Source organism: Gymnoscopelus braueri (assembly GCF_963280865.1).
Source record: "Gymnoscopelus braueri genome assembly, chromosome: 8".
NCBI classification, from domain to species: Eukaryota; Metazoa; Chordata; class Actinopteri; order Myctophiformes; family Myctophidae; genus Gymnoscopelus; species Gymnoscopelus braueri.
The window spans coordinates 5,986,584-6,048,559 of NC_137609.1; the positions used below are offsets into that span (position 1 = coordinate 5,986,584).

A 61,976-nucleotide genomic window follows, 5' to 3' on the forward strand; every position below is an offset into this window, starting at 1 on the left:
CCAGAGCTGTGACATCCTGCTCCTCAGCGCTGTCAACCAGATTCTGCGCTTGGCTGAGGACTACTTTGATGAAGTCACCGACAAATTCAGCGAACTTGAAGTTTAAAAGAACCTGTTCACAGTCAAGAGTCTGAATACATTAGACTATGTCGAAATATCTTGGATCACGTTGTTTTGTGGCTATTATTAACCCCCTCCGATTTTAATACGATACAGGCATTTATAGAAATGATTCAACACACCGATATTGTTTTATTGTAGTTGATGCAGCAATGCTCACAAGTCATTTGACATTCAATGCCATTTATTTACAAAGTGAAAAGTTATTTAGAATTTAACCTAACTCTTTAACCTAAGTTGCTGTTAGTTGAGATTATCCAGTGCCTTCTTTGTGTGCCTTCTTTATAATGCCTTTTGGTTTCATCTTATTCTAATCTGATTAATCAGTGATTGAAAGTTCCTTTTCTTACCACTATAGTGGTTTTGGTATGTTGGGACTATCCCTTATCTGATTTCTTATGGAGAAGTTCAGTTCAGGTATTCAGGTAAACATTAGTGCAAATTCTATCTAATCTAATCTACAGTATGTACGGTACTTGCCCTGTATACACGTAGGCCTATAGACTTGTTTTGTTTTAGTTTTTTCATAAAATATACTGAAGATTTCTTGACTACTGTTAAACAGGATCTCATGCTTGTCCTGAACAAGGAGTTGGTTCTCAGACAGTTATGTGCTGCGGCCTGCATTTTGCATTGAAAATTAAGAAGCAAGTATGAGACAAACGACACATCATTCTATGGTTGATTTTTGTTTGCAACACTGTCAGAACTTATGATATGATCATTCATTCATCTTTACAAACTGGAATTTCACTGTTCATGCATGTTATTTCTGAGTTCTGATAAAGCCTTTGTGTTTCTATCACACATCTATACTGCCACAACTCTCAATAATGTTGATAATTGTTGATTAGAATGATTACATAGAAAAGCATGTGCTTGTCTGTATAACAGTATACTGCAAGAAATGTGTATATGACTATAATTTGTCTTGAATTGATTGTCAGCGTGAAAACAAAAGTAATTGTTTACAAAAATATACTTGATTGACATGACCCATGTCATAGGGTGGCTCCGAGTAAAAGACCTCAGTTAAACACTTATAACCTGGTGTCCTTATTTTGGGCATGTCATTGTAGGTGAAAATGTTCACCAATTGTGAAAATAGCAGATCTACAAGCTCAGTTTGTAGCTATTTTCACTTGTACAATGTTACATATAACTATTACACTGCATTTATTGGTATAGATCATGTTATATACAGCATATATATATATATATATACACACACACACACACACACATAGTATATGACATGACATTTTGATTTAGTCATATGGTTTAGTTAAATTTAAATTTGAACATACACGTTCCTTTCCTTTTTGAGGGCCTAGGCTAAACAATTCTGGTTTTATTCAATATTGATAGAATATTTGGAGGAATAATGCCAAAAAAAACGTTGAACCATACCATGTAATTCAACTTGCTTAACGGTGAAATTTGCAATGAAACACACTATCAACTAGTTGGGCATGATCTTACATTAGAGCTTTGGTTTAGGAACAGTCAAGTCAAGTGTGAGGCAGCCCCCAATCCAGCAGCACAGAGCTATGGGTGATTTGGGAGGGTACGCGTCGGGAGTGCTTGGCAAACCACGCCCCCGTAGTGCCTCTGGAATCCAAACCGCGCCCCCGACCGTCTCCATTGGCTGGCTGTTTCCACAAATGTATATCTAGTTGATGATGATGATTATATGAATGGAGAAATGTTCAACAGTAGAACGAGCGAGTTGAGGAGGAGATTTTAGACTGCGAGCAGCTCTGTTAACCCCAAGCCCCCAGAACCCAGTGGTTTCATTGAAGCCAAATGGACATGCTGGCCATTCATGGTACTGCAGCTTAGTACCGCAACATGAACGAGCGAAAACGGTTTCGACCAATGGGCTCGACTCACGAGCATGCGCACGAGCTTGCGCACGAGCTTGCGCACGGGGCTGCGCGCTTCTGTGACGCAAAACGCGTCACAGAAGTGACGCGTTTGGGGCCATAATAGGCCGCGCCCACCAAATTTCCAACCCGGAAGAAGGGGTGAATTAGGCGCTGGGTGAACCATGCGCTGGGTGAGCAACTCAATGCAAGTGGATGGGAGGAGATTTCTGGTGCCCTCTCTATTATTTTTAACTCTATGGTTAACCCCCGCATCCCTGTGATAATGATATGTTAAAATAGGTCAGTGAGCGGAGCTGACACCGACTGAAGCTGTCATGGGAAGCTATTACTTTTTGATATCAGGAGATGGCGCTAGAGTCAAAGTAATGATAATCCCTAACTAGCCCTTCAATTAAATTTCATGCGGTAATGTGATTTAGAGGAAATCAGATTATAGTTGTTTAAAAGTTAGCCTTTATTTCTGTTAAATATCAGTCGGTGTACTCAGCATTGTTGACCGGTGTACTTGATAGCCAGAAACTTTGGCCTACTTTGTGTTCTCAATCTTAATAGATATTAGACACTGCAATAAAAGAGTGTGCACAAGAGATTGATTGATTGATTGATGTAGTTTATTTAGAAAGACATGAGAATAGTACATGACAGTACATAACAGTACATGGAAGTACAAATTCACAATACAAGGTCTACTAAACTGGAAACCCTCATTAAGCATTACGCTTGTTTAAGATGAGGACCCCATGCACACAAATCATGATGAAATATAAGAGGCAGGCAGATATACACACTACTATACAGAATGTCATACAATCAGCTTTCAGGTTACTGGTATGACGAGAGAAAAAAAAAAAAAAAAAAAAAAAAAAAAAAAAATCTTAACACACTGTATGGTATGTTGTCTTTCATTTTCCTAAACCGATTATTTGCAAAGGTTGCAATCATTCAAATATCCTATATCATGTATTATTCAATCAGAACACACTCTGACTTCACTTCAGTACAATGCATTCCATCAAACTTTTTCCACCTCCAGTTTGCGTGAAGACTGGGATCAGTCGCTTTGCAGGTTGCAGATCCGGTGTGTGTCCAAATAACCGCCGGATACAGTAGGCGGGCTATCGGGAGGATCTGACCACATGAGAGTCGATACCAGTTGTGTTGACTGAACCAGCAGTATCTGCAGGGTAAAACAAACTACGGTAATTCGCTCAGAAACTCAAATGTTATTTAAAACTATTTTTAGTGGTATGATCCTCCTTAAGAAGAAAGGTGGTGCTTCTCGGCTGATGCTGTAGATTTCTGGTGATGTTTTATCTATGGAGATCATGGACACAAAGTTGTAGCACTTGGAAATGCTTTTAAAATAGAAAACCTCTGTTTTTAGGATATACGCAGTGAGAATGCTATCTTTGGATATTGTGTGACTGCGAGTTACTGGCTCTATAGTATAGCTTGTAAGTACTATAGTATTTCTAGCTCCATTAAGAACCTCTCACTCCGCTAGTGAGAGGTTCTTAATGGTTAATGTAGCCCTAGAATGTCTGTGATCTTACATACATTTCAAGTATTCCAAATACACAGTCATAGATCTCTCTCGGTCCCCCACTGTGTAGTGCCTATCTGCGCGGCCATAAAAGTGCTCTAAACTCCGTCTGTACTCACCCAATAATTAATTCCTAAGACGTGTAGTCATATTTTGTCCTCTAGTTTCATATCCATGTGAAAGTTCTGCCAGAAAACGTGTGTTTAGTCAAATATCTCCACTTTTTCACGAGCTGCACACGGACGTGTTTCTGTACGACGCGAGGGGCCAGGAGTGATTGCAGCACTGAATATACGTAACTTCCTTTAGGACGCACAAATGTTTGGGACACACAATTGACAGGTGCTTGTGATTGCTGTGGGGTAATGAATCATCACCTGCCAATTGTGTGTCCCAAACATTTGTGCGTCCTAAAGGAAGTAGAAACTAGAGGACAAAATATGACTACACGTCTTAGGAATTAATTATTGGGTGAGTACAGACGGAGTTTAGAGCACTTTTATGGCCGCGCAGATAGGCACTACACAGTGGGGGACCGAGAGAGATCTATGACTGTGTATTTGGAATACTTGAAATGTATGTAAGATCACAGACATTCTAGGGCTATGGTTAATGGAGAGGCTTAATGGAGAGGTTCTTAATGGAGCTATTCATGAGATTGTTTCCTCTACGTTCTGTCGTTCTCCTCATTAAGTTTATTTTTTCTAGAATTTGCACATTTGAAAATGGGAGTGTGGTGGAAGCATAGAGTTTTTAGCCTGGTTTACCAGGCTATAGAGTTTTAGGGTTCTTGTTGCCAGTCCATGGGTGGGGTCCCTGCAGTGGTGTGTTCTAATTTTTTTTGAAGGTATACTATGATTATTCCCTGCCTCCCACACGCACGGCATGCGCGCGTCTATAATTAATTAAATGTAAAAAAATTGCACGCGGCCCACAAAAATATTGCATGTGAATTTTTTTCGCGCGTGTGTGTCTCGCTCTGTAATGTCTGTCTTGCTCTCGTTCTGTCTCTCGTACCACTCTCGGTTCCTTGTTTGTTTTTGTTGTTGGCGCTGCCTGTCTCACTCTTCCGGGGCTTTACCTGCTGGGGCCAGTGTTGCCATGTACGCGTATTATAAGCGACTTTGGGCTTGTTTTTCTGTAAAGCTTTCTTGTAAAATGTTGGTCGTTGTGGGTTGTGGGTTGCGTTTTTTTGGGGCTTGTTTCTAAAGTGTACTTGCTTAGGCTTGCTTCAAAAAATAGCGTAGGTTTTAAGTGCTCATTGCTTCTTTTGGGCTTGTTTTCATAGAACTGGTTGCTTATTTCTCTCGCAAAATCTGGCAACACTGGCTGGTGAATGAAATCACAGAAGACTCGTCCCTAAACACACTCCCCCGGGTCTAATCCGGCGGCCTCTGTCCGCGAAATGAATGGGGGCGAGTGTGTTTTGGGGCGAGCCGCTCGCCCAGAATCTTTTTTTTTTACTCTCTCTCGCTTTGCTGCCTGAGCCCTGAGCAGCTTCTACCGTCAGCAGGTTCTACCGTCAGATGCTGTGTACGACGTACACAGCATCTGACGGTAGAACCCACCACTGGGTCCCTGGTCTGGAGCCAGGCCAGGGGTTCCTAGTTCTACCCCACAATAATATAAGGCTAACTTCTTCATGTTTTATGATGTGCAGATAGAATGATGACCAGTTTAGATCAAATATTCGCAATGAGAAGAGCTGAAACAAAATGGCTTACAGCGTTCTGAAAAGAAGCTGTTTATATGAGCTAGCCTACAGTACCAGCAGGGCTTTTCTAACAATATTATTGCTGTACATAATCTTTTTGTTTTCAATCAGAGAATCCACAGAATCCAGACCAATAGACCATCCTTCCACCATGAACCCCAGCCTAACCCTGGACCAGCGCTGGGAGCTGTGCTCCCAGCTAGGAAAAGTGACTCTGAAGCTCCTCTATAAGGCTTCTGTCCATGGTTACACCGGATCAGCGTTCCACCAGCGATGTGACAACCAGGGGCCCACACTGTCTGTGGGCTACAATAATACTGACTTCGTCTTCGGGGGATACACCAGTGTATCTTTTGATCAAACTGGACAATACAAAAACGATGACAAGGCTTTTCTTTTCATCTTTAAGGGGGCAAATGTTAACAGATATCAGGTCAACAATCCTGCTTTTGCAGTGAGAATGATCAGCACCTGTGGTCCTTATTTTGGAGAAAATTTGGTTCTTGTTAATGGTAACCAAGCTGTAGTGTACAGCAATCCTGCTCAAAATTATTACAATTTCAATGCTGCAGAAATGCATGGCAATGACCTGCAGCTGACTGAATGTGAAGTTTATAAAGTCGAAGGTGAGTTCAATACAAACACAAACATGCAAGCATGACGTTTCAGTGTTTTAGTTGTTTTTTACTGTCTTTCATGACTGTGGAGATGTTTCTAGATGTTTCAGGACTCCTTGAGAAGCCATGGAGGAACATAGACTGGACTCCTGAGTAAGTATGGATCTGGATTAGTCTATTTATATGAGTTGAATCATACAATACTATACTATATTGTAGCTGTCGGGTGGAAACCTTGAATGTCCAAAAGCGTTACTTTTCAGGAAATGTCAAAAATAAGTTTCTGCCCGACAACGATGATATAATACTTTACTATACCATACACTGTGCTGTACTATATTGGACAAAGATTTGTTCTTGTTAATGGTAGCCAAGCTGTAGTGTAGTGTACCTAGAAATTATCACAACATGCAACAGAAATGTTTCTATTCTGTGTTTGTTTATGGTGCAAATTTGTGTAAATTGAAAGATAAAAACTGCAGTGTCTTATGAAAAATCTGAAACTAGAAATGTACAGATTTTTTTGCACTACTGTATGTAGTTTCCAAAGTAGAAAGAAAAAATGTTGACAGTAGTACAAGAGCAACACCAGACTTGGTTAAAATGGGTTTGCACAACACATTTGCCACTCCTACATTATATATCTGAAACATGCTGACATGTTTAATCTGTTGGGACTCTGGTCGACAGGAATAAGAAAAAGCTGCTGGGCTGTATACAGACCTTCAAGCCCATCATCAGTTCTGTGACCCAGGTCAGGGTTCTGCTCATTGGAGCAGTGGGAGCCGGGAAGTCCAGCTTTTTCAACTCCATCAAGTCCGTCTTCAGAGGACACGTCACCAACCAGGCCTTGGCTGGCAGCTCTGCAAACAGCCTCACCACCATGGTAGACCACTGCTCATTGCTACGTAACTTTAACCCACAACCATAACCCTAACAAGTGTGAACTAATGTTCTTTGTTGGTCTTATTTATTCACAAAGATTGGAAATTAATGTGAACTACTCCAGCAAATGAAATGGTTGTCCCACTGGGGTTTCCCATCAGTGTGTGGAGTCTGTCTACTGGGGAGGGAGTTGGTTGATGCAGTGAACGGTCAAGGTCACTATTTTCCTCTGCGTTTTGGTTCCTTTGGTTCCTCACCTGTGAATTCTTCTAAATTCCATGTTTGATATGTTGAGTTTGAGTAAATTGTGGGGGCAGAGATTGGTCATCTGCATTATTGCTTATCACCCTCTTGTCTTTTTTTTACCATCACCTCATCCAGGGCATATAAATGATGAATATTTGATAATGCTATGTACTAATGATGAAGGGTAGGGTAAGTGTTATTTTTTGGTTTAAAACAAAGGTTTTACATCAGAGTTAAAGCTCTATATTATGAATCATCGCAACAGTGTTTGTTCAGTTACAGGCGTCTCCCCATCTTTCCAGCTCTTTTCACCACTGCTTCCGTTTTATAGTCTTATATTTATCCTGTATTAATTCTTCTCTGACCTAAACAAATATTTTCTGTTTCGTAAGAGCAGGAGAGACAGGGAGACCCCTGATACTGAACAAACACTGTAGCAATGAGCTAATTAACACCTATTTTAACAAAACAATATCACAATATCACTGTTGACCTGTCTGTCCAGTATAAAATGCTGGATGAGTGAGAACTTTCTTAAGCTAAATGAGGATAAAACAGAAGTTCTCATAATTGGCTCCAGTGAGCAGAGAGAATCAATAACAAGTAGACTTGGTAACCTGGCTGTAGAAAGTAACACCACAGTAAAGAACCTGGGGGTGATTATCGATTCTGAATTGAATTTCAATACACACATTAATCATGTCACCAAGATTGCTTTCTTTCATCTTAGAAATATTGCACGAATTAGAGATTATCTGTCGTTAGACGATGCAAAAACGCTGATCCACGCTTTTGTTTTCTCTCGGCTTGATTACTGCAACGCACTCTACTCTGGCCTGCCAAAGAAAACAACTGACAGATTACAACTTGTTCAAAATGCGGCAGCCAGAATTTTAACTAAAACCAGGATGAGAGAACATATCACTCCAGTTCTAGCTTCACTACACTGGCTCCCGGTTGTTTTTAGGATTGATTTTAAAATTCTTTTAATAGTTTATAAAGCTCTAAATGGTCTGGCACCTTCCTACCTCTCCGACTGCCTAGAGAGATATGTTCCAAACCGGGCCCTCAGGTCTTCAAGTGCTGACCTGCTCGAGGTGCCTACAATGACATATAAAAAATACGGTGAAGCAGCATTCTGCTTTTACGGACCGACAGTGTGGAATAAACTCCCACTACACTTAAGACAGGCAGCCTCTGTCGATAGCTTTAAAGCACAGCTCAAGACCTATTACTTCACTCTTGCTTTTAGCTGATTCTTTGGTTGATTTTTAATTCCTCACTGTATTCCCTATTTTAATGTTGTTTTATGCCTTTGCTTTTGTTTTGTGTGAGTGGAAGAGAAAGTCACGGTAGTTAAAAGACAAGAGTCTGATAACTCCATCCGGAGGATTTAGTGAATTATCCTCTGGGGCACGTCGACACGTGGTGGACCCTCCAGGGCAGATCCTTTTGTCTATGTTTATTCTATATATCTTGTATAACCCCGATATCATTCTCAGGGGTGTACGGTGTGTGGTTTGGATGTGATAAGTTAGCAGATCCCCTGGGCTAGTCCACACGTGGTAAACATGGTGAAAATATATTACTAAGGTGTAATATTACTAAGTGAAAATATATTACTAAGGTGTAATATTGACAATTGTGTGAAGATATATTACTAAGGTACACAAGGTACACATGTAATATTGGCAATTGTGTGTGTTGTAGTTGTGTTGTGGCGAGGGCCACTGCATTTTACTGCATTTTACTGCTTTTATTTTATTTTATTTTATTTTTAGCACGTCGACACGTTGTGGACCCTCCAGGGCAGATCCTTTTGTCTATGTTTATTCTATATATCTTGTATAACCCCGATATCATTCTCAGGGGTGTACGGTGTGTGGTTTGGATGTGATAAGTTAGCAGATCCCCTGGGCTAGTCCACACGTGGTAAACATGGTGAAAATATATTACTAAGGTGTAATATTACTAAGTGAAAATATATTACTAAGGTGTAATATTGACAATTGTGTGAAGATATATTACTAAGGTACACAAGGTACACATGTAATATTGGCAATTGTGTGAAGTGTGGATATTTCTTTAGCTGTGTTGTAGAGGACAGTGGTCACTACATTTAAGTTATATCCATTTGTGTTGTAGTTGTGTAGTGGCGAGGGCCACTGCATTTTACTGCATTTTACTGCTTTTATTTTATTTTATTTTATTTTTGTTTGCTTTATTGTTAAATTGGTTCTAACTGTAATTGTATCCTTGCTCTGTAAAGCACTTTGAGCTGCATTTCATGTCATGAAAGGTGCTATACAAATAAAGTTTATTATTATTATTATTATTATTACCCTACCTTTTTAAAGTTTAACCAAAGTTTGCCACTTTGCCACTCTATCAGCAGGCCTCTTATATATTTACTTGTGAACAAAATAACTGCAGAAAGGATGTGCACATTTTCATGCAACTTGGAGAAATTATTAACTTTTGGGGTGAAAAGATCATAAGGTTTCAATCAAGGGCACATTGATGTATTCGGTTACATCTCAGAAACAGCTGGTGAACAAGAGTTGTTGAAACTGAAAATGATTTTTTGTTTAGTTTTTGTTTGTTTAGTTGGTTTGTTTTGAAGTTATGTGCTTGCTGTAAAAGTCAAAAACAGCAAAGCTGTAGAACAGTAAAACTAAAACTTTGTTGATTGAGCTGATAACCGTTACCATTGTGCATCCTGCAGTTTCGCACCTACAACATTAAAGCTGGAAAGGAGGGCAAACCTCTGCCAATCATCTTGTGTGACACCATGGGATTGGAGGAGACCACGGGGGCGGGGCTTAATGTGGACGACATAAGCAGCATTTTGAGAGGTCACATTACAGACAGATATCAGGTGAATCTTCTGACATTTCTAACTGAAAACCCTTTAATTGATTTTTAGTCAAATACTAATTGTGGTTATTGCCTTGCTGAAGAGGATCATCTTATTTCAATAAGCTTTTGCTTTCTTTAATTAGATATGACGTTATAGAGATAGGAAGGACATGTAAGATATTATCCAGTCAGCCATGAGTGAAATGTATGTATTTTCTTTCCCCTAATCTGCACAGTTCAACTCTGCACTTCCTTTGCAACCAGAGGCCCAGGGCTATAAAAAGAGTCCAGGTCTTCAGGACAGGATCCACTGTGTGGCCTACGTCATCGACGCCAACAAGATCTCCATCATGCCCTCTAAGCTAGAGGACAAACTGACCGCCATTCGAAGCAAGATCAACCTAATCGGTCAGTTGATCAAACGCATCATCACTGTAAGGCCCAATTTATGCACCACTGTACGACGGTGTCACATGTGGAAAATAGCCAATCTGCAAGCTCATAATGTGTTGCAACCGCAACACATTGTGAGCTTGTAGATCGTCAATTTTAGGCACTCGATACGTTTGAAAAAGGTCGTATAAATCAGGCTTATTAACGTCTATCTCTCCCAATGAAGTTTCCTTCCAAAATTAGTAGTAATACTTAACTCTGTCGTAAGGCGTTGTGGCTCGAAGATAGTCACAATGCGACGTGTTGTGTGCTTGTAGATCAGCTATTTTCAGCGAGAGACACCGTCTTACGATGAAATATAAACCAGGCGTAAGTACCATAAGCACATGCTGGCACACATAGTCAAGGAACAACAGAACATCCATCATCACATGTCAATTACATTGTATTTCATACTGTAGTAGTGTACATCACATCACATACAATATAAAAAATGCAATATCTGTCTGTCTGAGAAGCAAACTCAACACAATATTTTATAGAAATATTGTTAATGTCCGTTATTTTCTGCCTTGTTGATGCAATATTTGTGTTTGATTTGGAAACATAAATAACAATCCACTATCTAATAGTGGATCATTTAAGTCCTTGGTTTACAAAACAAAAGTATCACAATTACACAGCCTGGGGTCCTTTATTTTATGGAGTGAAGCTGTTGCATTTCTGATGTTTTGGTGCTGTTCTCCAGGGATCCCTCAGTTGGTCCTGTTGACTAAAGTGGATGAAACCTGTTCTGCTGTGGCCGAGGACCTGACGAATGTTTATCACAGCCACTACATCAAGACCAAGGTGAGTTCTACTAAAGACAAACAATAGGAAACCAAGACTACCACACTGAGCTTGACTTCCTGTATCTGCGTGACGTGTGTACCTGCCCCTTTAGGAGACCGAAGGTACACAGCATTCACAGATACTTTTGGCTTGAACTCACCAAATGGGGTGGGGAGAGGCAACCACACCCACTTACAATTTGTGTACCATTTTTCATACTATTGGTGAGGCGTGGGGTGTTTGAGGGGGGGAAGCAAATGCAAACAAATACTTCTGTTTTTGCATTAATTTTGTTTTCAAAAACGGCAAACGTATCGCGATATATCGCGGGACGATATATCGGCATTCGGCACACCCCTACAAGTATGGTAAATGTGCATCACAAGTTATCTGAACACAAACAAACATCTTGAAATTTCTTAAGGGTTAAGGCTGGTGTAATTAAATCTTTTTTTTCATACTGAATCATTTTATTTGTTTTTATGGAGTAGTAATTAATCCTTTTTTGATCTCTGTCCCAGAGCATGTCTGTTGCCTTGCTTACACTTTGAAGGGAAGTTCGCTTCACTTCATGAAGTTCTTCCAGGTGGAAACCCCAGAGATGTGCCCATCTGAAACCTATTTAAACCTATTGTAGATCGGATAGTGGTTAAACTGATTTAGTTGATATCAACACATTTTGCAGGGGACCCACTGGACTCGCAACGCTTGCCTCTTTCTTACGGGATATTTGACGATTTGGTATTAAAAAGGTCTCAAAAGTCATTAAATTGTCACTTAAGAAATTTGCAGATACCCTGTGTACACTTCTACTGTATGTTGGTTTGTTTACTGTTGAGTGAGAAAACAATGTTGCACATTAAGCTAATCATCTGGGGACCCCCCCCCCCCCCCCCACCAAATCATTTTGGGACCCCCCTGGGCGTCCCGACCACAGTTTGGGAACCACTGAACTAAGCTAACTTCCAGCTGTTGTGCTGTGTTGCTGCAGGCCCAGGAGGTGAGCCAGCGTCTGGGTGTGCCCCTGTCCTGTGTGGTTCCTGTGAAGAACTACAGCGAGGAGCTGGAGTTGGACCAGAGCTGTGACATCCTGCTCCTCAGCGCTGTCAACCAGATGCTGCGCTTGGCTGAGGACTACTTTGATGAAGTCACCGACAAATTCAGCGAACTTGAAGTTTAATAGAACCTGTTCACAGTCAAGAGTCTGAATACATTTAGACTCTCTGTCGAAATATCTTGGATCACGTTGTTTTTGTGGCTATTATTTACCCCCTCCAATTTTAATACGATACATGCATTTATAGAAATGATTCAACTCTAAATGGATAAATACTCTTAGAACCCAGCTCAAAGGAACCAACTTATCTGCACTAACCACCAATATTTTTTTATTATAGTTGATGCAGCAATGCTCACAAGTCATTTGACATTCAATGCCATTTATTTACAAAGTGAAACGTTATTTAGAATTTAACCTGACTCTTATAAATTGCTGTTAGTTGAGATTATCCAGTGCCTTCATTTTATTTTGTAATGGTCTTTTGGTCTAATCTTATTCTAATCTGATTAGTCAGTGGCTGCGTTTACATGGACAGGAATATTCCACTTATATTTGGAATGACTCATTCAGAATACAAATGCTCATATAAACACTTCAATTGGAATAGTATATTCCATTCCGGTCTGATCAGAATGAATTTTCATTCGGGTTTGGAGGGGTGGTATACCGTTTGAATCAGGATATATTTACCATATAAACACTTTATTCCGAATGCTCCTCTCTGTTTGGAATTGATGCATTCTTTTGCACATGTCCGTGCTTAGTAGTGCTGTCAGAATTGGCCAAAAATGACCTATTTTTTATTATTTTTTATATAAAATATTGTATGCAGTAAATTTTAATTCAAAGACTGCATAAATGAAAAAAACACCACGTGGATGCACCTGGGACGTATCATCAGTGTTGTACCCTGGGGTCGACGGGTGTTTCAGGTCTCGCAACATACACCCTCGCCCATGTGACCCAGCCGGGGTTGATCAAGCCCCGACGTACGTCCCATGGTCAGTCCTCTTAGGGCAAGACAGGGCCCCTCAGTCCGCTTCTCCGGAACTACTCTGCCGAGACCAGGGGAGGCTCTGGCACGTGGAGGGACTAGGCTCTGTGAATGGCCTCCTGTCCGGGCCCCTCCTTCGTCTCACCAGGTCCACGACCTGAGCGTTGCACCAGACTCCCCCGCTCCAAACATTTCACTCCGGCGTGATGGTGTCTTGGGCTGTGGTGGTACTGCAGGCTCCACTTGCAGCTTACCTGAAAGGCCCTCCTTAAAGGCCTCACCATGGGTTTGTGGGCTTCTTCCTCACGGAAGACACAGGCTGGGGCGCCAACCCAACCCATACTACTCCCGGGTAAGTCTGTTTATGTCTCTGTATGCGTCTGCCACGGTTGGTGCTGATAAGCGCTCGCTCCTGCGGGATAAAATTAATGATTCATATTCTATAGCGTCATTTAATAAGCTTATATACTGTAATGGTTAAGCACAGGCTTGTCCCGGAGAACAGAAGCTCCAAGGATCTGAGCCTGTGATGGAGGAACAATCTTTACCTGTCCTTGACATGAAACAGGAAATTATAATCAAAAGAATCTATTCAGTCAGATGAAAAGTTTTTTGTTTAAATAAAATTAAGGTAGAAATGAGAAATGTGACAAGTAGTAGGCTAGCCTAATTTTTACCGTGTCTGGTACCAATACAAAAAAAGAAACTGGTCTGAACTTGTAGATCTGCTACTTTTCGCATTAAAACGGCGATAACAAAGGAACTCGGATCATGTTATAGATGATCTGCGTATAGATAAGATCCTGTTATATACAGCATTGCATATATATATATATATATAAATATACACACACACACACACACACACATAGTATATATATACACACACACACACACACACACACACACACACACACACACACACACACACACACCACACACATAGTGTATATGTTACGAACATTCAGGGCATACTCACCCATACTCGCCTATCCCCATAAATGGAGACAAAGTCTGACAGTATAGAATAGCTAGAAAAGGAGATTCCTAAAACCATACCTAGCTCTGACATCAGAACACTCCTTCTAGAAACCCCATATACGGAGATAACCGGAACCATCCAGGACTGACATCATAGTCCCCGGTTTGGGCATGAGAGACATAGCCAGCTCCATATGTGGGAAGGCCTGACACCATCTGACATCACCGCCGTGATGTCAGGAGCCACCCTCAGTGTTATAAAACAAGCCGTATGTCAGGGTTGATCTAGTCTCATCATCGGCATTAGACCCAGTCCTAACCCTTCCAGAGTGAGCAACATAGACCCAATCAGGAATAGCTCATCAGGCAATCCAGTGTAATCAGCGACGCTCGAGGAACATATTGACCCTACACAGAGTACCAGGACAACTGGCTGGCCGTACAAACCAGCTAGGCCTCTCAGTGGCTCTTGAGCCCGGTTCTAAACAATCAGCCGATTATAAGTGTTACAGTATACACACTTGAGTAAATGTACTTAGTTACTTTCCACAGTAAAAATCCGAAAATTATGTGTTGTAGCAGTGGGCAACATTTTAATTGTGTTACATCAAATTTCTATAGAGTGGACAGCTAAATTTAAAGGTTTCAATGGGGGAGTGATTAGAGGAGTGGCTAGGTTGAATAAATTACCCATTGTTCACGCCCATTACCTGGAGCTGAGAGGAGCTAGAAAGTGGAAATTCTTTAGAAGGGATTATCTCAGTTTGGACTATTATAGATAACAAGATTCAAATGGTCACATCTTGAATCTCTGTAATACAATGAAAAATAAAAAATGCCCCCTTGCGGCCTAAAGCACTGTACCCGCTCACATATAGTATATGACATGACATTTTGGTTTAGTCCATATGGGTTGAACATACAAGTTACTTTTCTTTTTGAGGACCTAGGCTAAAAAAAAATCTGGTTTTATTCAATATTGATAGAATATTTGAAGGAATAATGGCAAAAATGTCAATTGGTGTAACTGAAAAACGTTGAACCATACCATGTAATACAACTTGCTTAAAGGTGAAATTTGCAATGAAACACACTATCAACTAGTTGAGCATTATCTTACATTAGAACTATTGGTATAGGAACAGTCACGTGTGAGGCAGCCCCCAATCCAGCACTTGATTCTGAATGCCAAGCAGGGAGCCATTGGGTACCATTTTTATAGTCTTTGGTATGAGTCGGCCGGGGATTGAAGTGACAGAACCCCAGACCTCCCAGTGTCCTCAGGGCGAGGGCAGACACTCTTAACCACAAGGCCACTGAGTTGGTGAGCTTATACATCTACTATTTTTGGTGTGCCGTGTGCGAGTGAATTGAAGTATAAACTAGAACAAGTGCTCCTCTGAGCACAGGTCTCGGCCAGGTCAGGTAGGTTATTGTGGGCCAGCAATGAAAAATCTGACTTATCCGTCTTGATCACTCGAATTTTTTATAAAATCTGAAGGAGTAATATTAAAAACATGCATGCTGTGTTCATGATTTGAGGGATTTTGTTTAAAACCGAGCACTCCTGCAAACTTTGGAAGCCAATCTTAGCCAATCAGGATGGAATATGAAAAATCTGAAGGACTCGTTTGGTTTAATGCAGGGGTCTTCAACGTTTTCAGGCCAGGGACCCCCTAGCTGAGAGAGAGAGATGAAGCAGGGACCCCCTCTATATAACTATATTTTTTTTTATTGGGTCTGCTCTTTTTTTCGCTCTACACCTATACCCCTTTGCCTAAAGTAGCAGATCTACTATTTTTGTCTAAAGTTCTCCTCAGAAAAGGGATGCTAGGGTTCAAGTGGTTAATGTAAAAAAAAATCCAATCACACAAAGATTTGGGGGACCCCTTGTAGTAACTCTGAGGACCCCCTAGGGGTCCCGGACCCCCTGTTTAAGACCCCTGGTTTAATGACTATAAAGCTACTGTGTATCGATTTGCATGATGTTTGGACACAATATGTAGGAGTAATGTCACATTTCTTTTGTGCAAAAATCTGCCTCTTGGTGGCACTATAACAGGCCCATGTAAAAAAAATGGGGGCAGAGGTTCTGCTCTGACATCCAGGGAGTTGGACAGTTTCGCTGCGATCAAGCCAACGGTGCCGGCGATTAGCTGTTCACAGACCCACACACGGACAGACAGATCGACAGGGTGCAAAACTGTCTCGGCCATGCCTTTCGGCCTGGCGGAGACAATCATGCTTGAAGAGCAGGGGACTGAGCATGCATAGGTGATGCTCGATGTGTTGCCCTTTATACAGACTGTGTTCTCTCAGTGAAAAAGCCCAGTATCCAGTTACAGAGTGAAGTGTTCGGCCCAGGGCCCAGCAGGTCCAGTTCAGTTTCCGTATCAGCTGCTAACCGAGGGATGATGATGTTGATTGCTGAAGTGAAATCCATGAACCGAATCAGCATTCTCACATAAAAGCCTTTCATGTCCATGTTGGTGAGGGATAAGTGGAGGGCAGAGGAGATTGCATCATCGGATTATACCACATCCACTGTCTTCATCAAGCAGAAAGGTTTCAATATTTTTAAAGGACTCCTCACATCCAGCCAACCCTCAATTCAGTTATCTCCTTAGGGTTACGTAATCTGCAGTAGCATATTATTAAAACCAGAACATCTCACTTCCACAATATACTGTCAGTCTCCATCAGAGATGGGGACTCGAGTTAGGGACTCGGACTCGAGTCGCACTCGAGTGGCCAAAAACGAGACTCTCGACTCTGACTCGCCCCTCAAAGACTTGAGACTTGACTCGACTCGAGCCTCAAAGACTTGAGACTTGACTCGACTCGAGCCTCAAAGACTCGTGGACAATCTTTATTTTATGTTTATTTTTTGGACAAATAAATGAATTAAATGCCCAAAAAACTTCCACTCCCCTGTCCCCCCCCCCGCAAAGAAACCTCCGCTCCAGTGCGCGCTGCGCGGAGCCGGCTTCAGTCAAGCTGTTTCATGCTGCTCATTAACGTAAACATGGAGAGGCGAGCGCAACAGCTGCTATGTGTGTGGCCGCCGCGGCCTTTCATCATAAAGTTTAAATATAAAAACTTCGAAATTAAACAAATATGTTTAGCTCAGAATCAGCTATATAACCTCAGTTATCTTGGCATATGCTTACATTTTTTATAAGATGGTCGGATCATCTGTGACAGCACGTTTAGGAAACATCGGATTTTCATTTCGTTAAACCCAGCTGGGTGAATATTCAACACTTCACCACGGTAAACGAACGCTACGCTCATGTAATGTTCACTGCATAAAAGCTGTGGTTCTCAAACCTTTTCAGGCCGTGACCCCCCAAAAGAATCATATTTGAACTGGGGATCCACATTTAGACAGTTTTTTGGTGCGCAACACAGCCCTCGTTTAAGTGAATTGCTTTCACCTGCTCTGCTGTTGGACTGCTGTGCGGAGTCGAGTGTGCGCAACAGGGCATATCTCCGCCAAGCCAGGGTGACCTACCCAGGCCCATGAAATTCATATGCAGGCATAGTAGCCAATTAGAATGAAATCTGCAAAAACTGACTCATATACTGATACAGAACCATATTGGCTATATATTATCGCTGTCGGGTGGACATCTTGTATGTTCCTTTTTTATTATTATTTAAAAACAATTAAAAATCATTAAAATAGCCAATCTACAAGCTGTAATTATTAATAATTAAGAAATACTATATTTTTTAATCAATCAACTAAAGTCATTATTAGTGCAAGTTCAATCACATTTCATTTGAATGAAAATAAATTGTGGGGAAAATACATAAAATCTCTAATCTGTGAATCTAATGTGATTTATTATGACCTGTCTATACTTTTACATTTATGCCCCCCCCCCATTTTTTTTTTTAAAAGACTTTAAAAAGACTCGAGACTTGACTCGGACTCGACCCTCAAAGACTTGACTCGGACTCGACTCGACTCAACCCTCAAAGACTTGAGACTCGACTCGACTCGAGCCTCAAAGACCCGAGACTTGACTCGGACTCGACTCGACTCAACCCTCAAAGACTTGAGACTTGACTCGACTCGAGCCTCAAAGACTTGAGACTTGACTCGGACTCGAGCTCAGAGACTCGTGGACATCTCTGGTCTCCATTGGCTGGCTGTTTCCACAATCTTTTTTGAATATGATGATGATGATTACATGAATGGAGAAGTGTTCAACAGTAGAACGAGCGAGTTGAGGGGGAGATTTTAGACTGCGAGCAACTCTGTTAACCCTCGCATCCCTGTGATAATGATATGTGTTAAAATATGTCAGTTAGCTATTGGAGCTGCTGACACCAACTGAAGCTGTCATGGGAATTACTTTTTGATATCAGGAGATGGCGCTAGAGTCAAAGTAATGATAATCCCTAACTAGACCTTCAATTAATTTCATGCGGTAATGTAATTTAGAGGGAATCAGATAGTATAGTTGTTTAAAATCTAGCTTTTATTTCTGTTAAATATCAGTCGGTGTCTGTCTCCCTATACTAGCCTACTCAGCATTGTTGACAGGTGTACTTGAAAGCCAGAAACGTAGGCCTACTTAGTGTTCTTAATCTTAATAGATATTAGACACTTCAATAAAAGAGTGTGCACAAGAGATCTTAACACACTGTATGGTATGTTGTCTTTCATTTTCCTGAACCGATAAGGTTGCAATCATTCAACTATCCTATATCATTTATTATTCAATCAGAACACACTTCAGTTCAATGCTTTCCATCAAACTTTTTCCGCCTCCAGTTTGCTTTGCCAGTGCCTAGATAATAGATTAGAACGTGACTCAGGTAGACTGGGATCATTCGCTTTGCAGGTTACAGATCTGGTGTGTGTGCAAATGACCGGATACGGTAGGCAGGCGGGCTCCCGGGAGGATCTGCAGATTGCCCAGCCAATCAGAGACTCCAACTCCAAGGCTTCTGAAAGGAGCTGTGAGATGCTGTGCGAGAGTAATCTCTCAAGAACAGCTTCTGCACTGCGTTGGAATCTGTCGGGGAGGTTCGTCATAACATGTGCGCATGGGCGTGCCTTCAGATCAGGAAGCAGGCCGCGCTTTACCCAATCAAATGTAGTGGGCGGGATTCACGTGTCCGTCGATCCTTCCCCCCTCGAAACAAACCGAAACTAATTTAACAATAGCGTCCGCGGAGCAGACAAAACCACGGAAAGATATTCACATTTTAACTTACTCTTTCATCATAGAAACAAGTGGGCTTATAACCAATACGATCCATGTTCTCTGGGAGAAGTGGTGTTAGTGTTCCGTGTAGAAATATTGTTAGTGGGAATCAAAACATAGTCGCACCAACCGGAAGTGATGCGCTGAAGGCATACAACAAACACCGGTTTCCTTGCACTCTGGCGTTACGTTTTCTTCCGCCCAGAGCCAACAGACATAGAACAAACAGCAGAGGGCGCTGTTTTTCATTTTCAGTTGGCGATGGGTTCTCAGATTGGTGCGAGAGTGACTGAACCAGCAGAATCTATCTGCTATGGTAATTCGCTCAGAAACTCCTTAAATGTTATTTAAAATAAATTGTATTAGTATGATCCTCTTTAAGAGGAAAGGTAGTGCTTCTCGGCTGATGCTGTAGCTATTTCTGGTGATGTTTTATCTATGGAGATCATGGACACAAAGTTATGTAGCACTTGGAAATGCTTTTTACATAGAAAACTCTGTTTAGGATATATGCAGTGACTGAGAATGCTATCTTTGTATATTGTGTGACTGAGAGTTACTGTAGCCTGGCTATAGCTTATAAGTACTGTAATATTTCATGAGATTGGGGCGGGGTCCCTGGTCTGGAGCCAGGCTAGGGGTTCCTGGTTCGACCCCACAATAATAAGGCTAACTTCTTCATGTTGTATGATGTACTGTTATGTATAGATAGAAGAATTGATGACCAGTTAAAGGGATATTTCACTTTCAAAACAAATTCGGGTCATTTTATCTTCTACTCAGGCTTTTGTGAGCACCCTTGAAAATGTTTAAGTTGCTTGATTCAGTATTTAGATATTTGATATAGAGAGTATGCACATGCGTCACTTTTCCCCCGGAACACGCCCCTCTCATCTAGACTGAGTCAAAACATTGAGCATTGGAGTGTATTAGGAGGGCAGGACGAGTCACCAGAACTGAATGAATATCAAATGAAAAATGAATATCAAATATCTAAATACTGAATCAAGCAACATAAACACTGTCTGGGGGGCGCACAAAAGCCTGAGTAGACGATAAAATGACCCACATTTTTAGCGGTGCCAGCCGCTCTACATTTGACCGTGTGGGTCCGTCCGTCCGTCCGTTTGAGCACGGCAAAGATGCAACACATACGCCACTTCAAGACATCCACGCACACACACACACACACACACACACACACACACACACACACACACACACACACACACACACACACACACACACACACACACACACACACACACACACACGTAACATGCTGTCCTGAGAGGCGCACCGTTGCAACACATGTGCCACTTAAAGACATGCACACACACACAAGCCAGCACTGCACATGTGCTCGTGCTCGCGCACGTGCATACGTGCGCACGCACGTGTGCACACACACACACACACGTTACATGCAGACCTGCGAAGCACTGCACACGTGCACTGCACACGAGCAAGCCAGGACTGCGCACGTGTGCACGTGTGTACGTGTGCACGTGTGCGCAGACCTACGAGGCGCACCGTGCACACACAAGCAAGCAAACGTGCGAGCCAGACCTGCACACGTGCACGCACGCACGCACACACACACACATAACATGCGGTCCTGCGAGGCGCACCGCTGCAACACATGTGCCACTTAAAGACATGCACACACACACACACACACACACACACACACACACACACGCCAGCACTGCACACGCCAGCACTGCACACGTGTGCGCGCGCGCACACACACACACACAAGCCAGCACTGAACACGTGCAAGCCAGGACTGCATACGTGCGCACGCACGTGTGCACACACACACACACACACACACACACACACACACACACACACACACACACACACACACACACACACACGTAACATGCTGTCCTGAGAGGCGCACCGTTGCAACACATGTGCCACTTAAAGACATGCACACACACACAAGCCAGCACTGCACATCCCAGCAAGCACAATGACGTCATGATGACGTTATGATGACGCCCGGTCATCACCCTGGTGACGTTCAGGACTAGGCCAGATCACAGCCCATATGGGGATGATCTTTACGTCATTTACAGGACGTCATCACCGGGACATCATATGGACATTTGGACAGCAATTTTGGGTGATGAGAAATGTGTTTAGATGACGTCCTGGAAGTGACGTTTTTGTGGTCAGGATTAATTTTGGTTGAAATCAGGTGATATTCTGGGCCAGATCTGACTTGTCTTGGTTTGACTTGATCTAGCCCCAATCGAGACGTCACTGATTGGTCCGGGTCCTGACTGTGCTTGCTGGGATGTGCTCGTGCTCGCGCGCGCGCATGCACACACACACACACAAACACACACACACACACGTAACATGCAGACCTGCGAGGCCCACTGTTGCAACACATGCTCCACTTAAAGACATGCACACACACGCACACGCACACGTGCGTGTGCACGCATGCACACACACACACACATAACATGCGGTCCTGCGAGGCGCACTGCTGCAACACATGTGCCACTTAAAGACATGCACACTCACACACACACACGCCAGCACTGCACACGTGTGCGCGCACACACACACACACACACACACACACACACACACACACACACACACACACACACACACACACACACACACACACACACACCAGCACTGAACACGTGCAAGCCAGGACTGCATACGTGCGCACGCACGTGTGCACACACACACACACACACACACACACACACGTTACATGCAGACCTGCGAAGCACTGCACACGTGCACTGCACACGAGCAAGCCAGGACTGCGCACGTGTGCACGTGTGTACGTGTGCACGTGTGCGCAGACCTACGAGGCGCACCGTGCACACACACACACAAGCAAGCAAACGTGCGAGCCAGACCTGCACACGTGCACGCACGCACACACACACACACACACATAACATGCGGTCCTGCGAGGCGCACCGCTGCAACACATGTGCCACTTAAAGACATGCACACACACACACACACACGCCAGCACTGCACACGCCAGCACTGCACACGTGTGCGTGCGCACACACACACACACACACACAAGCCAGCACTGAACACGTGCAAGCCAGGACTGCATACGTGCGCACGCACGTGTGTGCACACACACACACACACACACACACGTTACATGCAGACCTGCGAAGCACTGCACACGTGCACTGCACACGAGTAAGCCAGGACTGCGCACGTGTGCACGTGTGTACGTGTGCGCAGACCTACGAGGCGCACCGTGCACACACACACACAAGCAAGCAAACGTGCGAGCCAGACCTGCACGCACGCACACACGCACACGCACTCGCGCACACACACACACACAGACACAGACACACACACACACACACACAGACACACACAGAACTCCCCATACTCCCCACCATGAATCACACACAGGTGCAAGATCTCTATGATGAGCTGAGGGGTTGCCTATGCCAGGTGTCAATCATTGTCAATTAAGAGTCAAGGCAGTCACAACAGTACCCTGCCTCCACCAGGCCTCACACTACAACACCACCCACACCACAAAAATATTAGTTAAAGACAACAATTGTCACCACCCTGTCTCTGTGTCTGCTTTTGGGTACCCACCCTGTCAGCAATGACAGATCACTTTTTGCCACTCACCTTGGAATGCATTTGGCCCCACTGCTATACCTGCACCACTTAACACCTGGGTGTGATTTGCTTCCAGTGGCGCTGTTCAGTAGCCTTGAAAATGAGTTTATAGGGATTTAACATTGTTTCTCTAGTTCATATACAGCCCAATTAAACAAGCTCATCAAAGGCACCGCTTCCTTCACACAGGGTGTTATTTTTTTTTAAAGTGAAATATCCCTTTAAGATCAAATAATCGCAATGAGAAGAGCTGAAACAAAATAGCTTGCAACATTCTGAAAATAAGCCGTTAAAGGGATATTTCACTTTCAAAAACAAATTGGGTCATTTTATCGTCTATTCAGGATTGAGCCCCCCAGACAGTTTTTAAGTTGCTTGATTCAGTATTTAGATATTTGACATTCATTTGATCAGACACGCCCCCTTCGAGAGAGAGAGAGAGAGAGAGAGAGAGAGAGCGCCCATGTTACCTCGTACTGCCTGTGAGAGGGAGAGGTGAATCGCCCATGTTACCTTGTACTGCCTGTGAGAAGGAGAGGTGAATCGCCCATGTTACCTCGTACTGCCTGTGAGAGGGAGAGGTGAATCGCCCATGTTACCTTGTACTGCCTGTGATCCGGTGATTTGAAGAAATAATTAACTTTGAGGTGAGGACATGAAGAAAGCATAAGCCTACATTTTCAATCACACTTGTTTGTCTGAAGATCCATTCTATATGTCATGTTATGGTTTAAACTTTAAAGGAGTAGTTCACCCAAAAAATGACTTATTTTCTATCAATTGCACACCCCATGAAGCCTTGAATCCATGGATTTATTTGTGTTTTTGTCGCATTCCTAAGCTAATAACTGTCTCTCCTACCGGCTAATGTATCCGGTAGGAGACACAAAGTAGATTATTTGTGTCTCCTACCGGAAATACACCCGGGCATCAAATTATTGGCTTAGGAATGCGACAAAAACCAAAATAAATCCATGTATTCAAGGCTTCATGGGGTGTGAAATTGATAGAAAATAAATCATTTTTTGGGTGAACTCCTCCTTTAAGGATAGCTGGTCAGCTTTGTTCAGACCGGCTCTGACCTGCGCTAGAGTGACAAGCTAATTGATTTTACCTACTTTGCTGCTGTGCACTGGAATTATGTAATTAATTATTTGGGAGCAGGTGTGTAAGATTCCAATAGAACGTGCTCAGTTTTGGCTATTTTCTGGGTATTCATTTCAATAAATTAATTAATTTGATTATTTTCGATTATTCGAATAACCGTTTTCAAAAATGTCGTGTACACGTCAGCAGTGGTGGAAATAGTAGGCTACTTAAGTAAATGTATCAATACTACAATGTAGATGTACTCTGAGTCTGTTACAAGTAAAAGTCCGGAATTCAAAATGTACTTGAGTAAAACTAAAAGTCCTAAAGTATTGGTATCAAAATATACTTAAAGTACCAAAAGTAAAAGTATTAAAATGGTTGAAAATAGCAGATCTACAAGCTCACAACGTATCACGATGCGACGCGTTGTGAGCTTGTAGATTGTCTATTTTCAAATAGCCTAGGTATAAAATAGGGCTAAAGTGGTTAATGTATGTTTTATAATGTAATGATTTATATCTGCAAAGTAGATTTTCAAATAATTGTAGTGGAGTAAAAGTACAATATTTTCCTCTGAGATGTTGTGGAGTAGAAGTAAAAGTATAGACAGTTGGAAATACTCCAGTAAAGTAAAAGTACCCCAAGATTTAATGTACTTAGTTACTTTACACCACTGCACATCAGTGAAAAAAACGCTGGGAACATCCCTATTTACAAGCGACTTTACAGGGAAAAAAGCTACCTATACTCTCATAGACTAAGTCTGTGTTTATTGTTTCCATATCCAGAAATTATGATCTTGACATAATTAAATCATGCATCCATTTGTAATTAGCATAAACAATGTAACAAATTGGCTGAAACCAGGAAATAGATATATTGGATGTTCATAAATTAATCTCTTCCCAGAACTAAGTTATATAACTTTTCCTTATTAGTATCATTTGCATAATTATCATCTAAAATAAAGAATGTAGAAAATCAGACTTCCCAGATTAAGTTAATTTTGATGGCAATAAACTAGCACACATTACATTTTTGAAAACAAGAAATTATAAATATACTAAGTATAAATATACTATGTGGTTTCATATACTATGCAAGCACATATACTATGTGCTTGCATTGGTACAGTACCATCGGGTTTCAAGAAAAAAAGACATCAGTGTCAGTGAACTCAATCCAGAGATGTGTTGCCCCTCTTCAGACAGAATCTAGGCTGTGCAGGTCAGGATTATCCAGTCTCTTTGTGCGAGCTACCAGCTCAGTGGCCTTGTGGTTAGAGTGTCCGCCCTGAGATGAGATGGGAGGTCAGGGTTACTTGTACATCATGGCTGGGGGATGTACTTGTACATCAAGCTGACTCACACTACTGCCCTATGGGCCACATGGTTCGACAAGGCGCACTACCACTAGTGTGAGCTATGAAGATTTTGTACATCCATATAGTTTGAGTGGATATCCTGCCTTGAAGTGACTTTGAAAACTTTGGCTTTCCCTTATGAGTATAGGGCTTTCTTGGCGAGAAAGAGATATTTGATGCTGTTTGACAGGCGCTGTTTTGATGATACAGTACTTTCCCTAATGGTGTGTGGCCTTCCTTATGGTAAGTAGTTGGAGGCTTGCCACTCTGGAATCTCTTCCGTGTGGCCTCCTTGGCGAGATAGACTGATAATTTTGTATCCTGTTTAACAGGAACTGTTTTGCTGAAACTTTCCGCTAATGTAAATCGTCTTCCCAGGGGTCATGTCATCACCATGGCAGATTGTGATGGACATTTTCATTAATATTTCATTTTTCCCATGGACATGCAAAATAATCATCTTACCAAAAACACAGTGGCCTAGCCCTAAATGTATACTAATGGACTCCTAATGTGTCATAGGGTCTATTCCAATGTGCTGCACATTTTAAAACAATAGTATGTCTGCATTAACTACTGAGCCACTTAACGACCAACAAATTAAATCCTAATTATTTTGGATAATAATTATTGAGTCTCATCAGTACAGACAGCGCTTCAACCTAAAAAGGGCCACTTAGCTGTAAAGGTGAGTGGGTGCGTATTATAAATCATATGGCTAATATAGAGATTGCTGGTGTCGTAACTTGAGCCCGTTTAAAAGACGGAAGCAGAAATGTTTCTCTTTGGTGGGAATAATTCACAAGCTTTACAGTCCGAGGGAGTCATTTTCCAAACAATGTTTTATTGTCAGAAATGGCGAACAGATACACGATTTCCAAATGTTGTATTGCGCCATGAATTAAGCAAAGCTGTTGCATATATACTGTTCTCACATGTTACTGTATCCGGGGTTGATCCAAAACCCCGCCTCTTAGTGACATGATTCTCGGCCAATCACAGAGACCCTGTCTCTCTGTAGCAGCGGTTGCGTGTTGAATTAGTATGCAAATGCAACTGTTTTTAATCTTTAGCATGTATCATGATTAGTACATTTGTCCCTTCATTTCATTAATTAAACATAGCTTCAATCAATTATCTACATTCAATATATTACACACATTAAAATAAGACCAAAGGTTATTTCATTAAATCATTGCAACCCAAAGTTACACTCATAAAGTCTTATTAAAATATAAGCTCACTTCAGAGTTTTCCCGTGTGCCGGCATGTAATTACTATGAGAAGAACTTAAAGAGAGTTAGGTGGTTACTATACAGTATGTGACCTTCATTGATTATTTAATCTGTGAATCTTTAATCCAGTTTTATTAAGCAGTATGAGTAGAAAATCCTTAGTACAATGTATCCTGTGTGTGTATTCAACAAGTTCTAAGTTTCATATCAGAATATCATTATGTTTTCACATTAGATTCAATTATTAGTACTGTATAACTCTAGCAATTAGCTAGAGGTTTAAAATACTTCAAACCGGTGATCTTCACGTCAAATGGTTCAGCAGCTGTCTATTGACTCTGGAACTCAGACAAAAGACTTCATCTGCCTTGCATTCCAGAGCCGATAATTGCCACCAGTGGCCCCTGCTTCAAAGAGGTTTCCCACTGGGACGTCTGTTCACACAAAAGGCTATTTCCATATATTTAAATTGATTCTATCTGTCTTTTATTGTCTTACCATAGAAAGTGTAAAACAGTGTCACACCTAGTCATTGATGTAGCAGGCGTGTGATTTTCTTTAGTATTTTCCCGGCCTGCAATTTAGTAGTAAACCAATGTACTTAAATCATAATTTCATATTTCTTGTAGCCCTCAGTCATCAGATACCACATTCCCCTCTTGGAGATATATTAATATTTCTCCACTAAGGGATATTCACGGGCTGATGGTACCTATGTAGGTGTCAACTAAAATCAGTTTTAAAACAAAAAAGACAAAATCTCCTGTGGATTGGTTAAGTTTCGCCTTCCCTTCTTGGTCGTTGGACTATGGAGTCAATCTTTGGTTAGATCAAAAATAAAATACATCAAACATAATAATAAACCTTCACTGGTTAGAAAGATAGAAAAATAAGAATAGAAATCCCTTCCTCAGTTGGACCTGCATATAGCGAAGCCTAAGGAAAGTAAAATTAAAACATAGTTATTACAATTCATCCAACAAGTTTGTCATATCTGGAATCTGCGCGCTTTCTGGTGTTTCTTTTTTTTTTTTTTTTATACTAACAAACGCAAGCTTCTTCTTGGTTGTCCATTTTTGCACTATTCAATATGTGTACATGATTGAAATTCTGTCCATGATGGATGAGCAACTGCAGATTTGCTCACGCACCATAGCCCAGAACTCCGCTCACACACCACAAACGAAATACTGCTTCTTTTTTTTTTTTCAGGAACTTTAGAATGTACAGTCTCTGAGGTAATGTTCGTTCATATCTGGGGGTTTAGAATGTGATAACCTCAACAATAGGTTTCAAGGGGTATGACACAGAGCCTCTGGTGTGTCCAGCTCTGAAGTGTGCTCGTACTCCACCAAGTTGCACAGCTCTGAATCAGTGTTATGCAGAAGAACTCAATTCAATCTCTCTTTCCTGTGCACTGGGATTCGGAACTCCTTGTGGGATGAGGTAAGGTTGCGTGTGGTGCATATTGTAGGTCGATGCAGTGGTCGTCTGGTTCCTCTCGGTCATGCTCTGGTAGTTGCTGTCACTGGTAATTGCTGGAGGAGAAGGCTGCTGGTGATGATCAGTTTCACCAGTAGGGTGAATGATGTCGTCAGGCGTAGGTTCCCCAGGACGGAGATCTGATTGACCTCCGTCTGCCTCTGGTTCTGCTGCGATATCCTGATGTCCGGTAGGGCTGAGGTCTCCTTCCTCAACGGGGGCCTTAATGCAGTGATTAAAGTGGAACCAGGTGGGAGAGCCTTTGACCTGTATTGCTGTTCCAGTGGTTCGGACGACTTCACCCGGCTTGATGGTGTTAGCAGCGGACCTCTCTGACTCCTCCTCCTGCTCTGCTTCCTGTTTTGAAAACACGTACAGTGCAATTTCCCTGTGCAAGCAAGACATATAGCAATTTCAAAGCGTGGGAATACTTCTCTACAGAGAAACTTGTGTCCTGGAGGAACAATCATGCCTCGTCTTACATTGTTCTTTTTTTTAAAAAAATCATACACCTTCCTATCATGTAGTCAACTTGTTGTAAGAGATAGGGTGCCCAAAAGCCATATTCTTTAGTTATCTTTCTGACACACTCCCCTCTTGAGACGTGACCCATTACATGGGTTCACGTATCAATAATCCTAATAAGTCAGGTGGTGCAAGTAGCAACCCTTCATGGGAGCGCCACAACCCGGTATGATCTTTACTGGCGCCCCTCTCAACCCACAACTTTTTGTCCAGTTCACTGGCATTTTCCTGTAACAAAATTAAGTCTCTCATCGTGATTTTTCCTTCCAATTCCATTACATGAGACACTAGCAACACATTACCTTGCCTTTTTGCACTTGAAATAGCTTTCGCAGCGGCATCTGCTGCATTATTGCCTTGTGTGATACGTGTGTGATCCGTCTTATGAGCTGCACATTTCGCAATAGCGATTTTCTCAGGTTCCATCATTGCTGATAACAATTTTAAAATCTGTTCTTGGTGCTTTATGGGGACGCCAGTACTGCCTTTAAAGCCTCTGCTCTTCCATATTGCTCCAAACAAATGACATACATTCATGGCGTATGAACTATCAGTGTGTATAGTCACCCGTTTTCCTTTAGCCATCAAACATGCTTCGGTCAGTGCTATCAATTCAGCTAACTGGGCAGAGCATGGCTGTGGTATTATCTCCGCTTTTATAGTGATAAAATCTGCATCGTGGGCCTTTACCACCGCATAACTGGCAATTAAAGTTTCTCCGATGTGGTAGCAAGACCCATCAGTCCATAATTCCAGTTCTGCGTCTGGAAGTGGCAATGCCTGCAGATCAGATCTGAGTTTAGAGTACATCATTACCTCATGTATGCAGTCATGGGGTGAGCCGTCCGATTCTATGGGTACTGAATCAGCTGGATTAACAGTAGAACACTTAACTACTGTAACATCTTCCTGCATTAGCAGTTTGTGATAATCCCTGATTCTGGGCGCAGTCAAAGAGTACTTGCCCCGCTGCAAAAGATTCTTAATGTCACAAGAAACGAAGATAGTTACAGGATAACCCATAGTTATAGCCGAAGCCTTTTCATACATTGAACATGTTCCCGCTAATGCCCTGTAGCATGGTGCAAGTCCCATCTCTACATCTGAGTACTTAACAGAGTAGTAAGCTACCGGCTGGGGTTTACCGTTAACCACTGTAGTCTGGGTCAAGATAGCTGTGGCATGTGTACACTCGGCTGACGAAGAAAAGTACAACAGAAATTGTTTTGAATAATCCGGCAGTGCCAGTGCTGGCGCTTCCATCAATTTTTCCTTTAAGTACACAAATGATTGTAGTGCCTGTTCTGTCCAGGTCACTGGAGCCTCCAATCTATCTGAGACTGTGTCTGTTATTAAACTTCTAAGGGGGCCCGTTATCGTGGTGTATTGGTGTATCCATGGAGCTGAAAATTGTACTAGACCTAGAAATTTCATCACTTCCCTCACTGTTCTGGGTTTTGGGGCATTCCGTATGGCTTCCAAATGGCCATCTGAAATACAACGATGCCCATGCTTTATCTTTTGACCCAGGTAGACCACAGAGTCTTGACAATACTGCAACTTCTTTTTTGAAATTTTGTGGCCTTTCTGGGCTAGCTTTTGTAACAGCAAAATTGAATCTTTATGACATGTTTCCCTGTCTTTTGAACAAATAATGAGATCATCTACATAATGGAGGACTGTGCTGTCCATTAGCTCACCTACATCAGCCAAATCCTCTTTTAAAACTTTGTTAAATATGAGGAGAATGTTTATAGCCCTGGGGCAAACGTTTGTAAGTGAAGTGTTCTCTTTTGAAAGTAAAACCAAAATATCCCTGACTGGCCTCCTCTAGTGGGACACTAAAAAAGGCTCCTGTCAAATCCAGGACTGTGAAGCAAGTGGCTGTGGGTGGGATATCACAAAGCAGGATGTATGAGTCCGGGACCTCGGCTGTGGATGCTACAACAATGTCATTTATGGCCCTAAGGTCATATACTAAACGGTATGAGTTGTCAGGTTTCTTAACTGGTAGAAGGGGCATGTTGCTGATGGGGTCTTTTGTTTTTTGTAACACTCCTGCTTGTGTTAGACCCCTTATCTGGGACTCGATGCCTTCAATTGCAGCGTCCTTGAGGTGATATTGATTTCTCCAAGGGGGCGTGGTACCTGCTCTGAGAGTCACAGTCACCGGTTGTGCAGATTTGACAAGGCCAATGTCTGTGCTGTGCTGGGACCACGAGGTTTCTGGGGTTTGTTTCAACATGGCAGCTCCTTGGGGACCAAGAATTATGCAACTTGAATTGAGGTGTGTTTTTCCCTCCATCCTGTAGTGTCCGCGGTGCTGGCATCTTTGAAGTATTTTAATTAAGTGAGTTGGCCTTCAGTTCAACTTTACCCACACTGTGGGTTCCTAATCTGGCATGCGACATCACCAGCTGTTCGCACCTCACTTCGAATTCATCAGGGCATAGTCATTCGAAACCTCCTGTTTGGGGGCCTCGGTAGGGATTCACAGGCCCCTGTGGTCCAGAACTTTGTGTGGTATATGTCTTTCTTCCTGAGTCAGGGGCTGAGGATCGGGAAAACCGCATGGGCTTTTCGGGACAGCGACAAGCCAAATGATCCATTGACTTACAGTAAAAGCAACCTGTGTAATTGTAAGGCCTCTTTCCGCCTGTCTCTTCAAATCCGGGCATCTCTTCGTCCCAGGACTGCGTACCCTGCTGGGCCTGGGTTGAATATGGAGCGGGGGCTTGGGAATTGGTGTGCTGTGTATCGTACTGGGAGTTTCGTGGTGTGAAGTTTGTGGGCTGTCGGGGTGCAGGAGGTACTGTTGCTCGTCTGACTTTGTTTATTTTCCTTAATATTTCAGCATCTGCTTGGCAAGCCCCACAACTGACTCCATTTTCTCCCGCATAGAAAGAGGCAAGCCATGCTCTCACCAGGGCTTGTTCCAACTGGAACTTGTCTGCGTCCTTCCCAGTGATGTCACGCCACTGGTTGTATGCTCTGGTTTTGTAAGTTCTTGGGTTTTCAGTGGGGCTTAGGGGGTCTATAATGATACTGTCCGGGTGGGCGTTAGTAGGAAACAAGTTTTTGAGGGCACGCCACACAGCCCTCTTGTGGGCTGAGAAAAGTTCTCTGTCATACTGACCGGTTGAATTGTACCTGTCCAGTCCCGCTTTGCTCAGGACATCTTCCAGAACATGGCATCCACTGATCGTCAAGATCAGCTCTTTAAAGTCTCCCATCTCTAATGGAGTCCCCACCAGAATTTCCTCAAACTTTGAGAGCCATGGAAAAGCTCCGTCCTGCAGGTGTGGGAGTTTCGCTATAATGTCTGTCATTTCCGTGGTCGTCCATGATCTATAATCCAAATTCTTCCTCTTCTGTTTCTTCTTCTTGGTCTTTTCCCCAGAGATTTGAGGCTCTTTTTCATCACTGTCTCTGTATGTTATTTTCGAATCTGACTCCATCTGTATCTTGGCCTCAACATACAGGACAGGCAAGATGGGATCTACGTTTGGGGTTCTGGCAGTGATGGATTCAGTGGTCACGGGGCAGACTGGCACAGGGGAAAAAGATGGAATTGTGGCTGCTGGCACAGGGGAAAAAAGATGGAAATGTGGCTGCTGGCACAGGGGAAAAAGATGGAAATGTGGCTGCTGGTACAGGGGAAAAAGATGGAATTGTGGCTGCTGGCACAGGGGAAAAAGATGGAATTGTGGCTGTTCTGGGGGTCTCTTCTCTATATGGAGGGGGTAACAGGTGGGAAAATGGGACAGCCTTAGCTCCTTCTTGATTATTCAATTCAATTGCAGTAGCTATTTCCGACTGGAGAATCTCTGTGAGGGCCTGGCTAAGTATCTGACCTTCCTTAAGAAACAAACTCAACACTTCTTGTTCATGCACTCTTTTCTCACTTCTCCTTTTTCCTTTCCTGCCTGTTTTTTGATCGGTCCTATATGTGCTGACAAGAATCTGCATTGTTTTAATGATTTGTATGTCAAAGGTACCTGTGATTGGCCATGGTTTCAATTCTAGTAGCTGCAATGATGGCCAGCGTTTGTTAAATTTTTTAGAAATCTTTTCAATGTTCTTACATAACGGATTATTCTGTTGTACGATTCCTGCAGGGGTAGTTGTTGAAACAACAGCCAAAATCCCAGAGCTTTCCATTTTCCCCGAACTACAAGGTCACGATTTTACAAAACTACAAAGATGTACTTCAAATGCCAATTTCCTAAGAATTCTGTATATATTTTGTCTCCAAGTAGTCCAAATTATTGCAACACTGCGGATACGTGTCACCAAACTATACTTTGCAATTTGATAGGTTCAAGCACAGATTTCAAACTTTTGCCAGCCCCAAAAAGGACTATATCAGCTCCCAAAAATCTATGTACAGCAGTGGTGAACAGTAAAAATATTTCAGAAATGTGTAGTCTCACGTCAAATACGTGTAGACCATTTACCAATTTTATATGTGTCTGCAATTTATTTGAATAAAAGCAAAGTTGTATGAACAAGTATATTCACATGTGTGTGTGGTTTATATGTCGCAAATAACTACAAAGCCATAACAAATGCAAAATATAAAGCAGAAACAATTCAATATACTCGTGGTACTTGATAAACTAGGAACCTGACATTACAGTTTTACTCCTATTAAAATCTCCAAACTATTCAAAGCTACTTATTCAGGAGAGTAGATGAGAGGAATTTTACGTGTCCCTATTTTAATAAGGAAGGGAAATGAATTTCCAACCCCACCCCCCAAATATTCAGCTTTCTCTTGATTTAAACTGGTACACGTCTAAATCATATCCATTAGCAACAATTTGGCTATTCTACTGTGTAGTAAAAAGGAAAAACAACCCGGGTTTCTAAGGCTGTACCTGTATTTGTACAAGGCAGTCTCCCCCAGATTCTATTTCCCTCCCACAACACAGTTGTTTAAGAAAAGATTTTCTTACAATAATTTAAAGGTCTGAGAATAATACTCCACTCCCCCCTTCTTTCTTTTTCAAAAAAAAAGGAAAGAAATAAGTATACTATCAGACACACATACATACAAGATGTGTCAATCAAACAAACCAATGTACTAAAACCAATCACACACAATCATCCAGCAGAAGAATTTAAAATATTCTAAAGTATTTAAAGTTTTTTTTTTTTTTTTAAATCAAAGCAATTGCCCAATATAAACTACCGCCAAGATAGCACAATAATCAACCAAACGTATCATACAGTGCTATTTATGAAAGTAGAAAAATGGCATACAAAATCATTACGTTTATAATTCAAACTATTCAGTCAGTACTCTATCAGAAAGCCTTCAATGGTTAAATCCAGGAACACAAACAGCATTCGTGGAAAAACCATCAAGGTAAGAAACAAAGAAAACAGTTAAAAAATCTTAGGTTTTAAGAAAGAATGAAAAAGAAGCAAAGAGAAAGACTTATATCTCTATCCACTAGAGAAAATAAACTCACGAAACACAAGGGTTTCAAACGGCCATTCAGACACGCAAAGAAAAAAGAAACTACAAAAATGTTCGCCTGTGAACTACAAAGCTGTAGCTTACTTCCTGGAATACAGAACCACGGACCAATGGCCACCCGGTCCGTCAATGCAGTACAACGCCACAGTCACGTGACAGCAAAAGGCCAATCAGCGACTCAAAAATGGAGTCTATGCGTCTGTGACGTTCTAACGCATCCACGGACCGGACTTTATGATACAGTAATCCAGGAAACCACAACAATAGAATGAAGTTAAACCTCCGTTATACTAGCTCACCAAACAACGAAAAGTTAGATAAAGAATCCGTCCAGCGGGCTCTCAACCGTTTTAACTAAACAAAGAAGGGATGAGCAGAATACAAAGGAAGCTGTCCCTCAAAACGGACAAAGGTCCGAAATTATCTTTCCACTATCACAGAACAGTATATAAAACAGAACACACTATGTGGGAAAGAATAAAACGTTAAAGGGAAGAAAATTAGCTTTGGGAAAAAAATCGTTATAGGAAGAAAAAGTTAGCTTGGGATAAAATCATTAGATGGGAAGAAAGGTTAAAGTTGGGGAAAAAAGGTTAACACAACAATGTAGGCCTACGAAACAGCATTAGCTGAGACGCATGCAGTTTAACGACAGCAGGTTTAGAAAATTGATAGAAGAGAGGACAGAAAAATCCGTTCTCAAACAGTCATTAGCTGTCTGGAACGGGGAGTAATCAGTATTTAAAAATAAAGCGTGTACTAGAATTAACCTTAACACATGTGTATGCAGTTAGAACTAGACAAATACAACAAATCAGTCTTTACATGAACCAGTGTAATTGTGTATGAAGCTTTCTCAAACCTGAATTAGGTAGTAGGAATGGACCTGTTGATATCAGCCCAGAACACGTCGCGAACAAAGGAACAGCGTCCCGTCCCGTGTGGCCACGGCCCCGACAGAAAACAGCCCCAATTCTACAAAAAGAAAAAGAAAAAAAAACATCATATAACACAGCTTCTATTTACACAAAAATACATATAAGCAGCTAAATAGAACTTTAAAGTCATACTTGAGACCCTATCACAAAGCAAGTCGTTTGAAACATATGCATATCACATGAAATGGGTCTCAACTATAAGCCAAAATCCACCCCGCGGCTCAGAACCAGTATACTTCATCATAACTAAAAGGATCCAATTTAAGTGCCACCAACGTTACTCATCAAATAGAATTTTTACCGAACCAGATAGTTTCTTTTTAGGGTTACTATCTGGGGCGCTCATGTATATCGTGGCGAGCAAGGCCAGACACCAATAACGAGATCTATTGTTACAGGAGCCTATTTTATCACAAGGGTCCTCATGAACCAGATGTGCTTTTTACACTTTCTGATCCGAATCCTACATGTAATTAATGTCTAGCTTGAACCCCTAGAAAGAAATTAAACGCTTAATGTACCACGACAAATCAAAAGTCCATCTATACTATTCGAAATGCAGTTTAACCCAGACACGGCTTGAACTCCCGTGAAGAGATCGAACATTTTTCTGTGGCACACGGAGACGGCGAAACACACACTTTAACGCTTTGTTACTCTAAGTGCGTGTTAAAGTGCACGTCTCACCAATGCCGTCTGAAAACACAGCGGATTCCAGAAGGACTGCAAGCTTGCGACTTAAAAACCACCCAGAGAATACATTCATTTCCGCCGGAACAAAAAAATGGCTCGAGGTTTTTTTTAACTAACCGCCATAAACACGGACAAAGTTTTAACATTAAAGGTACAATTCACACATACCTTCAACGAAAACTTTGTAGAAATGTCCCGTGTTCCAGCAGCAAAGGGCCTAGCTGTCTCGCCAATAAATGTCGTAACTTGAGCCCGTTTAAAAGACGGAAGCAGAAATGTTTCTCTTTGGTGGGAATAATTCACAAGCTTTACAGTCCGAGGGAGTCGTTTTCCAAACAATGTTTTATTGTCAGAAATGGCGAACAGATACACGATTTCCAAATGTTGTATTGCGCCATGAATTAAGCAAAGCTGTTGCATATATACTGTTCTCACATGTTACTGTATCCGGGGTTGATCCAAAACCCCGCCTCTTAGTGACATGATTCTCGGCCAATCACAGAGACCCTGTCTCTCTGTAGCAGCGGTTGCGTGTTGAATTAGTATGCAAATGCAACTGTTTTTAATCTTTAGCATGTATCATGATTAGTACATTTGTCCCTTCATTTCATTAATTAAACATAGCTTCAATCAATTATCTACATTCAATATATTACACACATTAAAATAAGACCAAAGGTTATTTCATTAAATCATTGCAACCCAAAGTTACACTCATAAAGTCTTATTAAAATATAAGCTCACTTCAGAGTTTTCCCGTGTGCCGGCATGTAATTACTATGAGAAGAACTTAAAGAGAGTTAGGTGGTTACTATTCAGTATGTGACCTTCATTGATTATTTAATCTGTGAATCTTTAATCCAGTTTTATTAAGCAGTATGAGTAGAAAATCCTTAGTACAATGTATCCTGTGTGTGTATTCAACAAGTTCTAAGTTTCATATCAGAATATCATTATGTTTTCACATTAGATTCAATTATTAGTACTGTATAACTCTAGCAATTAGCTAGAGGTTTAAAATACTTCAAACCGGTGATCTTCACGTCAAATGGTTCAGCAGCTGTCTATTGACTCTGGAACTCAGACAAAAGACTTCATCTGCCTTGCATTCCAGAGCCGATAATTGCCACCAGTGGCCCCTGCTTCAAAGAGGTTTCCCACTGGGACGTCTGTTCACACAAAAGGCTATTTCCATATATTTAAATTGATTCTATCTGTCTTTTATTGTCTTACCATAGAAAGTGTAAAACAGTGTCACACCTAGTCATTGATGTAGCAGGCGTGTGATTTTCTTTAGTATTTTCCCGGCCTGCAATTTAGTAGTAAACCAATGTACTTAAATCATAATTTCATATTTCTTGTAGCCCTCAGTCATCAGATACCACACTGGCTTTTCAAAAGACGTGTTACTTGAGGACAGAAGGAGATCAAGTTCTACCAGCTAAGTTAGTGCATTCCATTAAGGTGATCAGGTATTCTCTGTTGATGAGAAAGTCCAAGGCATGCACATGTAACAATGAAAAAAGACACACCACACAAGCTACACTTGAATGGGCCACTAGGCCGGTATTCAGATGATAGCCAGTGGGCCAATCATCTCAGCTCTGTGGTCCGGTGCTACTGAAGGATTGGCCCTCTCCACTTAGAGGCCACCCAGCCCAAACATTAACGTAACTATCCTAAAAAGGGGGCAAAAAGAATTGGGCCACACCCGGAACTGACTGTAATAATCCTAAAACGGGGGGAAAGCTATTTTATTTTTTTCTTGTATCATTTGCAGACCACCGGCCCATTAATGGTTGGCCCGGGCATATGCACGTTATGCCAGATGCCCAGTCCAACCCTGACTGGTGTTCATGTTTTGTTAAGCTAAAAGTTTGCAGCCTGTTACAGGCTGATGATAGCCTATATCTATTAATGAAAAAAATACAATGCTTAATAATGCAATCCCTAGGAATATGCAGGTAGCACAATATTAAATCAGATATACAGGTATGTATTACTGTATACTACTGTTGTTGTGGCTTCTAGGTCAGTGATTGTCAAACCTTTTTTATTTTAAGGACCCCCAGCTGGAGTGCATGGTATGCATTGATTAGACCACAGACCTGAGAGCTGCTAAATGATGAACTGTTAATCATTTTCCAGCTAGAAAACCTAGAAGCACCTCTGGGGATCACCAGACCCCCTGTAGACAAAAGAACTGTTTTGTAACTAACTTACTTGTGACAGCAGCATCATGTTATTTGACTGGAGGCTTTGAATATATATATCAGTCAGTTTGAAACAGCCTCCTGCTCATGTCACAGGACATTTTTTCTTTCTTTCTTTTTTACTTGTCCTTTCAGCACCACCTTTCCTCTTTTTCTTACTGGAAATTGGCTTGGGGTCCATATTTGATAAAGATAACATGACATTACTTGTCAATAGGCACAGCAGCCATATTGTAATGAAACTGGGCTGCCCCTTCCTACTTCACAGGTGTTACCAATGACACTAATGAAGGCTATGTTCCTTTCAGGTCAAACAGAGTCAGGGTGCTGATATTGTGCATGTTGGCTCACTGGAAAGACTCTGCTAAACCAGTGGGTCTCAAAGTGTGGTCCAGGGACCCTCATGGTTCCTTGAGGGGGTTCCAAATGGCCCCTTACGGGTGTGTGACTGTGAGAGTGTACAAATGGAACCAAATTAGAAGGTTTTAGAACCACTGTGATATACTATATGGAAAAGAGTGTGTGTGTGTGTGTGGGGGGGGGGGGTGAAGCGGAACAAACCAATCATGTCTTCATTCTTCAAAAAAAGAAGAACTTTGAATACTGACATTTTGACCAATCCCTAGCTATTGGTGTCACCTGACAAGTGACAAGCGTCTATCCTTTGTGTCTCTCCAGTGCCAGGCCAGTCACAGCGCTCAGTGAACATGCATTGGTTGCTGCCAGGAATGCCAGGCAGTCTCATAGGGGCATGTCTCATAGGGGGAAGGAGCTATCATTGATCTGACACACACAAACACACACACGCACACGCACCACTGACACCAAGGGCGCAAATACCGTATGGGTTGAGGCTAGGGGGGTCGGCCGCGGGATAAGACGGGATACGGGCGTCTTTGACAGGTGTCGCAAAGTGGTTAATGTATGTTTTGTAATAATAATTAAAATCTACAAAGTAACTAGCAGTGGTGGAAAAAGTACTCAAATGTTTAAGTAAAAGTATCAATACTGCAATGTACTGTAGAAGTACTCTGTTACAAGTAAAAGTCCAGAATTCAAAATTTTGTACAAAAGTATTGGTATCAAAATGTACTTAAAGTACTAAAAGTAAAAGTACTAAAATGGTTGAAAATAGCAGATCTACAAGCTCGCGTTGTGAGATTGTAGATCGGCTATTTTCAAATAGCCTAGGTATAAAAAAGGGATACAGTTGTGGTTAATGTATGTTGTATAATGTAATAATTTAGATCTGCAAAGTAACTAGTAACTAAAGTTTTCAAATAATTGTACTGGAGTAAAAAGTACAAAATTTGCCTCCTAGTTGTAGTGGAGTAGAAGTAAATTTGTACTGAAAACTGGAAATACTCCAGTAAAGTAAAAAATACCTCAACATTTTACTTAAGTACAGTACTTAAAGGAGAATTTTGGACTAAGTTTTTCTTACCTTTTCTATGATGTTATGATATCTTAGGATGAATGGTACAGTAGAAAAATGTCATAACTCCATCCCAGGTCCGCCACAGCTTAAAACGTGCACGGATAGGCCTTGCGCTAGATCGCATATTTTAATAGCTTTTTTTTTCCGACGTTCCGACGTTCATAGTGACAGAACACTATGCAACCAAAAAAAAAAAAGTCTCGCTAGACGAGATAGAAATCTCGTCTAGCTAGACTTCTGTTTTTTGTTTTGTTTTTGGACAGTGTTCTGTCACTATGAACGTGAGATCAAAAAAATATATTTTTAAATATGTGATCTAACGCAAGGCCTATCCGCGCACGTTTTAAGCTGTGGCGGACCCAGGATGGAGTTATGAAAAATTTCTACTGTACCATTCATCCTAAGATATCGTAACATCATAGAAAAGGTAAGAAAAACTTAGTCCAAAATTCTCCTTTAAGTGAAGGGAATCAACGTCAACGGCCCAGCAAAAACTTGCATGTGTGTCAAAGAATATGATTATTGGCAGAATCGCAGAACGTTTAGAATATTTGGCGGCGCGAGAAAAAAGGACGCTTCACCGGCGTGTTTCAATGTTGTAGCGCCCTGCTTCTAAATTCCGCCGTTTTTTTTCCTTTCTTCACGTCGTTTGGTGCCCCCCCCCAAGGTTGGTGCCCTGTGCTGCGTTGCTTTTATTCGCCAGATTGGGACGTTCACGGCATATTTTGCACCATCACGGTGCGTTCATCATCGGTGACGAGTGCCTATAACACAGCCAGCAGCGTGCTGCGTGCGAGTCGCGCGACTGACTGTGTCTGTGTGTGTCAGGATTCGAGGCCACAATCACGTGCAGCATGCGTCCCCTCCCCCTCCGCCTAATGGCTGTGTATGGGGCCGACGCGTGCTTTAGCGTGATTGTGTGAGTGTGGCTTCAGGAAGTAAATTCCTGTCCCAGCGGTCCCAGCTGTTGGTACGCGAGAGCGCTTCCCTTCGTCTGATGTGCCGCGCAGCATGCATTTTGACGACGCATGCGCACTTGTGCACCAGTTATGTTCACCCCTGCGTATGCGTATCAAAGAATTGTTATTTGGCACAGACCCGGCCGTAACTAGATATTCCTCTTTCTGTGTTCTTTCCATTTAGGCTACTGTACATTCATTGTTGCATTAATTTAGATATCCACAATCCATTCCATTCTGCAAAACTTATTAACCTCATTAACCTAACTTCAGTAATCGATGTTGTTACAACAAACTAGCAGTGTTGCCAGATTTCGCGAAGGAAACAAGTAACCAAGTATATGTAAACAAGCCCAAATCATTGCGCTTATAATAATCAGACTTGGCAACAGTCAGATGAACTGACCAAACCATTTTGTGGATTTTACACAGGGGGGAAGAAAATAAATCCTTCAAAAAGCATCGTGTTTGTGTGGGAATGATTTCTAAATTATATTGAATAAGTATTTTTTTATTCTTATTTATTAATTTATTATTCCAAATGGCTCCTAAATAACTCTGGGGGGACCAATCTAGTCATATCCCCCCCGTACCCCCAGGGATTTTTGCGCCTGACTGACACTACCAACCTACAGTACACATCGTGCAAACACTCTGGTTGTCAAACATTTTTATGTCAAGGACTCCTCCATAAGAGAAGATGTGTGTTAAAAATGTTCAGCTTCCAAAATACTGCTCAATGCCATATATTTGGGCCCTTGTAATGTATTTTATAAATGTTGACTCAAATTAAGAAATGAAAAGTGTGCGTGCGCGTGCATGCGTGCGTGTGTGTGTGTTTTAAATAAGAAGGGAGCCATCGCTTCTGTCTTTAAAAATAAAGTTTATCAAGGATTTATCCTACATAATATGTACAAACTGTAGATGGTAGATAGTCCATCCTAGCATAAAGGTTCCATGGGTCGGTGAGTTGTTATACTATATGTTATTAGTAATGTATACAGACTGTTGGCTTTGCAGGGGACACAGTGTTACTTGGGGACAAGAGTGAGATCAAGTTCTGTAGGTTTCTGTTTGGTACGGTAGCTTCAATAATTATGTTGATAAGGTCTCTGAACATTGGTGTGATTCCATGCGTAGTTGTGTAATGAATGGAACAATAGAAAAGAAAACACGAGACTCAAACAGATACATGTTGAGTGATCAGATAATAAAGAACATGACAGAATTCAAAGGAATGCAGTGTCACTACATCCTGATGTGTCACAACAGTTTCATTCTACAAGGAACAAGGAACATATTCCTGTATGAGAAGGAGAGGAATTAAAGTGTGTGTGTGTGTGTGTGTGTGTGTGTGTGTGTGTGTGTGTGTGTGTGTGTGTGTGTGTGTGTGTGTGTGTGTGTGTGTGTGTGTGTGTGTGTGTGTGTGTGTGTGTGTGTGTGTGTGTGTGTGTGTGTGTGTGTGTGTGTGTGTGTGTGTGTGTGTGTGTGTGAGAAAATGTGCACACGTGCACACACTCTCCCTGGATGCCAGAGCAGAACATCTGCCCCAAATCTTTCCACATTCGCCTGTCATAGCGCCAGCAGCAGGCAGATTTGAGTGATCAGATAATAAAGAGCATGACAGAATTCAAAGGAATGCAGTGTCACTACATCCTGATGTGTCACAACAGTTTCATTCTACAAGGAACATTAATTAAATATAAATCCAAATATTCCTGTATGAGAAGGAGAGGAATTAAAAAGTGTGTGTGTGTGTGTGTGTGTGTGTGTGTGTGTGTGTGTGTGTGTGTGTGTGTGTGTGTGTGTGTGTGTGTGTGTGTGTGTGTGTGTGTGTGTGTGTGTGTGTGTGTGTGTGTGTGTGTGTGTGTGTGTGTGTGTGTGTGTGTGTGTGTGTGTGTGTGTGTGTGTGTGTGTGTGTTCACAGCATCGAATACCTACGAAATTTGCTAGGTAGGCCTACACCTAAACGGCCAACAGGGACACGCTGAAACTGCTTAAGCCCCGCCCCCTCTGTGTTCCTATTGGCTGGGCTTTAAAGAGCCATAACTCCGGTTCCCAGCATCGGAAACCTTTGAAACTCCCTAGGTCTACTTAGACGGCCAACAGGGACAGGCTGAAATTGCTTAAGCTATGCAGCCTAACTTTTCAGCTGATTGCCATACAGGCTTGTATCGTAGACAGAACATCGAGGGCCCGGTCATCGCTGCTTGCAGCTTTAATTTTATTTGAAACCTGTGCTGATAATTCTACAAAAAAAAGCTAAATTGAGGTTGTTTTCCAGTGCTTTGGACACATTAAAGGGATATTTCACTTTCAAACATGTTTTGGGTCATTTTAATGTCTAAATGACACCAAACATGTTTGAAAGTGAAATATCCCTTTAATTGCAGGGCAGTTCAGATTTAATTACTGTCAGTACAAACATCTAGGTATTTTAATTGATAGTTTATATTTTTCATTTTGGAATGATATATATTTTTTATTTTAACAAAGAAATATCACTTACTGCACCTTTAACTAAATGTTAAATAGCTCTATATAGTGATAGCAGTCATTGCTATATTAGTATAGAGCAGGGGTCTTCAACAGGTGGTCCGGGACCCCTAGGGGGTCCTCAGTGATACTGCAGGGGGACTGCCAAACCTATGTGTGATAGGGACTTTATTTTTACATTACGACTATCTTTCTTTTTGTGTTCAACCAGAGAATCCACAGAATCCACACCACTAGACCAGATCATCCTTCCACCATGAACCCCAGGCTGACCCAGGTCCAGCAGACGGCGCTGTGCTCCCAGCTAGGAAACGTGACTCTGAAGCTCCTCTACAAGGCTTCTGTCCATGGTTACACTGCAGCAGCGTTCCACCAGCGATGTGACAACCAGGGGCCCACTCTGTCTGTGGGCTACAATAAATCTGGCTTCGTCTTCGGGGGATACACCAGTGTATCTTTTGTTCAAACTAACGCTTACGCAAACGATGCCAAGGCTTTTCTTTTCACCATTAAGGGGGCGAATGTTATCAAATATCCGGTCAACAATCCTGCTAATGCGTTGATAATGTACATCGGCCATGGTCCTTATTTTGGACCAAATTTTTGTCTTTGTTATAATAGCCAAGCTGCAGCGTACAGCAATCCTGCTCAAAATTATTACAATTTCAATGCTGCAGAAATGCATGGCAACGACCTGCAGCTGATTGAATGTGAAGTTTATGAAGTCGAAGGTGAGTTCAATACAAAGACAAACATGTAAGGCATGACGTTTCAGTGTTTTAGTTGTTTTTACTGTCTTTCATGTTCTGACTGTGGAGATGTTTCTAGATGTGTCAACAGAATGCAAACTCCTTGAGAAGCCATGGAGGAACATAGACTGGACTCCTGAGTAAGTATGGATCTGGATTAGTCTATTTATATGAATTGAATCATACCATATACCATACAATACTGTACTGTATATTGTAGCTGTCGGATGGAAACCTTGAATGTCCAAAAGTGTAACTTTTCAGGAAAAAAAAAAAAAAACCTGTGTTCCATTGGATCCAATGTTGTTAATATTGTGTCACAACAAGCTCTTAATACCTTTCATTGGTTCAATATTTATAAAAAACAGTTGACCAGAAAGACAGACTTAACCACTTTCACGTTCACTTAAAAAAGGAAGAACCAAACATAGCAGATCGGCTTTTTAGCTACTTTTGTATGACACTGTAGTGTAGTAGGACAAAATCTATGAAAAAATATAAACAGTTGAAATATGGAGATACAAGGTTTCTGTTCGACAACAACGATATAACACTTTACTATACCATACACTGTGCTATACTGTACTATATTGGACGGATTGTTCTTTAATGGTAACCAAGTTGTAGTGTAGTGTACAGCAATCCTGGAAATGATTACAATGCAACATAAATGTTTCTATTTTTCTATGAAAGATTTTTTTTTAAACTGCAGTATCTGAAACTAAACATTTACTGAATGTCTGCACTTACTGTATGTAGTTCTCAAAGTAGAAAGAAAATATGTTAACAGTAGTACAAGAACAACACCAGACTTGGTTAAAATGGGTTTATACAACACATTTGCTATTATATCTGAAACAGGCTGAAATGTTTAATCTGTTGGGACTCTGGTCTCCACAGGAATAAGAAAAAGCTGCTGGGCCATATAAAGACCTACAAGCCCATCATCAGTTCTGTGACCCAGGTCAGAGTTCTGCTCATTGGAGCAGTGGGAGCCGGGAAGTCCAGCTTTTTCAACTCCATCAAGTCCGTCTTCAGAGGACATGTCACCAACCAGGCCTTGGCTGGCAGCTCTGGCACCAGCCTCACCACCATGGTAGACCACTGCTCATTGCTACGTAACTCTAACCCACAATCATAACAAGTGTGAACTAATGTTCTTGGTTGGTCTTATTTATTCACAAAGATGGGTAAATTGACATTACTGTGAACTACCCAGCAAATGAAATGGTAGTCCCACTGGGTTTTCCATCAGTGTAGGATAATTCCTTTAACAGGTCCGTTCATGAAAGTCCTTGCGGTCTTGTTTCCAAACGTGTAGGGAGGGAGTTGGTTGATGCAGTCATTTTGTGACCTGTCAAGGTCACTGTTTTCCTCTGCGTTTTGGTTCCTTTCGTTCCTCAGATGTGAATTCTTCTAGATTCCATGGGCTGATTGGTCATCTGCTACTTGGCTTATCACCCTCTTGTCTTTTTTATCATCCCCTCATCCAGGGCATACAAATGATGAGTATTTGCGAACTTCGCCGCGCCTCCGACCAAGTGGAGCTTACTATGTAACTCTGCTTGGGTTGTGTGTGTGTGTCTCCATGTGTGTCTCCGTGTGTGTCTCTGTGTTCACGCTCTCATTGGCTCTCGCCCATGTCACTCACGCTCTCATTGCCTCACGCCCCCATGTGACTCACGTGCGTGCACTGCCTATTTGCAGCCGCCAGAGTGCGCCAGAGTGCGCCAGAGTGCAGGAATTTAGACAATGCTCTGCACACACACACACACACACACACACACACACACACACACACACACACACACACACACACACACACACACACACACACACACACACACACACACACACAATGTCAATGTTCTCTCCCCATCACGGTGAAATAACACGGATTACAAGTCCGGAAATACACAATATTTTCGAGCTGCGTTCGCTTCCAGCGTTCGTGCGTCTTACTTGTTGATAATACTATGTGCTAATGATGAAGGTAGTGTAAGTGATATTTTTTGGTTTAAAACAAAGGTTTTATATAAGAGTTAAAGCTCTATTTTGTGATAGTAATCATTGCTAAAGAGTGTTTGTTCAGAGTTTGATCTCTCCAGCTCATTCCAGCTCTTTTCACCACTGCTTCCGTTTTATAATGTTCCAGCTTCAATTCTGTGTGCTCATAATTGTCATCACTTCCAATTTTACTTATATTTATATAAATATATATTTATATTTACTAAAGAGCAGGAGAGACGGGGGGACCCCTGTTATTGAACAAACGCTATAGTAATGAGCTATTTAACACTTATTTTAACAATATAACTTACCGTACCTCTAAACTAAAGTTGAACCAAAGTTTGCAGGCCTCTTATACAAAATAACTGAAGAAAGGATGTGCATATTTTCATGCAACTTGGAGGTAATAATCAGTAGACTTGAAGAAATTATTAACTTTTGGGGTGAAAAGATCACACGGTTTCAATCAAGGTCACAATGACGTATTTGGTTATAACTCAGGAAACTGGAAATTATTTTTTGTTTAGTTTTTGTTTGTTCAGTTGGTTTATTTTGAAGTTTTGTCAAGTCAAAACAGTAAAACAAAAACTTTGTTGAGTGAGTGATAACCTTTACCATTGTGCATCCTACAGTTTCGCACCTACAACATTAAAGCTGGAAAGGAGGGCAAATATCTGCCAATCATCTTGTGTGACACCATGGGATTGGAGGAGACCACGGGGGCGGGGCTTAATGTGGACGACATAAGCAGCATTTTGAGAGGTCACATTACAGACAGATATCAGGTGAATCTTCTGACATTTCTAACTGAAAACGCTTTTTATAGATGTTTGTGGTTATTGCTTTGCTGAAGAGGATCATCTTATTTCAATCAGCTTTCAGCTGTCTTTAAATAAATGGGACATTAGAGAGATAGGAAGGACATGTAACTTGTTGTAGTAATTCAACAATAACACATTAATGCATTTTCTGCACAGTTCAACTCCACAGTTCCTTTGCAACCAGAGGCCCAGGGCTATAAAAAGAGTCCAGGTCTTCAGGACAAGATCCACTGCGTGGCCTACGTTATCGACGCCAGCAAGATCTCCATCATGCCCTCTAAACTAGAGGACAAACTGACCGCCATTCGAAGCAAGATCAACCTAGTCGGTCAGTTGGTCGGTGAAAATAGCCAATCTACAAGTTCATAATGCGTTCCAACTGCGACGCATTGTGAGCTTGTACTGTACATCAGCAATTGTAGGCACTCGATACGTTCTAACAAGGTAGTATAAATCAGGCGTATCAATGTCAAGATCTGTCCTTGTGAAGCTTCTTTCAAAAATGTATAGTAATGCTTAAAGCTGCACTATTTAACTTTCCTCTTCTGCCCCGGATTTGAACCCTTTTTGAACCCTTTTTCTGCGCAAGTGCTGCATTTTTTACCAAAAAGAAATGACATTTTATTCATCAAAGAAAATTACATAGTGCCGCTATAACTCTGTCGTAAGGCGTTGTGGCTCGAAGAAAGTCACAATGCCACGTGTTGTGTGCATGTAGATCGGCTATTTTCAGCGAGAGACATATGATGAAGTATAAACCAGGCGTAAGTGGTGGAGGGACGTCAGTCAATGCTGGCACACATAGTCAAGGAACAACAGAACATAATCACATCATGTCAATTACATTGTCTCAATGCAATCTTCAACTCGACACAATAGTTTTTAGAAATAGCGTTAATGTTATTGGCAGAATTTCTGCCTTGTTGATGCAATATTTCGTGTGATTTGGAGACATAAATAACGATCCACTATCTAATTGTGGATCATTTAAGTCCTTGGTTTACAAAACAAAAGTATCACAATTACACAGCCTGGGGTCCTTTATTTATTTTTTATTTTTTTACAGCTGTTGAACATTTTTGTTTTGGTGCTGTTCTCCAGGTATCCCTCAGTTGGTCCTGTTGACTAAAGTGGATGAAACCTGTTCTGCTGTGGCAAAGGACCTGACCAATGTTTATCACAGCCACTACATCAAGACCAAGGTGAGTTCTACTAAAGACAAACAATAGGAAACCAAGACTACCACACTGAGGCTTGACTTTTGAGGCCAAAAGTACACAGCGTTCACAGATACTGTTGGCTTGAACTCACCAAATGGGGTGGGGAGAGGCAACCACACCCATTTGCGTACCATTTTTCGTACTATTGTATTGGTGAGGCGTGGGAACAAGGCAATGCACATGCTCTGGGACGGAGATCGAAGAAGGATTCATTGCTACTCATTGCTAATCATAAAGAAGAAAAAATAGATTCAATAAGGGAAAAAAATATTTAATTACACCAGCCTTCATTATCCTTTAAGAAATGTCAAGATGTGTATTTGTGTTCAGATAACTTGTGATGAACATTTACCATCATGGTGTACTTGACTACCTTATTTCACTGTCAGTTTATCGTCTCGAATATCAACAGATTAATTGATCATGGAAATGATACGTTCAAAGTTGCAGCCCTATGAGCAGCCCTATAAGTCAGTTTCAGTGGCGTTGATCGCACGTTTTGTACAAAATGCCTCAGATCATGAACGCAGCCCGATTGCCATCTCCACTAGGCCAAGGAAGAAATGCCATCCTACATTTTTCAAACCAGCCTCGTGGTGGTGCTATAACAGGCAGATTCACGTTATGGCCTATAATTCTTGAACTGTAAGTCTTACAATCAACATCTGTTTTTCCACTGGATGTGGCATTTCTTCCATGGCCTAAAGTTTCACGGCAATTGGACCCTAAGTTCATGATTTGAGGCATTTTGTACAAAACGGGCCACTCCTGCAAAGTTTGAAAGCCAATCTTAGCCAATAAGGATAGAATCTGAAAAATCTGACAGATCTGTCTTGTTCAAATGACTATAGAGATACTGTATACCAATTTGTATGATGGTTGGACAAAATCTGTAGGAGTAATATAAAAAAGAATGTTGAGCAAAAATGGGTCTCCTGATGGCGCTATAACAGGCCGGTGTGAAAGATTTGGGGCAGAGGTTCTGCCCTGACCTCCATGCCTATGGGCTCGCGGAGATAAATATAGCTGGCCTATTGTGTAAAAAAAAAGTTTTACCAATTACCTGAATGCCCCTGCTCCCCAGTTAAAAATTGCTATAACGATATATAACGATAGAAAGCAATACATGAAAATGTTTTAACTCTCACCTTTTAATTATTATCATTACAAACTAATAAATGAACCCTTGTTGTAAAAAAAACAAAGTTGTCCTTTAATGGGTTAAACTTAATAAAGCTGAGCTAAGCTAACGTCAAGCCGTTGTGCTGTGTTGCTGCAGGCCCAGGAGATTAGCCAGCGTCTGGGTCTGCCCCTGTCCTGTGTGGTTCCTGTGAAGAACTACAGCGAGGAGCTGGAGTTGGACCAGAGCTGTGACATCCTGCTCCTCAGCGCTGTCAACCAGATGCTGCGCTTCGCTGAGGACTACTTGGATGATGTCAGCGACAAATTCAGCGAACTTTAAGTTTAAAAGAACCTGTTCACAGTCTAAAGAGATTATCGAAGTATCTTGGATCACATTGTTTTTGTGGCTATTATTAACCCCCTCCAATTTTTGGGCGGTGTAGCCGCCCCTATAAGTGGGGTTGGGACACCTCATTACCTGTATTGTGATTGGCTCATTAGTACACCCCTAGCTGTACTGTGATTGGCTGACTCTATTGGCTGACTCTATTCAGCACTGTGATTGGCTAGCGAGACACATGACGACATTAATAACCTATAAATAGGATTATGCACTTCAAAAAACAATTTTTTTTTAAGTGAGCTTCCATCACTATGATGACCACTGTGATGACCACACCGCCCACTTCACACTGGGTGTGATTTTTATATGATACAGGCATTTATAGAAATAAGAACTCTGGACTTTATAGAAATGGATAAATACTGTTAGAACCCAGCTCTAAGGAACCAACTTAGCCTATCTGCACTAACCACCAATATTGTTTTTATTGTAGTTGATGCAGCAATGATCAGTAATTTGACCTTCAATGCCATTTATTTACAAAGTGAAAAGTTATTTAGAATTTGAATGAATTAATGAATATGACTCAAGTTGCTGATAGTTGAGATTATCCAGTGCCTTCTCTTTATTTTGTAATGGTCTTTTGGTTTCATCTTATTCTAATCTGATTAATCAGTGATTGAAAGTTCCTTTTCTTACCACTATAGTGGTTTTGGTATGTTGGGACTATTGGGAGTTGAGTTGGTATAAAGGCACTAGGTTTGGATATGGGAATTGTGGATTTGGGGATATTTTATGTCTTCTAAAGTCCATAGAGAAGTTCAGTTCAGGTGTTCAGGTAAACATGAACGTAGTGCAAATTGTAATCGACAGTATATACTTACCATGTACATACTTAACATGTATGTATAGACTTTAGTTTTTTGTTTTGATGTTCATAAAATGTACTGAAGATTTCTTGGCTATTGTTAAACAGGATCTCATGCTTGTCTCCCCGGGAGCCTGGGTCTTGACTCAAGACCCAAAAGATAAATTTGATGTCTCCCCGGAATCATACGAGGAAGTAAAATGTATAATAAGCAAGAAAGGAAAGACGGCCGCAATAAATGGATCCAGGGAGAAAGCGTGGCAAAGTATTGCCGACGAATTAAATGCACAAGTCGTCCAAAAATATATACAATTTATATACAAGTCCATAAATATATAATTCAGTTAGGCTTAAACATGAGGAGTGTATAGTGAATATTGGAATTATCGCCTACTAATCTACAATGCGATGCCTATTATATGCGATAACCAATATGTCTGAGTCTGTGCTCAGGCATGTGTCAAAAACAAAAAAATCTCCATGAATTTAAGGCTTCATGGAGTGTGTAATTGATAGAAAATAAGTATTTTTTGGGTGAACTACTCTTTTAAATGTCTTGTTCAGGGACACTTGGACACATTGCTGAGGCCTGAGATCGAACCTGGGATTAATGGCTTGCCAGGCATGCTCTCTAACCATTCAGCTATGGCCACATCATCAGCAGAGATTCTAAGGCAGTTCTACTCTGTAACAGTAAAGGGGTTTCAGGGGAAACCAGCAAAATGAGGAATAATATAATAAAAGACTGTCTTGCTAAGAAAGCGTCATGTCTCTAATTTTTTACAATGTATTTGATATTACCTTTATATTATTTAGTAAATTATGCATTTCATCCTCTATATATTGTCCAGCAACCTTTATGATAAAGGTGAAAAAAGATAGTAGACCCGTGGGAGCCAGATTGCTGAGATGCCAAGGTTCCTGTGCTGGGATTCGATCCCATAATCTTGTGGTCTGAAGTCAAGAGCTCTTCCGACTGAGCTATGGATAGAGCAGCCGCAGAAGTAGCAGAAGTCACACTTTCAACTCCCAGTCACACTCAGATACGGGAAGTAAACCGGAGATGGTGTGTCTTGCCAACTTTGGTCGGAAGAGCCTTGGTCGTTTTCGGCCAGCAGGTGGCGTGGCAACAAGATGAGACCAAAATACTAGTAGTTCCTGTTATTATAATAATTATAACATTATTATTATGAATAAATATAATAATTATTATTATTAAACATTGATGTAACATAATGTACATAAACACGTTGACGAATACATTTGACTAGAAAAGGCACAACAAAAGTAAGTATTTTGGTCTCATGTTGTTGCCACGACACCTGCAGTGCTGGCTGAAAAAAGGGTGCAGGGCTTTATAAACGGCACTGACAACATAATTATTCATGGCATATTTGTATTTATGTGGATTTTGTCAGCACCTGTAATTACCTTATTTTTGGCATGCAGGTTGAGAAAAGCCATCTAAACAGTTTTTTTCAATACATTTTTACAAATGATAAATTATCAATACAAATAATCAGTTTTATTCCCCTACATATTCATAATCACACAGGGAAATATGTTTGTCACAGTCAAGTCCTGACAGGAGTACTGTATATCTGTGCTGTCGGGCAGAAACCAGCTGTGTCCAAAATATTTACTTTTCAGAAAAGAAAAAAAAAAGTTTAAGAACACCACAATACTGCCTCATTAAAGTTGATGGTGACTTTATGCATTGTCAGATACTTGAATGTGTCCTTACTTATATTATCATTACTTTACCCAAATACAGCTCAAGTTGGAAGGTTTTTGACCATTCATGTTTTTTCATCTGACTTTGTCATTCTAATCAATGATGGAAAAAACAGCAGATAGGTGGTTTGACCGACAGTTTGAGGATACAATGGAGTTAGGAGGTTTATTCTTTAAGCACTTTTTAATACTTTTCATTGGTTCAATATTTGTAAAACCCACACACAGACATAGAGGGTGTTCAATAGCACTGATTTATGACACAAAAAAAAAGTAGAAAAATGGAGATTTCTGCCCGATAGCGACGTTATGGTATGAATGGTACTGCATTATAAAATACAACATATTAATACAAATGGCTTACAAGGCCACTGTGGGCTGATGGCTCGATAATGATTCTATGGTGACAGCCCAGAACAGAAATCTCACGAGTTCAATTCCCAAGACAGCTGGTTTATCTATCCTGGCAATGTTTCTTTGACACAGTATCTCTAGTACGGCTGGTTTTATATCCTACCAGGACCTCTAGTACTGCTGGTTTTATGTACCAGGACCTCATGTAGGCCTACTGCTGGCTTTATATCCTACCAGGACCTCTAGTAGTACTGCTGGCTTTCTATCCTACCAGGACCTCTAGTACTGCTGGCTTTCTATCCTACCAGGACCTCTAGTACTGCTGGCACTGACAGATCTAACCTGTCAGTGATTACACCAGGAGAATACCAGGTTAACCACTTAAACCCTCGATATACACAGTGAAACGGACCTGAGTTGCAACTGTACTTGTCTGCTCTTGTTTCCTTTTACACAAAATCTCTTTGTCAGAAATAGCTGATGGGTGGGCAGGGGGGCAAGATGGGGCCGTCCGCCGTTCTAGAACCATGTGACGGTATGCCAGGCTCCGCTGTGAAGTCATCACCTGGAGACGACTGGAGCAGCTCTGAGAGAGAGAGAGAGAGAGAGAGAGAGAGAGAATGGGGGAGTTATTAAAAGTTGAAAAGCTACGTTATAACTTTCTTCAACATAGTTAAATGAAAATGTATTTTAAGTTAACTAGCAGGGGTTCACAAAGTGGGGTCCAGGGACCCTCAGGGCTCCTTGAGGGGGCTACAATTAACATGGACCCTTACATGTCTGTAACTCTTGAAGAGTACAAATACAACAAAATGGACCATTTTTTGTACACTCTCAGAGTTATGGGGGTCTTTGAAATTAAAATGTCTGAGAACCACTGGTCTAGAATAAAAGTCGACTCCATAGATCATGGTACTAAGTCTTAGACCTGAGGCCGATTCTAAAAATCTAAATCCTGCACACGCACTGAAACTAGGACCCACACACACACACACACACACACACACACACACACACACACACACACACACACACACACACACACACACACACACACACACACACACACACACACACACACACACACACACACACACACACACACACACACACACACAGACGCATGCACATTAAACCAGACGTGAAAACCATAGATCTGACACATACGCACACCCTAAACCACCCTTTTTAATCAATGTTTTAAACTTTGCTTGATCCATTTTTAAAGCTTTGCTTCTGTGACAGTATATTGTGTGTATAAATAAATAATGACATGATTTTTTTTTAAATCTAATCCACCAAAATAAATCTGCTTTAACCAAAAATAACCTGGTTATGGGCTGAAATGTTTACCATTGAGCTAATAGAGCCGGCCTGCTTGCTCAGGGGATACATTGAATCTTGACCATCAGGTCAAAATTCGTGTCAGATCCTGTGTCTATGTAAGACATGACCTTTGACACGATCTAAATGTCCCGAAAGAAATGAAAAGAGTCAGAACCCAGTGAGCAATTATTAAAGGAGAGGATGACTATGTTACTATATTACTTTTCCCATTTCAATGTAGGAATAAATGAAGTAAAAAAAATTAAACTCCTTTTTGCATCAACTTCACCAAGGAACAGGCCGTGTGATGTTGTTGGCAGGATGTTACTGAAGAAATGTTTTAAATGAAACAATTATAAAAATAAGCATACATTCAATTAAATAAATACAATAATACATATTTACAGGAAACTAAGTTAAATATATACATAAGTACATCCTCTTACAGGGATAGCATGTAAATAGGTGAGTAAGCACACTGGAAAGGCCCAGGGTTTGCTTAAAAAAAATAAGGTTAACTTACAGACCCTTAAGTACTCAACCCAGCTAAGACCTCAACAGATCCTTAAATGATGGACTGAGACAAGGATTTTACCCCAAGATTACAATATTTTTTTAAGTATCGATGAATCAGTTAAAAGCACTTTATTGCAAAGAACTGTTTAAAACCATAAAACTATATAAGCCGTATACTTGACCACAAGACTACAATAAAAGGAACGAGAGTGCTAGAGGATTGGCTGGAGCCAGACCATAAGGGAATGTGAGCCAACAGGTAATGAATTGAACAGAAAAAGTGTGCAAATGGTTAAAGGGACATTAGATTTTCAAACATGTTTGGGGTGATTTTAACATCTACTCTACTGTAGCTTTTTTAAGAACCCCAGACAGTTTTTTAGTTGCTTGATTCAGTATTTAGATATTTGACATTATTTTTTTCGGCCACGCCCCCAGTGTAACTTCAAACTCCATTTTAACCATGATAGATTCATTGGAAACACCCGTCCTTTTTTTCTGATGACTGATATTGTCCTTCTATTACGTGAAGTATTCATTAATATAATTGTTTTATTTTTCCTTTACCTTTCTCATTAATTTTATTTTATTATTTTCATTTTGCAAAATAATTATAAAAATAAATAAGAAACGTAATGGGAGAAAACACGGCCCCTCACACATTAGAAGGACAATATCAGTCACCAGAACCAAGGACGGGTATTTTCATTGAATCTATCATGGTTAAAATGTAGTTTTAAGTTACAATATAGGGTTTATATAGGAAGGCGGCATGTCCGATAAAATTAATATCAAATATCTAAATACTGAATCAAGAAACTTAAAAAACTGTCTGGGGTGTTCACAAAAGCCAGAGTAGATGTTAAAATGACCCCAAACATGTTTTAAAGTGAAATATCCCTTTAAGTGCAGAGGATACCAAATTATTACGCCGTGAACCTATTCGTCCCTCCACCGTCTGAACGAAGTGCACCACCAATCCTGCAGCAATTTACAATTAAAAAGTGCAACTGTACAAACAAAAACAAAATACCACATGTAGGTCTTGATGATTCTGTGACGGACCGATTCTGTCCGTCCGTCCGTCCGTCCGTCCGTCCGTAAAGACTGACCATGCTGCAGTGGGATGGACACATCATCAGGAGCCCCACTTTGATTGGTCCTCTGCTCTGCAGCTGACACCTGATTGGTTCCATGAGACTGAAAGGGTCTGAAATTTAAATATATATTTAGCACAGCTGAAGTAGAAATAAGCTAATTTACTGCAGTCATGTTCAAGGAATAGACCAATATTCAATAGATCAATACTTGCACAAAAACGAATTTCACCCACTGTTTTACACCTGTAAACCCTGTGATGTGACAATAAAGATTCTGATTCTGATTCTACTCACCTGGCACAACGAGGATCTGTAAATTAAAAAGAAAATAAGTTACCATAAGTCATTGAACCAAATAAAAACATACAGGTCTGATCTTTCAAGCAGTTTCTTCTTGTAAGAAAGCTTTTGAACCAGGTGGTGGCGCTACACACAGTAAACAATAACCTTCCTGTCTGTGAACAGAGCAGTTGACAGAGGGCCACGTCCACTCAACCTACTGAGAAGTTACTGTGACCAGCAGGGGTCGCTATAAAAGTTCTAACAAATCAAGTAATACAGTCATCTGAATTAATATTACACAATAAAAAACAAATGAACTGATATTAAAATCATTGGATTGGATGTTTAAAATGTGTATATATACTGTACCATTCTCATAGTCACCAGAGTGCCTGATCACACCGTAGACACTTGTGGTGCCTAAAAGGAAAAAAAACATTAATATGGTACTTAACTTTGTTATTTCAAACATGGTTTAATTTTGTTAATTATTCTGCTAATTAGGCAAAACTAACTGACAGACTTTAATATACTTTCAAGAAGAACGTTTTTAAATGAATGCAGATTCATATTTCCTTTGAAATTATGAATTAATTTAGATAATTTAGCTTGTTTCTCAGAAGAACTTGTCAAAAGTGTCCTAAACTGGCCTGGGCCGTAGCGTGACGGTCCAGGCACCCTAGGCTGCAATGCAGTGTGACAGTGTGTCGTGGGTTCGACTCCCGTTCCTTGTTGCTGCGTGTCACGCCCCCATTTCTCTCCCCATTTCCTGTCAGGATACTTTCCCTAACCCTCTCTAAATAAAGGCATAAAAAGCCCCAAAGAAAAATTGGGGGGAAAAAAGGAAAAAAATGAAGTATCCTAAACCAACAGGATTGGTTCAAATACTGACGGTGCTGCAGTGGGAGGTACACATCATCAGGAGAGCCACTTTGATTGGTCCTCTGATTGGTTCCCTGAGACTGAACGGGTCTGTAATTGAAATGAAATATATTATCAGAAAAGAAGTACAAATCAAAATGTAATCTATTGCTGTCATGTTGATGAATAGACAGAGATCAATACTGTACTCACCGGATGCAACATGGAGCTGTAAATTAAAAACAATAAGTTGTATAGAACAATACTCTTATTTTAACTTACATACACTGGTTTCAAACATGATGCATGTCTACAGCCAAAAGTAATTTAAAACAAGACAAAGTATTGCAGGGCAATCAATAATCCCTCGCAATCAATAATCCCTCATGGGTTGAAGCAGTGCTTGTGAGTTGGTTTTTAGGGTCACAGTGACGTACTTTTTGTACATGACACCACCTTCTATAGATGTGGTTATATGTCATGTTGGACATACTGTAATGTTTCTGACAAATCACAGACTGAAGGACAGACTTCAGACCTACAGACTACAAGAACTACATCCCCAAGGATGAAGCAAGATATTGTTTCTGACGTTCTACAAACGTTCTTGTACCAAACATCACAAGGAACAGTTCCCTCATATCCTGTAGAATCTGACAGCTTCTCTGAATGTCCGTGTCTGAACATTATTGACGTACCTCTGCATTTCCTCCAGAGACACAGAGCCAGAATCAGCAGAAAGATGCAGACTCCAGCACACAGAGGGTAGAAATATGGAGTCAGAGAGGAAGATTGGTCGTTGACGCTGTCTTTGGAAGTTGGAGAATCTGAAGCAGAAAGAGACACAGATTCCTACACATGTTAAGCACTGTGAATCTATTTTAACCGCATGAACCCTCGCGTCTCTTTTCATGGTCAAACATTCAGCGAAAAGAGCAGATCTACAAGCTCACAACACGTTGCGTTGTCACGAGCTGTGAGCTTGTAGGTTTGTGTGTGTGTGTGTGTGTGTGTGTGTGTGTGTGTGTGTGTGTGTGTGTGTGTGTGTGTGTGTGTGTGTGTGTGTGTGTGTGTGTGTGTGTGTGTGTGTGTGTGTGTGTGTGTGTGTGTGTGGTGGGGGTTGCATGTCATTGTTTTCCTCTCTGACTTTCACTTTCAATATTTTTGTATCTTTTCTTCTCTCTCCATTTCACATGATCTTTCTTCCTCTCCTTTTCACACATTCACTCTATTGGTAGCACATCCTGCAGAGCATGATGCCACACTAGCATGTCTCTGTATGAGTGAGTGAAAATGAAACCCTCTTGAATCTGGTCTAAGTCTTTGTCCTCGGCCTGTTTAGTATTTGGACACTGACAATATTGTTGGATAACAGTAAAGACACGGCTCTTTCTACAGACTATACTGTCAATTCATCCAACAACACTTTACACTCAAAAGCAAACAATTCATAAATACATTATATTGCTGCTGTATTTGGGAGAAATTAGGACAGAATCTGATGATAGAATCTTCAAATATGTATCCAATTCCTAACCTTGTTAACCCTCAATTATGTCAGGCTTTAAAACCTGGGTCCTGTCGCGTCGCTTCACGCGTTGCTTGTAGATCTGCTACTTTTGATGTTTTTGTGTGACGCTGTAGTATGATCAAGTAAGGTCGTAAATGATGGGGGAAAAACACCAAAAGTTTGAATATGGAGATAAGACTTTTCTGCCTGAAAGCAACGATATTTAGCAACATAGGTTTTTCTGAAAACTGTTAGGATTTTGAAGGCATTTGTAGAATCTTAAAGGGTTAATCTGTTAGTCTTGTAGTGTATTTATTTGTTCAGCATTACTGCATGACTATCTCACCTCTCACTTCCATCCAGCTCTCTGGTGACTCTCCAAGGCCAGATATGTTACACTTGTAGAATCCTTCATCAGACTTGTCAACATGGTGGATGGTCATCTGTCCTGTAGACTCAGTGCTGAAGAGGGATTTTTTATAGAAATCAGCTGGGAGGTCAGAGGATGGTTCCCTTGTTGTCTGATCTCTGGACAGGCAGTGGAGCGTGACCTCACTTCCCTCCATCACAGGAAGTACAGGGCTCTCGAGGATCACATCTCCATCTACAACCAACAGCAGGTTGAGTTACTGTATGAACATCTATAGAACCAACAGCAGGTTGAGTTATGAACATGTGATGGTTGGTGGCTCCACAACCTAGATGACACAGGTGCAGTTGTCATCAGCGAATCAAAATAATTCACGTATACTTAAGTTATTATAGGGTGAAAAAATAAATAAATAACAGAGGTACGTATTAACAAGGAAGTGGATGGGAGTCTAGATCTTCGAAAAATCATATCTCCTTGGTCTTTGGGTCAAATCTTTTGAAAAAATTTGTCGTTTTAGTCGTTCTAGGGAGACAGGGCTTATGGGACAGAAGTCGTTTTAGTCGTTCTAGGCAGGGAATGAGTTAATAAAGCACAGAAATACAAATGTACATGAGTGTGTGTGTGTGTGTGTGTGTGTGTGTGTGTGTGTGTGTGTGTGTGTGCGAGATTGTGTGCACGTCACATAGCGTGTGTATGCCTTCAAACTGTCTAGGCCAGGGGTCTTCAACAGGGAGGGGGTCCTCAGAGTTACTACAGGGGGGCCACCAAATCTCTGTGTGATATTTCTTTTTTACATTAACCACTTGAACCCTAGCATCCCTTTTCTGAGAGAACTTTAGCCAAAAATAGCAGATCTACATATAAGGCGCATCCGAGTATAAGGCGCACCTTCAATAAATGTATTATTTTCATATATAGGGCGCACCGCATTATAAGGCGCATCCGCACTATAAGGTGCACTGACGGTGCGGCTTATAGTGCGGAAACCAACCCAGCAAGCACAGTCAGGACCCGGACCAATCAGTGACGTCTCGATTGGGGCTAGATCAAGTCAAACCAAGACAAGTCAGATCTGGCCCAGAATATCACCTGATTTCAACCAAAATTCATCCTGACCACAAAAACGTCACTTCCAGGACGTCATCTAAACACATTTCTCATCACCCAAAATTGCTGTCCAAATGTCCATATGATGTCCCGGTGATGACGTCCTGTAAATGACGTAAAGATCATCCCCATATGGGCTGTGATCTGGCCTAGTCCTGAACGTCACCGGGGTGATGACTGGGCGTCATCATAACGTCATCATGACGTCATTGTGCTTGCTGGGAAGGGAACCAATATTGATACATATATAAGGCGCATCGGATCATAAGGCGCATCCGCACTATAAGGCGCACTGACGGTGCGCCTTATAGTGCGGAAAATACGGTATATATTTATAATTTCACCTTCACAGTTGTGGTTCTGTGCAACATAATAAAGTATAACAACCTCAAGTGTGATATTGAACCCAACATGTCAACATGGACTAAAGTAGCCCAGGACCATTTCATTCACTGGGACAGTTCCTCGTTGACAGTAATGTTAATGTATTCATTCGATTAAAGTGTTTTTAAAGCTATATTCTCATTGTATTTGTGAATAAACAAGTGATTAAACATATGCTCGTCTGTCATATCTGCCGTGCCTGAGGTTGGATAACCTGGGAAATAATCCTGCGTGATCATTTATGTTTCAAACATACTGTACAGACATACTGTAACCACTTGACTTGTCACAGTTGACTCAACACAATACTGATACATCCTATATTTATTGAACATCTGTGTTAACAATGATACTATGTGAATTATGTCTGTCTACACGCTACATTTTATACATTATATTGATGTAGATATATTGATTGTACCAGAGATCATAATGTTGATGGACCGGCTGAGTTCTGACTCGGACTTCTGACACCAATAAATACCACTGTCCTTAGGATACAGGGACGTGGAACAGGATCCTCCTACACAGAATCACAATCACCATCGTTACATACTTTCGGTCTCTCCCCAGTCAGTGTCACAGGCTCCACTCCCCGTCTCACTGGACTGTCTTCTCACAGACCACCCCGGCACAGACTCCCCATCTTCCTCACAGCTCAGTGAGATGGGCTCACTTGGAAAGAACTTAGACCTTTCAGGACTGACTCTCAGAGACACTGGAAGAAGAGAGAGAGAGAGAGAGAGAGAGAGAGAGAGAGAGAGAGAGAGAGAGAGAGAGAGAGAGAGAGAGAGAGAGAGAGAGAGGGGGGACTTCGTCTCCATGACGATAATATGTATATGAATCATGATCACTAATTAGCAGCGGTGGACAAAGTGTATTTAAAAGTACATATTACAAAGTACATTTTCAGAAATTGTCAGAAATTGTCTTAAGATTGTCTAAACGTTTTGAAAATATCAGATCTACAAGTTCACAACGTGTCGAGGTGCGACACGTTGTGAGCTTGTAGAGCTTGTATTTTCACTATATCTGTATTAGGGCTTGAGTAATCTCTCAAGAACAGATTCTGCACTGCGTTGGAATCTGTCGGGGAGGTTCGTCATAACGTGTGCGCATTCAGATCAGGAAGCAGGCCGCGCTTTACCCAATCAAATGTAGTGGGCGGGATTCACATGTCCGTCGATCTTTTCCCCTCGAAACAAACCCAAACTAATTTAACAATAGCGTCCGCGGAGCAGACAAAACCACGGAAAGATATTCACATTTTAACTTACTCTTTCATCATAGAAACAAGTGGGCTTATAACCAAAACGATCCATGTTCTCTGGGAGAAGTGGTGTTAGTGTTCCGTGTAGAAATATTGTTAGTGGGAATGAAAACATAGTGGCACCCACCGGAAGTGAAAGCTGAAGGCAGACCTAAACCCCGGTTTCCTTGCGCACTGGTGTTACGTTTTCTTCCGCCCAGAGCCAACAGACAGAACAAACAGCAGAGGTCGCTGTTTTTCATTTTCAGTTGGCTTTGGGTTCCCAGATTGGGGCTTGAGTGGTTAATTCATAATATATTTTTTGTAAGTTTGGGTCCCAAGAGGACCTTCCTAGAAATGAAGTGGAGTCAAAACAAAGTACAATATTTATATTTTAAATAGAGGAGTGAAACAAATACTCAGAAAATGTACTTAAGTACAGTACTCAATTATATGTACTTAGTTACTGTCCACCACTGCCAATTAGTGCCCCAGTATCCACAAGGGTCAAGCTCCATGATCAGGGTAGTGTAAAAATGATTGGCATGAATAACTTGCCTCTACTAAATAACTAACTAACTAACAAACTATTCAAATGGCCAATTTGAATGAATCCATAACAATCCATAACAATTATACATTCATGTACTTGTTCAGGTGGATTGTGGTGGGGTTTGGAAATCCATGAATTAATGTTTATTGTGTATTAACACGATGGTTGGAAGTTTGGCACACATCAGGGGCCCTATCTTGCACGACGCCTTACCCCTTATGCCTGAAGTTATTAGCCATTTTTACTACTTTGAAAAACAGTGAAAATGGCCAATCTACAAGCTCACAACACGTCAGATCAGCTATTTTCACTATTTTAAAATGTTTTTCAAAACAGTAAAACAACTAAAAATGCTAATACGTTTAGGCAAAAGGGGTAAGGCCCTGCGCAAGATAGGGCTCCAAATGTCTTACACTACCCGTAATGCAATGCATTGAAGTTTGTCTCACCATCTGTTTGAACAGGTCCAGAGAAGACTAGGAGATGCAGCAATGTGTGGACAGACAGACAGACAGACAGACAGACAGACAGACAGACAGACAGACAGACAGACAGACAGACAGACAGACAGAC

General features: G+C 41.3%; 3 protein-coding genes across 4 annotated transcripts in view; 2 read left to right on the top strand and 1 right to left on the bottom strand.

Moving 5' to 3' along the window:
* LOC308090646 (uncharacterized protein) overlaps positions 1-12,410 on the top strand; it is a 19,328-nt gene extending 6,918 nt beyond the window's left edge. The window contains exons 8-16 of the mRNA XM_080435912.1: positions 1-100; positions 1,608-1,687; positions 5,378-5,892; positions 5,985-6,036; positions 6,574-6,769; positions 9,740-9,892; positions 10,110-10,281; positions 11,015-11,115; positions 12,089-12,410. The exon at positions 1-100 is cut by the window's left edge and continues 83 nt beyond it. Of these exons, the coding sequence (XP_080292038.1) occupies positions 1-100; positions 1,608-1,687; positions 5,378-5,892; positions 5,985-6,036; positions 6,574-6,769; positions 9,740-9,892; positions 10,110-10,281; positions 11,015-11,115; positions 12,089-12,277 (1,558 nt within the window). The 3' untranslated portion in view covers positions 12,278-12,410. The remainder of the gene's footprint in view (positions 101-1,607; positions 1,688-5,377; positions 5,893-5,984; positions 6,037-6,573; positions 6,770-9,739; positions 9,893-10,109; positions 10,282-11,014; positions 11,116-12,088) is intronic.
* Positions 12,411-23,496: 11,086 nt separating this feature from the next.
* Positions 23,497-50,802, top strand: LOC308090576 (interferon-induced protein 44-like). Of its 2 annotated transcripts, none has more exons than XM_080435803.1 (8): positions 23,497-23,649; positions 43,133-43,652; positions 43,750-43,810; positions 44,571-44,766; positions 46,313-46,465; positions 46,658-46,829; positions 47,603-47,703; positions 49,001-50,802. In XM_080435803.1, exons 2-8 carry the CDS (start codon positions 43,178-43,180, stop codon positions 49,181-49,183), a joined length of 1,341 nt encoding a protein of 446 aa, XP_080291929.1. In that variant the 5' UTR covers positions 23,497-23,649; positions 43,133-43,177; the 3' UTR covers positions 49,184-50,802. The 2 variants fall into 2 exon arrangements, with proteins under 2 accessions (XP_080291929.1, XP_080291930.1); XM_080435804.1 differs by having other exon boundaries at positions 43,762-43,810.
* A 4,572-nt stretch (positions 50,803-55,374) lies between these two features.
* On the bottom strand, positions 55,375-60,210 carry LOC308090647 (uncharacterized protein; the record flags this gene model as incomplete). The annotated part of the gene is made up of 8 exons (XM_080435913.1): positions 60,158-60,210; positions 60,023-60,124; positions 58,084-58,341; positions 56,926-57,054; positions 56,441-56,456; positions 56,259-56,338; positions 55,736-55,786; positions 55,375-55,394 (listed from the first exon to the last, which is right to left on the bottom strand). The coding sequence occupies exons 2-8, from the start codon at positions 60,030-60,032 to the stop codon at positions 55,375-55,377; spliced, it is 564 nt and encodes a 187-aa protein (XP_080292039.1). The 5' UTR covers positions 60,033-60,124; positions 60,158-60,210.
* Between the last annotated feature and the right edge of the window lie 1,766 nt (positions 60,211-61,976).

Excerpts from the sequence above, each read along its gene's own strand:
- LOC308090576 (XM_080435803.1), top strand. The coding sequence starts at position 43,178 with ATGAACCCCAGGCTGACCCAGGTCCAGCAGACGGCGCTGTGCTCCCAG. Across the intron at positions 43,653-43,749 it reads TGAAGTTTATGAAGTCGAAG|ATGTGTCAACAGAATGCAAA; the intron begins GTGAGTTCAATA and ends AGATGTTTCTAG. Across the intron at positions 43,811-44,570 it reads AACATAGACTGGACTCCTGA|GAATAAGAAAAAGCTGCTGG; the intron begins GTAAGTATGGAT and ends TGGTCTCCACAG.